This window comes from Bos javanicus, chromosome 1, assembly GCF_032452875.1.
Source record: "Bos javanicus breed banteng chromosome 1, ARS-OSU_banteng_1.0, whole genome shotgun sequence".
In the NCBI taxonomy this organism is placed as follows: domain Eukaryota; kingdom Metazoa; phylum Chordata; class Mammalia; order Artiodactyla; family Bovidae; genus Bos; species Bos javanicus.
This window is the reverse complement of record NC_083868.1, coordinates 71,367,167-71,433,149: the sequence shown is the minus strand read 5'-3', so window position 1 is coordinate 71,433,149 and position 65,983 is coordinate 71,367,167. Positions and strand designations below refer to the sequence as shown.

At 43.8% G+C, this 65,983-nt stretch overlaps 1 protein-coding gene and 1 pseudogene across 1 annotated transcript; one reads left to right on the top strand and one right to left on the bottom strand.

Annotated features, from left to right (window-relative positions):
* Positions 1-17,047: 17,047 nt before the first annotated feature.
* Positions 17,048-43,516, bottom strand: NRROS (negative regulator of reactive oxygen species). Its single transcript, XM_061411830.1, has 3 exons — positions 43,338-43,516; positions 23,761-23,881; positions 17,048-19,285 (listed from the first exon to the last, which is right to left on the bottom strand). Exons 2-3 carry the CDS (start codon positions 23,866-23,868, stop codon positions 17,315-17,317), a joined length of 2,079 nt encoding a protein of 692 aa, XP_061267814.1. The 5' UTR covers positions 23,869-23,881; positions 43,338-43,516; the 3' UTR covers positions 17,048-17,314.
* A 12,257-nt stretch (positions 43,517-55,773) lies between these two features.
* Positions 55,774-56,143, top strand: LOC133254452 (ribosomal biogenesis factor-like; annotated as a pseudogene).
* The last annotated feature ends 9,840 nt before the right edge of the window (positions 56,144-65,983 follow it).

Genomic DNA, 65,983 nt, shown 5'->3' with positions numbered 1-65,983 from the left:
TGATTTTGGTAATCCATCCTGTAGGCTCTAAGAAGCCACTGCTCACCTGAGTTTGTGGCTTTGATATCCACACTTTCTCCCACAGGTTTACAACCCCTTTTTATTAAAGGCAATAAATTAAGAAAAATTTAAACAATGTTACTGTAACTGCTTCTTTTCTTCCTGTTTTTCTCTCACTTATTCCTAATTTTTGTCATTCACAATCCTTTCGTCTAATGGCAAATAGAGAACTTTGTTCCCTTTTGCCAACTTTGACATTTACATTCTTTAATTAAGAAATCACTTTTGTGACAGCTTCTGTTCTGTTGTCTATCACTTATTTTAAAGGCTTCAGCAGAACCACAGTAATATAAACATGTGTTAAGTACACTGGATTTACAAGCCTGGGATGGCCAGATGTCCAAATCAGGAATGTTCTCTCCAAGGGCGCTGGGCAAAGCCTGTTATGAAATACTTGCCATGGTCCTGGTCCAGTTCACACCAGAGGCTTCGTTAACTAGCATAATGGATGTTACGCATGTTTCCCTAGAGACACTAGTAGTCACCAAAGAGGTGTGGATTCTCTGGAAACATTGAAGGGCATCCTTGCTGTTGCACTCTCAGGGTCACAGGCAGGTGGCCCAAACCCTGTAGAATGGAGTTCTGAGCTTTTCTCTTAAATGGTTCTGTAATCTAGCCACTGACTCAGAAGAGTCTTGGCCCTTTGAGTTTGACAAGTTGGCAGTTGAACACTCACAGGAGACTCGTTTCATTTGTCTCAAGTGAAATGGAGTTCTTAAAGGTCAGTGACCTGGGGCATCGTGAAGTGCACAGCAGAAGTTTTAAGATGGGTTTCTAAGCCTGCCTGATAATAACCATTATGTGTGTGTGGCCAAGTTTGGGCCGAGACTGCTTTCATGGTCTCGGCAATGGTCTCAGGAGACCTACAGACCTCATCTGTTATCTACCAAACAGACCCTCATAATTATAAACAGCCTGATTGCCTTAGGTTGGTTCACTATGTTTCACTCACACCCTCCTTTGGAGGAAATGCCCTCAGCAAATATATCTGCATCTCTTTCCTTCTTGCATGAGGGAAAAGTACAGGGAGGAAGGGCTGTCGCCTACATCGCTTCTCCACACGTTCACCACTCACTGGAGGAAAGATCTTTCCTTCCTTTCTGTTACTCACAGGTCTGTTTCCTACAGCTCCTTTTTTTGTTTGTTTGTTTTAAACTTTCTCACAGGCAGAGCATGTGTGTGAATTAATAAGCCTCTTGGCAAGTTTTTCCTTTAAGCTAGGTTGCAACACTGGCAATTCATTTTTTGAAAATACACTTCTATCAATGTTTGAAGCAATAGTTTCTTGTATTACATAAAATATTATACAAGATAGAAATGAAAAGAAAATAAATGTATTTAGTCCTTACAGGGTGGCTATTTTTACACTTTTCTTTCTTGGTAAGGCGATGTCTGTGGATTCTAAGGAAGTCCTGAAGAGTCAACTCAGAAATTAGGACACCGCCCCCTCAACATGTGTCTCCATATTCACTGCTTTGCTCCACAGTTTCATTAACTGTTGTATGCATCATTATTGTTGTCTGGATTGGATACTGTTGTTCTTTTATGGAAGAGTAGCAAAGTGCATCAATTTAAAATGTACAATTCAGGGAATTCCCTGGTGGTTCAGTGGCTAAGACTGTACTCCTAGCACAGGGGGCACAGGTTTGATCCTTGGTCAGGGAACTACATGGCATGGCCAAAATTTTTTTTTACATATACAGTTCAATGGACATTTACATATGTATGCATCCAGGTAACACCACCAAGAAGGCGGTATAGTACATCTCCAGTACCCCAGAAGGCTCCTTCTCTTATACCCTTCCTTGATGATACCCAATCCCCCAGAAGTTACAACCACTCTGACTTCTGCTGCCATAGTGTTTCTATCTTGTTTCAAATATAATTGAATCAAACAGTATGTACTCTTTAGCATGCAGTTTCTCTGCTCAACAGAGGGCAGTGAAATTAGTCCACTGTGGCATGTAATAGCAATTTACTCATATTTTTGTGTGGTATTCCTGAACATGTCACACTTTGGTAATCCAGCCCCCTGAAGTTGTTGCTAGTGTTCAGCTATTATGAGTAAAACTGCTAGGAATGCTCTTGCACTTGTCCTCTGGTGGATTCGTTTTCCTTGGAGACAGTACAGAAAGTACGCACACCCTCTTACACCCAAGCTGTTTCCCCTTGTTAAAATAAGAAACCAACATTGGTATGTTACTGTTAAACTTCAGATTCACATTTTACCAGATTTTTTTTCATTAATTAATGACCTTTGTTTCAGTATCTGTCCTAGGATACTATATTGCGTTCAGTTATTAGTTTCCTAGTCTTTCCTTGTTTTTCATGACCACGACAGATTTGAAGAGTACTGGTCAAGTATTTCATAGAAAGTCCCTTAAGTTTGGTTTGTTTTTTTGTTTTTTCTTATGATTAGAGTGAGATTATGGGTTTTTGAAAAGAATACCACGAGGCAATGTACCCATCTCATCACATCATATCAGGAGTGCATAATAGTCACATGACATCTCTGGTGATGTTAACTTTGATTGCCTGGTTAAAGTAATATCTGCAGGGTCTCTCCATTGTAAAACTGCTCTTTCCCCCTCATACTCAATTCCTTGGAAGCTGGTCACTAAGTCCAGCCCATGCCCAAAAGCAAGGGTAATGGGAGGAGGCTAAGCCTCACCTCCTCGGAGAAGGCAATGGCACCCCACTCCGGTACTCTTGCCCGGAGGGTCCCATGGACGGAGGAGCCTGGTAGGCTGCAGTCCATGGGATTGCTGGGAGTCAGACATGACTGAGCGACTTCACTTTCACTTTTCACTTTCATGCATTGGAGGAGGAAATGGCAACCCACTCCAGTGTTCTTGCCTGGAGAATCCCAGGGATGGCGGGGCCTGGTGGGCTGCCGTCTACGGGGTCGCACAGAGTCAGACACGACTGAAGCGACTTAGCAGCAGCAAGCTTCACCTCCTAGAGTGGGGAGTGTCTACATGCATTCTTTGGATTTCTGCATTTGTCTCTTCTTCTCCCTTATTTACTTACTTAACTATTTCTTTATATTAGTGTGGACAGATACAGAACAAAACAGGGAATGATAAAAAGAATGAAATAATTCCATTTGCAGCAAACATGGATGGTCCTAAAGAGTGTCATACTGATCGAAGTAAGGCAGAGAAGGAGAAATAGTATGCGACATCCCTTATATGTGGGATCTAAAAAGAAATGATACAAATGAACTTACTTACAAAACAGAAACAGACTCACAGACTTGGAGAATGAGCTTATGGTTGCTGGGGGGAGATTTGGGGGAAAGGGATTGTTAGGGAATTTGGGATGGGCACGTACACCTTGCTGTATTTAAAATGTGTAACAACGAGGACCTATCTTACAGCACATGGAATGCCACTGCCCAATGTTATGTGGCAGCCTGGATGGGCAGGAAGTTGGGGGAGAATGGATACATGTATTTGTATGACTGAGTCCCTTTGCTGTTCACCTGTAACTATTATGACATTGTTTGTTAATCGGCTATACCACAATACAATATAAAAGGTTTTTTAAAAATTAAAAACAAAAATAGAATGGATTTGAAAGTAAACAAGCAGCTGACTGGCCCTAGAGCTCAAGCCAATATTACTTAACTTGATCTCTAGTTTCTCTGAGATTCTGAGGCTCAAAGCCTAAATTGAAGTGGGTTTTTTCAAATTAATTAATTAATTAGCTTCACTGGGTCTTAGCTGTGGCACGTGGGATCTTTGATCTTTGTTGTGGCATGAGAACTCTTTTGCGGCATGTGGGATCTAGTTCCCTGACCAAGGATCGAACCTGGGCCTCCTGCATTGGGAGTGTGGAGTCTTAGGCACAGGACCACCAGGGAAGGCCCCTGAAGTGTCTTTTGGGTCACTGGATCTGTGATGGATTGATGTTCTGTATCACCCAGCTTTGAGATCAAGAATAGAAAGGGCCACTCTGTAGATTTGTACTATGTGACAAACGCATGGTTGACACAGGAACAGAAACTGCTCTTCCGGGAGCACATTAAATTAAGAAAACTGAAGACACAGGAAAGAGCTTCTGTTAAACATGTGCCACACTCTTTCATAAATGCCCAAAGGAGCACGGAGTACCTCAGCCCTATTTTAATCAGAGTAGTCCAGTACTCAGCTTTCCAGGCGAGGCAGAAACAGTGGAGAGTCTGGGAAATGGAAAAGAAGGAAAGTAATTGCAAGAGAAACCAAGGAGAAGAAAAATAGCTTTATCTGTATTCCCGGGGGCTTTCCTGGTGGCTCAGATGGTAAAGAATCTGTCTGGAGACCTAGGTTTGATCCCTGGGTCAGGTAGATTTCCTTGGAGAAGGGAATGACTACCCTCTCCAGTATTCTTGCCTGGAGAATTCCATGGACAGAGAAGCCTGGCAGGCTACAGTCCAGATCAGATCAGTCGCTCAGTCGTGTCCGACTCTCTGTGACCCCATGAATCGCAGCACGCCAGGTCTCCCTGTCCATCACCAACTCCCGGAGTTCACTCAGACTCACGTCCATTGAGTCAGTGATGCCATCCAGCCATCTCATCCTCTGTCGTCCCCTTCTCCTCCTGCCCCCAATCCCTCCTAGCATCAGAGTCTTTTGGGGTCGCAAAGAGTCAGAGACAACTGACACTTTACAGGGACAAGTATAGAAGAGGTTCAGTAAATATTTGCTGAATGAATGAATGTCTTAGGGCTGTGGGCTTGTTCTCTCATCATAGAACATTGGAGGACATGGAACAAAAGACAAGGTGTTTCTGTGCATTTGGGCTTGAAATAAGCCCCAAGCAACTGAGTAAATGTTCTTAAAATTAACAAACCTGAAAGGTTTACAATGTTGAAACCATAGGGAAGACACTGAGCTGTAATTCGCTGATTAGGACATCAGATTTGAGGATGTAGGGTTGGGATGATGCAGCTGTATTTTTTTAAGCTCTAGTTGACTGATACCAAGAAACCCGTGGGCAGTTCACCAGCAAAGCACCACTTGTCATGCTCAGTAACTTCTAACCTTCCCCTTGCCCTGTCCTTCTGTTACTGTCAGTTGGTTTGTGGCAGAGGGGAATTCCAGCCCATTTTAGGGGCATTAAGAGGGAGGTTTCTGACTTCTATCCCTTAGGTGCATCCTGGGACTCTGATGAAAATGGTAGATCTGAAATACACCAGTCTCAGAGAGTTACTGACTCAAGAATGGATATGAGCTGGCTAAAACCTTTGCAGACAACAGACAAAAAGATCCATGTATGTGTTCTCACAAGTCTGGAAGCTCACAGTTATGCACAACAGGATCACGGTGATCCATTATCACCTTCGGGCTATCAACAAACCAGGCACCTCCATGTTGCTCTGTTTCTTAACAAGGCTGGTCCCTCCCCTATTCTTTAGAATTTTATCAATTAATATTTCATTTATAAATATTGATAATACCTGCCTACTTCCCCCAGAATGATGAACAGAAAGCTCCTGAGAATCATGAAATGCTAGATTTGTAAGTCACTGAAGAAATTATCTAGTTCAGCCTCCTTAGTTTGTTGGTGGGGAAGGTGAACTCCAAGAGGGAAATGTGTGCCTTAAGTGTGAGCATCCAGTTAGAAGTCAAGTATAACCTCCCAGTTTAAGGCTCTTTGTTCCTCCAAAGCTGCTCTTCTACCTTGGGCAACCTCAGAGTAGATGCTATAACCAAACCTAAGACTGTCCTACCCTCCTACCTAACAAAGCTCAGGAACTGACAGTGGAAAGATGTATCATCAAATGGCAGTTTTTTTTTAATTATCTATGCAGAAAAGAGCATTTTGGGATTGGGAAAAAGCAGATGGCCCATAAAAGATAGAAATTGTTAGCCAATGAGGACTCAAAGGAGCAGGACCAGTCAACTGGCAACACTCCCTCATTTGATACAAGCCTCCAAAAGAAGCTCTACTCAGTTACCTCAAAGAAGGTGCTGAGCACTGCCATCTGGGACCAGAAATTAAGCAGAATCTCGACTTTAATATTGAAACCAAGTCATATGAGAACCTACTAGTTTCTGCTAGCAACTCAAACTTAAGTTGTCCTCTGAAAATGAACAAACCTCACGGACATGAAAGTTCAAACATCAGTTAAGTCTTAACAAACAAGCCATGCACCATCTTGGTTACCATGCAACAGGATCATAACTCCATAAATGATTCAGTGATTAGAACCATGAACAAAATACAAAAAATAAACAGTAAGCTCAACATTTTGCAAGGGCACAGAGATTTCCATTTGTGAGGCAATGAATCCACATTGGAAAACTAAGCCCGCCAAAGGAAGTAAAATTTGGTCATGAACTCACAAAAATACATCCAAGAAAAGCCCCTGAAAATGAAAGAAATGGAGAAGAAGGACGAGTAGCTGCAAACTGGAGAGAAAAATATTAAATAAATCAGGAAGGGAAGAGATGATAAATTCAGACAACCAGAATTCAATGTCAGCCATCAGAGGCTGAGCTTCTCACATAATTAAAGAAGCATCAGTCATAGTCTTCCTTTGAAGCCTGAGAAGCAAATTGTACCTATTTCAGTTCAGTTCAGTTCAGTCGCTCAGTCGTGTCCAACTCTTTGTGACCCCATGAATCGCAGCATGCCAGGCCTCCCTGTCCATCACCAACCCCCGGAGTTCACCCAGACTCACGTCCATCAAGTCAGTGATGCCATCCAGCCATCTCATCCTCTGTCGTCCCCTTCTCCTCCTGCCACCAATCCCTCCCAGCATCAGAGTCTTTTCCAATGAGTCAGAGATCTTAAATGCCAAAAGGGGGAGAGTACTCAAGTTAAGAGCTATCAAAAAGGAAAAAAAAAAAAACTACAACTGTTCCAAAAGTTTTCACCAATGGTCTGAATAAACTAAAAATGTTCAAGGAAAGCTGTTCTGCCTCTGGAAAGAGGGAGAGCTAAAATACCAAGAGAAAATTCAATAGTTGGGGAAACCCCTCTCCAACTTGAAAGCTTCAGTAAAATTACCTGTAGCCAAAAGTAAATAAAGCACATTTTTTAATAGATTTTCATTCTCTTCACAACACAGGATTATATTGCAGGGACTGACTTCGTAAGGGCCAATTTCTTTTTTTTTTTTAATATAAATTTATTTATTTTAATTGGAGGTTAATTCCAATTTCTTTTGAATAGTATTTTTTTAATATGTTGACCCAGTTTGTTTATTTATTTTTACTCTTTTTTTTTTGGCTGCAGGATATGTGGGACCCCAGTTCCTTAACCAGGGATTGAATTCATATTGGAAGCATGGTGTCTTTTTTTTTTAATTATTCATTTAATTATTTGGGGCTATGCTGAATCCTTGTCGCTGCTCAGGCTTTTTTCTAGTTGGGACGAGTTGGGGCTACTCTCTAGTTGCAGCGAGGGCTTCTCATTAATGTGGCTTCTCCTGTTGCAGAGCATGGGCCCTAGGGCATGTGGACTCAGTATTCGTGGCTCCCAGGCTCAGCAGTTGTGGCCCACAGGCTTCTGTTGCTTATGTTGTTCTGAGGCATGTGGGATCCTCTCGGATCAGGGATCCAACCCATATCTCTTGCACTGGGAGCTGGATTCTTTACCACTGAGCCATCAGGGAAGCCCAGCATAGTGTCTTAACCACTGGACCACCAGAGAAGTCCCCCAGTTTCTTCTTTGTAAATACATTCTTTATGCAAACAGTTCTTTCATCACAGAATGCAATTAGTTTTACAAATTCAAATATCTTATTCTTCCTTTTTTAATCTTTCTTCCGTAATTAATTTGCTCTATTGACAACATTTCCACTTAACTATCTTTATACTTTCATACGTTTTGAATTTTTACTGTCGTACTAAGCTTTTTTTTTTATTCCTTTAATATTTACAAAATTGTGATATCTCATTCTTTTTCCATTTTTGGACTCTCTTTTTTTCCTATGTGTAATTTCTTTATTCATTTATCCCCACATACATATTCAAATGGCATTAAAGCTCTTGTGAAACTGGAACTCAAGTAAAGACTTATGTCTCTTTGCCTTATCTTGGGTAATTAGTTTCTCTAGATTCATTAAACAGATGATTTTCAAAACTACAATAAGGTATTACCTCTTACTGGTCAGAATGGCCATTGTCAGAAAGTTTACAAATAATAAATGCTGGAGAGAGTGTGGATTAAAGGGAACCGTCCTATACTGTTGGTGGGAATGTAAATTGGTGCAGCCTCTGTGGAAAACAGTATGGAGCTTCCTTAAAATACTAAAACTAGAATTACCATGTGATCCAGCTATCCTTGTCCTGGGAAAATACCTGGACAAAACTATAATTAAAAAAGATACATTCATCCCAATGTTCAGCGAGGCACTGTCTACAATAACTGAGACATGGAAACAACCTAAATGTTCCTTGACAGATGAATGGATAAAGAAAATGCAGTGTATATATGCAATGGAATGTTACTCAGCATAGAAAGAGTGAAATAATGCCATTTGCAACCTCATGGGTGGAGATGATCAAACTGAGTGAAATAAGTCATACAAAAACAAATATCATATGATATCACATATCATATGGATCTAAAATTGTACAAATGAATTTAATTTACAAAACAGAAACAGACTCACAGACTTAGAAAACAAATTTATGGTTACTGAAGGGGAAAAGTAGAGGGGGAGGGATAAACTAGGAGGTGGGGACTAACATATGCATACTACTACATACAGCAGATAACCAACAAGGGCCTACTGTAGAGCACAAGGAACTCTACTCAATATTCTGTAATAACCTATATGGGAAAAGCATCTAAAAAAGAATAGATATATGTACACATATAGCTGAATCACTTTGTTGCACACCTGAAACTAACACAATACTGTAAATCAACTATACTCCAATATAAAATTTAAAACTTTTCAATAAATAAATTGATTTTGCCCAATAATTTGTCATGCCTCATATGCTGCATTATGTCTTCATTTTTATCCAAACCACATTATATTCAATCTCTTATACACCATGATCACTTAAACTACAAATTCCCTTTTTTATATTTGTACCATCTTCCTATTCATAATGAACACTGGTATTTGTTCTGCTGCTTTAGTAGTATTTGTAACCATTTTTGCAATTAATGACAGTTTTTATTTCAAAACTGAAAAAGAAAAGAAAGCTTAATTCAACCTGTCACAACGCTCCCCACTCCCAGCGGAGCCAGCTGACGGAGCTGGGCACATCTCCTTCTGCAAACCTACTGCACTAGTTGGTTACTTAATACATGTGTAAAGTTTTTTCTGTGGGATATGATACATATCCCAAGAATATCTGATAGTCTTCCATAAAAATTGGTGAAGAACATAATTTAAATATTGTTGGAACTTCTGGTAAAGAAAAATGAAGTAAGAACACAGTATCTTTAGAAACACAGCTGGATGTAGCAAAAAAAAAAAAAAAGAAAATCTGGGCTGATGCTAGCGACAAAGATGTCTGTGCCTCTTGACTTTGTCTCCACCTGCCAGGTAGTCCATATTTGCCTGTTAAGAGAACTATAGGAAATGGAGTTGGAGATGCAAACCTTACTTTTCTTTCAAGGGGAGAAAGCATAGCCTGTTGGAAAAGTTAGAAAACTGGAGGGAGTTTCCCTTCCTAATCGACTGTTATGATCAAAGTGGAGCTTGTGTTGTTGTTATCTCTCTTTTGAAGGAAGGATGTACTCTGATGTGAAACACAGCAACAGAGGAAGATATTATTGTTAAAGAAATCTAGTTCAAGAAAGTTAGGGTTGGCTTGAAAAGTTGAGAGAAGTTTCTTACAGATTCTCAAAATCTTAGGAGAGGTGACAGATTGCAGTTTGACAACAGTCTTTTCCACAGATCTCCCGAAAGTATCATCTAAGAAGAAGGCATGGGGAAGGTACATGCCAAACCAAATTTCAAAGAGGATAAAATTGGCCTTTTGAAGAATAGAAGACAAAAGTTGGCCACTGAAAAGTAAGGCAAGGGTAGGCTATTTTATTAAGTGGTAAGTTATGTGGTGATATAAATAAATATTTACACTGATTATGGTCCTATAAATAGATAAATATGTAAATATATGGCAGCCTGTTGGCACCACCTGTGTGTTTCACCCCAGGGACCAGGATGTTATTTCAGCTAAATCTCATCAAGTATTTCATAGACAGTAAGAGCTCATAGTAGCAAAATAAATCAGAATCTGATATTTAAATGATTCTTTCTAACCCTGCAGAACTTCGGGGGAGAGCCTCACAAATAGAAGGATTTTAAGGGCATTAGGCTAGGGTAAGTACATTACTCATGCTCTTTTTTTGGGCTCCAAAATCACTGCAGATGGTGATTGCAGCCATGAAATTAAAAGACACTTACTCCTTGGAAGGAAAGTTATGACCAACCTAGACAGCATATTAAAAAGCAGAGACATTACTTTGCCAACAAAGGTCCATCTAGTCAAGGCTATGGTTTTTCCAGTAGTCATGTATGAATGTGAGAGTTGGACTATAAAGAAAGCTGAGTGCCAAAGAATTGATGCTTTTGAACTGTGGTGTTGGAGAAGACTCTTGAGAGTCCCTTGGACTGCAAGGAGATCCAACGAGTCCATCCTAAAGATCAGTCCTGGGTGTTCATTGGAAGGACTGATGTTGAAGCTGAAACTCCAATACTTTGGCCACCTGATGCGAAGAGCTGACTGACTCATTGGAAAAGACCCTGATGCTGGGAAAGATTGAGGGCAGGAGGAGAAGGGGACGACAGAGGATGAGATGGTTGGATGGCATCACTGACTCAATGGACATGAGTTTGAGTGAACTCTGGGAGTTGGTGATGGACAGGGAGGCCTGGCGTATGGCAGTTCATGGGGTCACAAAGAGTTGGACAAGACTGAGCAACTGAACTGAACTGACGTATGTTACTTTGGCAGTATCCCTCTGTACAGATTTCCTTATTCTTCCTTTTAAGATTTCCTTTGTCGTCTACTCTGTTGTTTTTCAAAAATGTCCTTTTTCTGGAGAGATATTATTTCCTGGATCTGGATTGACTTGAGAAGCAGCTGAGGATGTGACCTGACTGCAACATCTCAAGGAAAAAGGGAGCTGTGTTCCCTCCCAGAGGCTGGCATTCCTGACCGACCCAGAGGAGCTCCCCACTCCCCTACCCGCCTTTCCCCCTTTTTTCTATTTATTACTTGCATTTTGCTGCACTGGTAAGACAACAGGAAGCACTGGGCTTCCTCCCAGGGCATTCAACTGAAGGGATGTGCTCACCACATTGATAACAGTAGCCGGAAAAGAAAGAAACACACCCACCCTCTAGAAAGCGTGACCCTCCCCCTCACTCTCCGTTCCCGCCTCATGTGGCTCCACTTCCCCTCGGAGCCTCACAGGCTCCGTCAGGGTTGCACTATGGAGGCACTTGAACATTCCAGTGTTCAAGCCAATTTTATCCCCATGAAAATGTGGTTTGGCCGTGTACCTGCCCTATGCCCACCTCTCCGGTAGTGTTTTTTTGGAGCTCTGCGGCAAAGACAATCTTCAAACTGGCTTCTGCTAATGCCACTTCTCCAGAGATTTTGAAACTTCTTCTCTCAGTTTCAGAAACACGTGTGATACTGTCGTCTAAACTTATTAAGCATGAATCATTGTCGCACTGACTCAACTGGTATCAGTATTGCTGCTGCTGCTGCTAAGTCGCTTCAGTCGTGTCCAACTCTGTGCGACCCCATAGACGGCTATGCATGTTCTTATATGAAAAATTGTTGTGTTGTCCTTTATAAGCCAACATCCATGAAATAAGAAGGGGGAGTGGATTTTTAGTTACAAACTTAGTGCATCCAGTGATGTGTTACATATCACTGAAGTTTGGAGTCTAGTTTCCATATTTTCCATATGAAGGGTTGTGAAGTTAGGGAAAGTGTGAGACTGAGTGCCCGAGGAATGACCACACGACCAAGAAGACCCAAAAAGATGCTGAGGATGGTCATTGCACTCACATGAAGATGGAACAACTGAAACAATAGCCGTGGCTAGGATATGAGTGAAAGACACAAGCAGATCTTGGGAGCAGTCGCTGAAGACAGTTTTTAAGGAGCACTAAGAAGTATAATTTGATCAGAGATTTCATCTGGAATGTGGAGTCTGTGCATTGCAGTCTTTCCTGGGATTTAGCTGGCCCTCGTCTACCAATCCTGGTAACTAACACTAAGACCAAGAATTGCCTGAGCTCTCAGATGTCCCGAGTGAATGGGTCAGTGCCTTAAGAATTCGTAAGTCTCTAACTGAGTACTATGTCCACTGATGGTTCACCTAATCTTTCTTACCAGAGAAAATGCATCTATAGATGTTGGATTCTGCATTTGAAAACTTGGTTATCCCAGAAACAGTCTCTGCCCTGGAACAGGTAGTTTCCCTGGTCAGTCCCCTCAGTCACCATGAATCTTGAAAATCATGGTGAAAACTAGAATCCTTTTGCATCAGCCTTTTGTCTTGATTGTTGAGTGGGAAGACGCTGCATGAGTGAAAGAGGAAGGAATTGAAAGAGATTCCTTTGTTGTAAGTTACCTCTGAGCTCTTACCAAGCCATGCTGCTGTCTTCAGAACAGCCTCAGAAGGATAGGTGACCTTAACTACTCTGGACTTTCTCACCTCTGTACCATATGAACCTTTCCACGTTTGCCATTTTATAACCAAACATGGGCTATTCAGTAACCACTAGCTGCCTAGTGGTTGCTATTAGGTTGACAGTTAAATGTCTCCGTGCTGTGCTTTGCTTAGTTGCTCAGTCATGCCCAACTCTTTGCAACCCTATGGACTGTAGCCGGCCAGGTTCCTCTGTCCATGGGATTCTTCAGGCAAGAATACTGGAGTGGGTTACCATGCCCTCCTCCAGGAGATCTTTCCAACTCAGGGATCGAACCCAGGTCTCCTGCACTGCAGGCGGAATCTTTACCAGTTGAGCTACCAGAGAAGTCCAAAGTGTCTCTAAACTTCCCATAGCCTAGGGTTTTCACAAATTAAATGAAATATTCCATATAGAGCACTTAGAACAAAACAAAGGCTTGGTAATTGTTGATGAGATGGAGTAGAAGACAAGGCTCGTTAGTGATGAGTATTTTTTTCTTTTCCTTACAATACTTTCCCCCTACCTATTGTCTGTTTCTTTTGGCCCCATGCCATCATATCCTCCACACTGTTTTAGAGAAGGTGTCCAAGGCAGGAATCTTCTCTCCAATTTGGGCTACATTTGAATATGCGTGCTCAGTTGTGTCCTACTTTTTGCGACCCCATGGACTGTAGCCCACCAGGTTCCTCTGTCCATAGGATTTCCCAGCAAGAATATTGGAGCAGGTTGCCATTTCTTCCTCCAGGGGATCTTCCTAACCCAGGGATTGAACTCACATCTCCTGCATCTCCTGCATTGGCAGGTGGATTCTTTACCTGAACCACCTGGGAATCCCACATTTGAACGTACTACTTGTAATATGATGAGATGTGGCATCTTACTCATGTCCAACCTCTTCCGATGTCTACTCATAATGAATTAGAGGTACAATCATTTCTGGAGGATTTGCCTTTATACCTCTGACTGCATTCTTAGCTGTCTGTGGTTCCCTGATACACCCGAGTACCAGAATTTCTCAGGCTCAGTATTACTGAATAAACAACCAACACACTCAGGGTCCCAGAAGGAACCAGATGGGTAAAGGTAGGAATTGCATTCAAACAAGGATAACTCTAGAAGGATTTATAAAGGGACTGTTTACAAAGGGGTGGGAAGGGAAAGGCAAACCACAAGAGATAATGCAATTACACAGGGCTGGTAATCCCAGAGCTGTCCCCTGTTCCTAGGCCCAGAAAGGAGGAACCCATGACGTGAGTGGCTCCAAGAACCCCAAGGCAGAGGTCTGTGTGGAAAGGACCACCTTGAGAGGAATGTGACCTCTGATTGTGAGTACAGCCAGTTTGAGACAAATCCAGAGGAAGGAGTCAGGAGAATGAACACTCTTGCCTCCTTTTCTCTGATCTACCAAGGCTCCTTCTCAGCCAAAGACAATCAGATATGCCCTCCCAAAGGACAAAGGAGCCCACTGAGGTCTGCCTCCTGAGGCAGGATAGAGAAGTGTGGAGGATGATTCTGGAGGGAGCAATGGAAGAAATAGGGCATATTACAGAGATAAAAGTGGGCCATGCATGTATCAACAGTGACCAAAGACGATCAGTGGTATGAACCAAGTGTTTATCCAATTTATTTCAGCTGGGGTCCTTGAAAAAAATCAGTGGACCTCCAAACAACTTGTTTTGGGCTTCTAGAAAAATCTTAAATTTGTTTTGTGACTGGATTTTCAAAGTCTGAATTCCTGTTATACTAACAGTCCAAATTCTGACATTATTTATCTTTGATTCTGAATACTCTCTTGTCTGAATATTCCAGCTTGTGGCATCTGGTGGTGGCCTCCCATCGCCACCCACTGAGGAAGCATCACTGGGTGCTCCATCTGGCTGTGCGGGAGGCTTTAGGCAGACATCATGCTGGTCTCCCCAGGGAACTCTGGGAACAGGCTCTGTGGATCCCCACCTCTGGCATCCACGGAGAGGACATGAGTGTACTCTTCTCCTGCAGGTGGGGCAAGGGTGGGCAAAGCAGGACAAAGGTACAGAATTAGCTGGAGAAACAGCTCAGGACTGGAGGCAGAAATCCCCCTGCTCTTACCACTCTTCTTCCTTTTTATTATTGGTGTATAATTGCTTTGAAATGTGTTTGTTTCTGCTGTACAACAAAGTGAATCAGCTATAAGTATGTGTGTATATATATATATATATATATATATATATATATCCTCCCTCTTGAGTTTCCCTCCCACTCCTACCCTCCCTTACCACTCTTCTTAACACGAGGAAAGAAAAGAAATCTGGAAAAATAGCCTTTGGACCCTAGTGATGGACTAACAGACTAAGAAAAGTTTACAGCCTTCTGAAGTTCCTGCCACAGGCAGGGGTAGGGCTCTGTCCTGATGTCTTCTCAGGGCTCCATTCTGCAAGGCTGGCCTCTGAGAACAGGTAGAGAGGGTGGTGAGTGACATGGTGTGACCGGAGGGACTTCAAAAGGCCTGCCTGATCCCAAACTATCTCCCTTGCTGGCAGGAGGGTCTGTCTGGAGTTTTCATCATTAGAGTCATTTCTTTATGCAAAGAATTTGCTTCAAGAAGTTCTCTGCTAAAATGTACACTCTGCTTTAAAAGGTGTGGAACGCATCTGTCTTTCTCTTTGGTCTTCTCAAGATCTAACTTCCCCTCCTGTTCTGAGAATTTCACCCCTTATGATTATTTATAGGAAGCAGAGCCCATCTTCTATTGCCAGGGCAGGCGCACGGGAGCTAAGGTCAACCAAGCAGGTCCAGTTGCTCCAGACTATGTATCTGGAACTAGTGACCCGGGATAGCAGAATATGGGCGAGCACTTGTTTTGGCAGTAGGGGGCAGCGGTGGCGGTGAGCCTTGTGCCAGGGGCCTTGTCGCGAGCTGTCAGTGGCAGCAGCACAAACTCTGGTGTCCAGAGGTAGGGAGAGGCTGCAGTCATGTCCTCACAACTAGTTTGCTGCATGATTTGGGCTGCGGTCCTCACTGCTGTGTAGCATCCCCTGTTCCTGCCCATTTTAAAGTCTGTTCTTCAGCCTTCCCAGAGTCTAGAGCTTCCCAGGATCCTTTTACTAAATCTTCCTGCGGCTTAAATCACACAGAGCCATCCTTAGCTGCAGGAAGCTAAGAACACTGGCTGACACGAGGGGTGACACAGTAACTCAAGAAAATCCTTATAGGTACCAGCCACAGATAGATTCGTGTGTGGCTAATTGCCACCTTGGGAAACAGCAGGATGGCAGGAAAGAGTTTTTATTGGTGGGAGAAAAGAGTCTGGTCTTAGGGGCATCAGCTGATGGGTCTTGCCTAGAAGAACACTGGGCAGACACTTCAAGGCAAACTGAGGGACAGCTATCCATGGGGCTAGGCTAGAGCAGTGCAGGATGGAGAGAGGTACGATGACAGGAAGGATGAAGGCACAATGAGGGCAAGAGCTAACACAGGCTGACATGAGTGCTACCGAGTGTGAAGCTTGCTGAAATGGCCTTGTTTATACTTGTAGAGCATCCAAGGGACGTTTCAGCTTTGTCAAAGTAAGACCACTGTTTTTTTTCGCTTTGATTCGCCTAAACATTTCTGCTGACATTTAGCCTTCATGGTAATAGTAATCAACTTGTGGGATTTCTATCCTCTCCCCACCTCCACATCCCCACTGCCGTTTATTTAATGAGCAGGGATAACAAGCAAAGACAGCTCGCTCGCTCTCTCAACTACTGAAAGAGCCATGTCTTTACGAACTTTTCCCCAGAGAGGAGCAGAGAAACTGTTCACCGTGGGGAGGAAGGGGGAAAGGAAACTAGGAATGTGGTGAGTCCAGATACCGAACATCTGCTAAGAAGTTTTCGTGGGTTTTGTGGAGAGTAGGAGTGTTCACAAGCTGAGAGAATTCCCTCCTTTCTGCATTCCTGTCTAATTGCCCTCAGAACAAGGACTGTGCCAGGTATTCAGTCACTACCTGAAGAAACCCAGGGTCCCCCGGTTACTGTTCTCTTAACTTTTCCATGGAACGGTCATGTTTGCCTGCTGGAGACTCTGGGCATGAACCCAGGGCACCCAGAGAGGACCCTGTTGCAGGCCCACTCTGGCTGCAGTGGCAACGCAAATGAAGACAGGAGGTGAGAGGTCCTGTCTCAGAGTCCCCAGCTTGGCTCTGAAAGACTCATCCCTGAGGAACCCTCAGCACACTGACTCTCTCCATCCACAGGACGAGATTTGAGCTCTTGGAGGTGTTTTTGCTGCAGGGAAGCACGGAATCCCTTCCCTTTCTCACCAGCTCCAGGGATGTCACCAAAGGAAGGGCACAGACATAACCTGTGTGAAACTACCAAAAAAAAAAAAAAATTTAGGAAAAAAAAAACACAAGGTGAATTTGATTTTAAAAATATTTATAAGACACATTTTTTTTATTTTCACAGAATATCACTTAATAAATATTTTACCAAGATGGTTGAGGATATACCACAGTGAAGGAGGAAGAACCTGGGACAACTAAGGGATGGAAACATTTTAAACTTTAATTTAAACCTCAGTTCATCAGATTTGTCTTCTGCATCAGATCTTGAAACTCAGCAGAGAAGGTGTCCTTACATGCACAGACCAAAGTTCTAATGTGGGCACATTAGAACATAGTCGGGGTCAGTATATGGAGGACCAGTGGCAGCGGCTCTTGATGACCTGCAGCAGAGGCTTCCTGAATGTGAGGAAGGTGATGGTGCAGGCCACCAGCAGGGTGAGGCAGCTGGGAAGGATAAGCACGAGGTACAGCAGGCCCATGTCCACCCGCTCCCACTTACAAACCTGAGGAACGCCTGCGGGCAGCTCCGTCAGGCGAATGACCTTGGAGGAGAGGTTGCAAGTGACCATGGCCAAGTCGGCAACAATGTGCAGGCGCTGCAGGGCCCCCCAGTCCTCCACCCCACAGCAGTCATATGGATTCTGACTGAGGTAGACGGTCCGCAGGCTTCCCGCGAGCTGCTCAGACACCGCCCTCTGAGGAAGGGCCGTGAGCAAGTTTCTGCGGAGATCCAGGGTCTGCAGGGCCAGGCTGCCCCCGAACCTTGGGAAACTGGTCAAGGCATTTCCTGACAGGTCCAAGCTCCTCAGATTCTCAAATGCAGAGAAGTCCAACTCTGTGAAGCTGGAAGTGAGGCCCACGTTCCTGAGAGACAGGACCTGTAATGTGGGGGCAACATCCCAGAGAGGGGCAATGCTTCCATTCAGAACCCCCCAGTTTCCAGACAGGTCTAAGTGGGTGAGAGCGGTGCCCTGAAACGAGCAGTCTTGTAGTGCCTCCAGCCCACAGTCCTCCAGGGACAGGCTCTGCAAAGATGCCACATTTCTGAAATCCACACAGCCAGGGGTGCCCCCACGGTCCAAGCTTGCAGGCAGGGGACAAAGTGAGATCTGATTATGGCTCATGTCAACTGTAGCGAGGTTCCTGGCATTGGCAAAAAGGCCAGCGGGGACACCCAGGAGCTGGTTGGAGCTCAGGTTGAAGGACTGGAGGCTCCTCAGGCAGCCAGGGAGCCCGGGAGCCAAGTGCAGCTCTGACAGCTGGTTCTGACTCAGGTCCAACTCCACAAGCGCCCCTGGCGGTTCATGCTCCCGGATGTGGAGCGTCACCAGGCAGTTCTGCTTGAGGTTCAAGTGGGAAAGGGAAGGCATTTTTTTAAGGAAGCCATCTGGCAGGTACTGGAACTGGTTCTGGCTCATATCCAGGAAGCGGAGACTGGAGAGGTCGCTGGACGCGAACTCCTCCCAGAGGTTGACGGTGGTGATGTTGGTCACGTTGCCATCCACCAGGAGGAACTGGGCCACCATCTCCTGTGGTGAGGAGGTGTTGTACAGGTCCCTGTAGAAGCCCATATTGTTGTCCCGCAGCAGCAGCGTGTGCAGCTTGCTGCACTGGGGCAGGAGGGGGAAGAACAGCAGCTGATTGTGAGAGAGGTCCAGGGTCTCCAGTTCAAAGGCGGCCTCTCCCCCAGACGCTAGGAACCACTCCAGGACGTTGTAGCTGACATTGAGGGACCGCAGCTGGGTGAGGCTGAAATCCACAAGGCATGGGAGGTTGTTATAGGCCAGGTTGAGGTGTCTCAGTTGTGTCAGGCCATCAAACGCACCACCCTCAATCTCAAAGATGTAGTTTCTCTGCAAGTCCAGCTCCCTGAGGTGGCCCAGGCCCTCAAAGACGGACTCATCGAGCCTCATGATGATGTTCCTCGCCAGGGACACGGACTCCAGTGAAGACAGGTTCTGGAGCATGAGAGCCGCCATGTCTTCCGTCAGGGAGTTCCCTGACAAGTCCAGCATGCGCAGACTGCGCAGGCCGTGGAGGGCGGCTGCCGTCTCCTTGTAGCTCTCGGAGAGGGCGTTGTCAGGCAGCGCCAGGCTGCGCAGGCGGGCCTGCTCCTGAAAGGCGACGTGGCCGATGCGCTCCAGGTAGCAGTCGTGCAGACTGAGGCTCTCCAGGAAAGGGTAACGCTGCAGCGAGTTGTTCCCCAGGGTCCTGAGAGGGTTGGCATCCAGGAGGAGCGTCCGGGAGGAGGGCGGGAGATCGCTGGGCACTGAAGCTAGGTTCCGCCCTCGACAGTCAGCCACTCCATCCAGCTAGGTCCAGAAACACACTGGTCAGCGGGGCAGGGGGCCTCTGAGGTCGGGGCGTACGTACAGAAATAGAGTTCACTCATCTGACTGCTTACTTAATGCTCCAGGTCTCACTCAGAACACAGTGTTTGAGAAGATTGGAGCTCCTGTCCTCAAGTGCGGAGTGCTGACATTTGCTCTTACAGTTTGGTTTTAACTGCAGAAAGGGACCAAGGATCAGGTCTCTACCCGAGTTTGAATCCCTCCTCTGCCCTTTGTTCCCTATGTGACCTTGAGCAAGTAATTTAGCCTAAATCTGGTATGTCTTTGGGAAAATGGAGATAAAGTTATTTAGCTCCCTTGGTAAAGAATCTAACTGCAATGCAGGAGACCAGGGTTTGATCCCTGGGTCGGGAAGATTCCCTGGAGATGGAGATGGCAACCCACTCCAGTATTCTTGTCTGGAAAATCCCATGGACAGAGGAGCCTGGTGGGCTACAGTCCATGGGGTCGCAAGAATAGGACATGACTTAGTGACTAAACCACAGTACCTACTTCAGAGGACTGTAGTGAGATTGGGCAAGAGGTTACACAGTGCCTGGCACTCAGTGGAGCTATTAATGCAGTGTCTATTGCATTGTTAATGCTATGATCTTAAGATCTGTGTGTTTAACAGGGACGCTGCTCAAGAACTAGCAGTGCTGTGGCACCCTGATTTCACCCAAAGAAATTTTGCCCAGGAGGCTCCTCTACACTCCTAGCTGATAAATATTACAGCTCAGGAGGACTTGAGAGCTCATCACCCTGAATCCCCTGAAGTAAAGGGGGTTCTGGAGAGGACAAGTGGAGAGCCAATGGCAGCGCTGATACTGGAGCCCAGTGCTCTCACTGCCAGATTCAGTGCTTTTCCTGAGCGCAGTGGCATTCCTTTCCACAGACTGGTCAGTAGGACAAGGGTTGTGATTGTCTACAATTGTGGACCCAATCCCAGGGGAGAAGAATCTGAGAGAGAGGAAAAAGCAGCACTTTGAAGAGATGACAGACTGAAGTCTGAATCTTGGCTGTGCTACTTACTGGCTTTGGACTCTGGGCAAGGAATTAACCTCTTGGAGCCCCAAGTTCTTTATCTGATTATTAAAATAAACCTTCTCATAATTAAAAATGGATACACTATATAAATGTACAAAATTATTCAGTAACCTCAGTCTCTCCTTCAAAGAAATGCCGTTATCCTTCTGTTACATCTCCTCTGGACTCCTTCCAAAGATATTATCTAACTTAAAAAAACCATTTTTTTTTTTTTGCGACATGGATGGACCTAGATATTATTATACTAAGTGAAATAAGTCAGAAAGAGAAAGACAAATATCACATGATATTGCTTATATGTGGAATCTTTAAAAAAGAAAAGGATACAAATGAACTTATATACAAAATAGAAATAGACCCACAGACATAGAAAACAAACTTACGGTTATCAAGGAAAGGTGTAGGGACAGATAAATTAAAAGTTTTGGATTAACATAAACACACTGCTGTATGCAAAATAACCAACAAGGACTTACTGTACTCAATATTTTGTAATAACCTACAAGAGAAAAGAATCTGAAAAAGAATATATATATATATATATATCTGAATCATTTTGCTATACACCTAAAACTAATACAACATTGTAAATCAGCTATACTTCAATTTAAAAAATAAATTTAAAAATAAATTTAAAAAAATTTTAATGAGACTGCATTCTAAAAACTATTCAGTAATTAACTTCCCCTGCCCCCATTAATAAAATGTGATAGACATATTGCCTTGGCAATAAAAATAAATTTGATCACGTTCTTTTTGGCAACTGTATGTTACTTCATTGCATGAACAGCACAGAAGTTGAGAGCCAGATCTCTAGGATCAGCCCACTGATTCTGCTTTTTATCAAACGTGTGACCTTAGTCTGGTACCTAACCAGTTAAGACCTTCATTACATCACCTGTAAAATGGAAATTATACTTGTAATTTTCTCATAGGTTTGTTTTGAGGATTCAGTGTGATTGTCAATGTAAAGCACTTAACACAGAACCTGCCATATAAATGCTTAATAAATGTTAGCTAGACCGATTATTCAGTTCAGTCGTTCAGTCGTGTCCAACTCTTTGCGACCCCATGAATCGCAGCACTTAGCACGCTCTAATTAATTAACCTCCGGTTGTTGAGCATTTATTTGTAATTTCCAAATGAACATTAGGATGAATTTGTCTAGTTCCTTCTATATCTCACAGCCCAAAAAGTTTCCGGAGTTTTGATTGGGACTGCATTATAATTACAGAGTAATCTGGGAGGAAACGGACATCTTTGCAAAATTGAATCTCCCCATGCAAAATCAAGATGTATTTCTTTATTTGAGTAAGTGTTGGTTTTTCCCCCTGTGGGGACTAAAGAATACAGTGATTAGGGGCTTTCCTCAAGCTCTGAGACCCTGTTTCACCAGAGTTGCTACAGTTGTGGGGGACCCGTCTCTGCAATTCCTGCAGCCCCACTGACGTGTTGCAAAAAGACCACATGGCCATCAGAGCCCAAGAAAGCTTTCTAGGTCAACTTCGCGATAATGTCACATAGCTATTGCAAAGAGGGGCTTTGGAGGGTGCCTGCACTTTCAAACCCTCAACCTTCAATTCAAAAGAGCATAGGAAATCCACTCTTTGATCTCACTGGTAACTGAGTCCCTACCAGGCTGCAGGGGGTCAGGGAGGGAGTCTCCTGCTTTATGCCCTCCTTCTATGCCTGGTAACTCCTGAATTTGCTATTGTGATGTTGACCTTTCATTGCCTCTGTAAGAGAATAAAGAAAGTCTGTATAGCAGAGACTAACAACAACAACAGCAGATAAAACACATAGCACTTAGCACATACGAGGCACAGTTCTGAGTGCTTTACATACACTAACTCATTTAGTCATCACTGAAGTCCAGTGTTATGGTATTACTGGTTGGTACTATTATTACCTACATGTCTTACAGATGAGGAAACTGAAGCACAGATTGGCTCAATGTCACCAGCTAGTAAGTGGTAGGGCTGGGGTTTAAACCTGTTCTGACTCATAACCCCTACCTTCTGCGTGCATGCGTGCCAAGTCGCTTCAGTCGTGTCTGACTCTTTGCAACCCTATGGACTATAGCCTGCCAGGTTTCTGTGTCTATGGGCTTCTCCAGGCAAGAATACTGGAGTGGGTTGCCATGTCCTCCTCCAGGCGATCTTCCAGACTCAGGGATCGAACCCACGTCTCTTACATCTCCTGCATTGGCAGGCAAGTTCTTTTAGCGCGAGAGCCACCTGGGAAGCCCAGGTTTAAACCTGGTCTGGCTCATAACCCCTACCCTCTACTGAAGTCTCTTTCAGCGTAGTGGTTAGAGGTTACTAAAAGTGGTTAAGAATCATGACCAGCTGGGTTTTTAAGATTCATCAGCTTGAAGAACACATTTTTGAATGTATTAACCCTGACGACTTCCCAGGTGGCGCTAGCGGTAAAAGAACTTGCCTGCTAATGCAGGAAACATAAGAGATGCAGGTTCCATCCCTGGGTTGGGAAGATTCCCTGGAGGAGGACATGACAACCCACTCCAGTATTCTAGCCTAGAGAATCCTACGGACAGAGGAGCCTGGAGAACCACGGTTCATAGTGTTGCAAAGAGTTGGACACAACTAAAGCAATTTAGCATGCAGGCACACATTAATCCTGGAATCCAATTTATCTTCCCAGTGCCTAGTACATAACGTGTGTGTGTGTGTGTGTGTTAGTTGCATAGTCGTGTCTGACTCTTTGCAACCCCATAGACCGCAGCCCACCAGGCCCCTGGCTCAAGGAATATTCATTAACTGTATGTTTCTCAAGCAGACTTTTGACACCACTGAGTTATAGGCAAAGGAGAAACTTTCTAGAGTGTGCTCAGTTGTTAGGATTCAAGTCTGCTTCCATATATAGGCTGAAAGCCCAGGAAAGGGTGAACCACAGAAGCTCAGGTATCTCTCGCCAGACTGTCTTAAGCCTGAGCGTGGTAGGGATGTTGCTGTGCAGGGCATCGTGGGCAGCATGCTCTTCAGTACAGCTGGTTAAGAATTCGCTACTGGCTCACACACAGGCTCTGAGGTAGGGCTTCTCCAAATTTAATATGCCCCACCCAGAGACTCTGATACCATTAGTGAAGCTCCATCATCCAGATTCCTAACAAGGTGTTTTTAAAGTTTCAGGTGGCTGCCCTTGGTGTGCCTCTGAGATCACCTGTCCTCAGTAGGTATGAGAAAGGTGGGGCAGGGCCTTTCCCAGGCATCATATTTACCTTTTATTAAAGAAAAACTTGCACATGGCATTCGGGTAAGAAGGTACAGAGTGATTCAGACTCATTCATCCCGTCCCCTCCTTGATTGACAATCCATCAGCTTTCGGACTGGACCCAACCTTGTCAGGACAGGAGCAACAGACAACTTGGAGTACCCAGGAAAACTCACCAACTCACAGCCCCCTTGCGAAGCTGCTGTGACCATTCCACTTCGGTGCCTCCATTCCACTGTCAGAAAGTGAAAACCCAGGCAGAGCCAGAGGGGCAGTAGCTCCATCTCAAGTGCAGCACTGTGGACAGAGGGCAAGGAAGGAGCTGGTAAGAGAAGGACATCCCAGAGGGCTGCTGTGCCCTCCTTGTAGAAGAAGCCAGTTCCCACTGTGTCCGCTCTCGGAGGCCCACAGCTATGGGGAGGTGGAAACCCACAGATTATTCAAATACCTCAAGTTAGCCAGCACATTTAACCTTTCACTGCAACTCTCAACAAGAACTCATTTTCATTTTGCCTCTACCATTTGGTGGGCAGGTGGCTGAACCTGAAACTCTCAAGAGTCCAGAAACAGAAGAGAGAAGCAAATGTTTTGAGGAACCAGGTCTCAGGTCACCTAGAGTTTGCCATGTCTTGTAGTTCTGTTGAAATGTTCCTCTCAAAGCTCAGATCTGCCTGATGCATCGCCTGAACTCAATAAATACTTGCTGAATAAATGAATGAAAGAATAGTGAACTGGGATTGAAATATTAACTGTATCCTGTGGTCTCATAGAGTTACTAATTGTTGTGTTGACATGAGGCTTTTAGAAAGAGTAGATCTCATTGATTAACTCATTTGAATACAGACCTTTGAAAACAGGATTTTGGTATTTTGCCTCCATAAGGGAAACGCCTGAGGGAAAAATGAAAAAAAGCAATCTTCAAATATAACAAGGACTATGATAAAGTGTGGTTACTGGCTCTCTTACCCAGCCAGTGAGCACACAACAGAAGTCATGAGGAGGCATAAAATTATACATATACCAATAGAATTTAGATATGCAGATGACACCACCCTTATGGCAGAAAGTGAAGAACTAAAGAGCCTCTTGATGAAAGTGAAAGAGGAGAGTGAAAAAGTTGGCTTAAAGCTCAACATTCAGAAAACTAAGATCATGGCATCCGGTCCCATCACTTCATGGCAAATAGATGGGGAAACAGTGGAAACATGGCTGATTTTGGGGCTCCAAAAATCACTGCAGATGGTGATTGCAGCCATGAAATTAAAAGACGCTTACTCCTTGGAAGGAAAGTTATGACCAACCTAGACAGCATATTAAAAAGCAAAGACATTACTTTGTCAACAAAGGTCAGTCTAGCCAAGGCTATGGTTTTTCCAGTGGTCATGTATGGATGTGAGAGTTGGACTATAAAGAAAGCTGAGCGCAGAAGAATTGATGCTTTTGAACTGTGGTGTTGGACAAGACTCTTGAGAGTTCCTTGGACTGCAAGGAGATCCAAGCAGTCCATCCTAAAGGAAATCAGTCCTGGGTGTTCATTGGAAGGACTGATGTTGAAGCTGAAACTCCAATATTTTGGCCACCTGACGTGAAGAGTTGACTCATTTGAAAAGACCCTGATGTTAGGAAAGATTGAAGGTAGGAGGAGAAGGGTACGACAGAGGATGAGATGGTTGGATGGCATCACTGACTCAATGGGCATGAGTTTGGGTAAACTCTGGGAGTTGGTGATGGACAGGGAGGCCTGGCATGCTTCGGTTCATGGGGTCACAAAGAGTCGGACACGACTGAGCGACTGAAATGAACTGAACTGAACTGAATAGAATTCAGAAACAAAGAGAAACTTTAATGGAAATGTAATGTACCCTCCACCATTGCATTTTTACAGGGCCAAAGATGAAAAGGCCAAAGACAGTAATAGGTTATTCAAGATCAACTTAGTTGCCAGGCTGGAAGTAGCCTGCAGACTCCCCTCCCTGAGTTCCAGGTAATTTCTTACCCAGGAGGTGCTGTTGAGTTGACTGTCCTCTTGTTGGGAGAATTTACAGCCGGGTGGCATCCCCTCCCAGCTCTGCATTCCTCAGAATCAGAGGTAATTCCCTGGCCCCCAGCATTTCACCTGCCCCATCCTTTCCTTGACATCTACCCAGGAAAGCCCACAGGATCTGTTCTTGAGTCTCCTGGACCAGCAGTTCCAGTGCTACCATGAATCTCCTCCCCTATTCCATGGGACCCACAGACCTTTCTGCCTGACACATCTAGCCATCTCGGGCCCCTTCCTCTTTCCCTTTCTTCGAATAAGTTTATACATCTCTACAGCTAATTTTAACATTCTGGTCAGATTTGAATACTCACCAGTGAAAACAGACGGACAGAAAAGCTAAGTGAAACCAGGTAAGTCAGCTTTAACCTTCGCTTCAGGTCGGGCCAGCTCCCCTTACCACAGAGGGAACCTCCAATTCAGAATTTATCCGTATTTGCCAAACACTGGGAATCCCCTTCCCAGGCTCACCTTCCGCTTCTGCACTTGTGCAGGAATTATTACCTTATGGCATATGCAGGGCACAGATGGCAAAAACAGAGCCATATGGGCTGCTCTCCTCAGTAAACTTCCAATCCTCACACACACAGGCACACAAGGTGGGATCACTGCCTACCTTGAGAGAAGGTTGCCAAACTTAGCAAATTACAAGATGCCATTTGAATATCAGACACACAACAAAAAACTGTTTTAAAAATTTGCCAGCTTTAATGTTTCTTTTCTTTCTTTCTTTTTTTTTTTTTTTTGGCTGTGCTGCATGGCTTGTGGGATCTTAGTTCCTTGACCCAGGGATCGAACCTAGGCCTTGACAGTGAAAAGTGCTAAATCCTAACCACTGGGCTGCCAGGGAATTCCCCAAACAACTTTTTAGCGTAAATATGTCCCGTGCAATATTTGGGACACACTTACACTAAAAAAAAAAATCACTGACACTCAAATTTCACTGTATCCTCTATTTTATTGAGGAGAGGGAGGTGGGAACCATGGACTTCCTTCCTTCATCCCTCACCCTCTCTGTCAGGCTTGGGATGGTACATGCTGCTGTGACCTTCTAGAACTGTCAACCCTGTATACTGATATCAAGTTCAGATGTATTCAGGGCAAGAGTACAGGAGTATAACTCTGCAGACTGGAATGCCAAATAGGCCTGATGTCAGTTATGCCCAGACTGTAACTTTAATTTCTGGATCAACAAGAAAACCTTTGCAAATTTAAAGCATATTTTCTCCTAAACTCAGCCAACCAGCCCAGAAAGCCTCTTGCTGTACCCTCTGGGCACTCTATCTTTCATGAGGCAGCACAGGAAGATTACAGGATTTGGAACCAGACAGACCAGGGTTTGAATTCTGGTTCCAGTATTTGTTATTCGTCCCTGAGCCATTCATATGAAGTCTCCGAAACTCAGCTAATCCTTCTATAACACAGAGATAATAATAACTACTCAGAATTTTTATGAGAATCAAATAGTATATATGAAAGTACTTCAACTATGAAAGTACTTAATAACATAATTATTATTTATGAGTTCTTAACACCTATGGGCTGGTTGAGTAGCTATAACTCCTATGTGTAATCTCCAAGGTAATTTAATAGCTACAGAAAAAGGGGAAAGAATGAATACTTTGGTTGGAAGAATGAATAAATCATTATATCAAATAAAATTGTAAAAGTTATGTGAGAAGGTTGGATTACAAATTCTGCGTTAATAAATTCCAGAACAAATGTATTTGAACAGAAACAAAAAAGGCTAATCCTAGTAACAGATGAGAGCTATTTGTCCTTGAAGCCATGGTTTACCCTCCCCAACTCAGCTCTGGTTCGCTGGGGGCTGACTTCTGAGGGCTCTGGATGTCAGCTGGTCTCCAGCTGGCCTGGTTACTGGGAGGTTAGTTAGAAGGTAGAAGGAAAAGAAAATCCATGGTATTTCTCTCCCGCCCTCTCTGCCTGGGACTAAGAAGTTCTTAAGCTTTTTCTGGTGACTTCCAGGCTCTGGTAACTTCCTTCCTCTATCCTCCCCCTACCTAGGAAGGTGGCAGCTTCCTGAGGTTGCTAATCTCTGGACTAACTGTCTGTTCTCTAGTTGGTGTCTCAGCCTCTTCCATCATGTGTACCCAATTTCCTGCATTAAATTTCCTCTATTTTTAAATAATCTGTGTGTTTCTGTTTTCTGGTTGGAGCCTGGCTAATACAGTGATGTAAGTGAGCATGAGCTTGGAACAATACTAAACAAAAAGGTATGCAATGACTCTGAAAAGCAATAAAAGGCTTTCAAAATAATAATCATTTATTGAGGAGAGGGAGATGAAAAACACTCTTCCTGGAGCATGTAGCTGCAGAAGCCTTCCTTAGAGCCATGGCACAGTGAATTGTGTGTGCTCAATTGTGTCCGACTCCTTGCAACCCCATGAGCTACAGTCAGACTCCTCTGTCTATGAGATTTCCCAGGCAAGAATACTGGAGCAGTTGCCATTTCCTACTGTTGGGGATTGTCCCTACTCAGGGATCAAAATTGCATTCCGGATTCTTTACCACTGAGCTACCTGGAAAGCCCAAGGCACAGTGAAGGATACAAGATTAACAATTGGAATGCCAAATCTTCATGGGAAAATCCCATGAACCTTCTTCTGTGTGCACAGGACTGCCTCCCTCCTCCCACACTTAAGTGAGGACCGCTTAACAGCATCTCCAAATGGATGAGAGTGTCTATGTGTAAGCATGCTTTTAAAAAAAATAACCCTCCCACTTTATTCCTATCTGTCTGATAACTTCTGAAAAATACATCCATTTTTAAATCAAATGTTACTCATCTTAGTACATTTTTGGTGGAGAAAAAAGAAGTGAACGAAGAACAATTATGATGGAGAGTACACATGACGTATGATGTTAATAATTTAAATGAAGTAACCTGGAACCTCCCTTCATTATATTAAAGGGGCTTGGATCAAGGGTGCCTATTTCATGGGCTTGAACCACAGTGGGAGCCATAGAGTAATACAAAAGAACTGCAAATCAACCCATGTTCCAAGTAGAGCCTGATAAGTACCGTGTTTCCTCCTGGTCTGGGTGACCATTGGGCAAGTATACAATATAAGACCTGAGATCCTGACATGAGAAGCAGATGGCATTAACAGAATCTACTTGCACCTCTTTTTGTTAAACCAGATAATGAAGTTGAAGAGTTTTTTCCAAGTGTGGAAGCAGAAAATGCTAAATCCATTTTTTTTTAAATATAGTAGTGGCTCAGTCAGTAAAGAATCTGCCTGCAGGGTGGGTTCAATCCCTGGGTTGGGAATACCCCCTGGAGAAGGGCATGGCAACCCATTCCAGTATTCTTGCCTGGAGAATCCCTATGGACAGAGGAGCCTGGTGGGCTGCAGTCCATGGGGTCACAGAGTTGGACATGACTGAGCAACTAAACACACATGAAGATTGCCAGGAGAAATAACAATAACCTCAGATATGCAGATGACACCACCTTTATGGCAGAAAGCGAAGAGGAACTAAAGAGACACTTGATGAAGGTGAAAGTGAAAAAGCTGGCTTAAACTCAACATTCAAAAAACAAAGATCATGGCATCCAGTTCCATCACTTCACGGCAAATAGATGGCAAGACAATGGAAACGGTGACAGACTTTATTTTCTTGGGCTCCAAAATCACTGTAGACAGTGACTGTAGCCATGAAATTAAAAGACGCTTGCTCCTTGGAAGAAAAGCTATGACCAACCTAGGCAGCATATTAAAAAGCAGAGACATTACTTTGTCAACAAAGCTCTGTCTAGACAAAGCTATGGTTTTTCCAGTAGTCATGTATGGATGTGAGAGTTGGACCATAAAGAAAGCTGAGTGCCAAAGAATTGATGCTTTTGAACTGTGGTGTTGGAGAAGACTCTTGAGAGCCCCTTGGACTGCAAGGAGATTAAACCAGTCAATCCTAAAAGAAATCAACCCTGAATAGTCATTAGAAGGACTGATGCTGAAGCTCCAATACTTTGGCCACCTGATACATTGGAAACATCTGATTCATTGGCAACGACTCTGATGCTGGGAAAGATTGAAGGCAGGAGAAGGGGATGACAGAGGATGAGATGGTTAGATGGCATGACTGACTCAATGGACATGAGTTTGACCAAGCTCCGGGAGATGGTGAAGGACAGGGAAGCCCGGTGTGCTGCAGTCCATGGGGTCACAAAGAGTCAGACATGACTGAGCGACTGAACAACAACAAATAAGTCCTATATTCATTTATTCAGCTAATGATTTCTATAATCTCTCTATTATCTTTTATCTTGTCATAGTTATCATGGATATTACTGAAGTCAGAGACTGTGAATTTCTTATTAGTGGAAAGTTTTGAAGGAACAAGATGCCATTGACCTAGATGTGGGCAGGAGACAAGATTCTATACTGTCTGTAACACGTCTGACTTGGAAATATTAAGATTATAAATCCCATGTCGTGTGTGAGGCCCTCTTAGTGTTGTATTTACATTTTTTCTCTATCTTCTATCTACTCTGTTTGTGTCCTCACAAAATGTCCTTCCTGGTTCCTCTTTAAGAAGTCCTTGAAATATCAGGACCTCAAATGCTTAGTGGCATCCCTTATATAACCATTCATCTTGATACTATGTTTTCTAATCAGATATCAAAAAAACCTGTGATTCAACCCCACATTCATCCCTTGTCTATAAAGAATATTTCTTTTTTTAGACAGAAAGACAATTGGCTTTCTGTCTGGTTTTTCTCTTTCCAGATCTGGTCATCATAAATAAGTGGTGAAAATAAATTTATTTCATAAAACAACATGCACCAAGACTATATTCTGAAACAGGAGGACACTAACAGTGAGGAGGAAGAATGTGTATCGGCTGCAAAAACTCCTGTTTTAGAAATTATGCTTGTTTGTTTTTTCTGTTTCTACAAAACAATAGGGAGAAGCTTCTTCATTGAGCCAAGTGAGGTGAAAGGAGACTGACTGGATGGCCCCGCGGGTTGGGTGGAACGAGGGGAAGGGATGGGAACATTTACTCCTTTTGGAAGGAGCATCCTGATCCTGCCAGGAGTGGCTGTGCAGTGCTTCCTTATCCATCGTCATGACTACATCAGTACTGGGTTCAGGACTGCTTGGATGGAAGAAGACTGTTACATACAGGCCAAGGAGTGGCTCCTGTCCAGGAGACCTGGGTAACACTTTCTTTTGTAAAGGACAGGGAAGAAATGATAAGTGAAGCCTTTTGATTGGTCTCTGCTTCTTGAAGTCCTGAAATTTCCATCTCTATCATCAAAAGAAGCAAAATACAGGATGGCAGCAGTGTCCCTGTTTTTGGCAGGTCCTCTGACAAACACTGGAGAAGGAAATGGCAACCCACTCCAGTATTCATGCTGGAAATCCCATGGACAAAGGAACCTGGTGGGCTATAGCCCATAGGGTTGCAAAGAGTCAGACATAACTTAGCGACTAAACAGCTGACAAACACAAATGTACACTATTTTTTTCTTCAAACGGACGTAGGTTTTCCTGTATTAATAAAATACAAGGTCTTTTAAGGGTTATTGATTCCAACTAGCTTTCTGTTGCTATGTAATGTCTTAATCAGCAGATAGTAAAACACAGCCATCAGGTAAGGGCTGATCTATAGGTATTTTTGTGCATACAAAGGGCTCCTCATACTCAAAGTTTGGGAATACTGAGGAATAACTCTGGGCTTCCCTGGTGGCTCAAACAGCAAAGAATCCGCCTGCCAATGCAGAAGACACAGGTTCAGTCCCTGGGCTGGAAAGATCCCCTGGAGAAGGGAATGGCTACCCACTCTAATATTCTCGCCTGGAGAATCCCATGGACAGAGGACCCTGGTGGGCTACAGTCCATGGGGTCACAAAGAATCAGACAGGACTGAGCAACTAACACACACACACACACAGGGAGTAATTCTGACCCGAGCTTTGGGTTTGCTTTGTTGGTGTTTTCTGCTTCATTTTCACAAAGGATGCTGGATTTCTAGTATTCAGAGGCACCCTGAACATCACCTCCTCACTCCCTCACCTTCCCACCCTCTCCAGCTGCTGCTACTACTATTAGCAGCTGCCACCAGAGCTGGGACTGCAACCTCTTTGCTAAGGGCACTATTAGCAAGTGCTAGGAGTGTTATCAATACATTAGCACGTAATTGAGAATTTTCTCTGCAAAATAATCAGATAAGCTAAAAAAGGCTTTAAAGAAAGAGGTTTGTAGGTGAAAGTGGAGAACTCTCAGAGGTACTTGGTGTTAGAAGCAAGTATTTATAGACTGGTTGGGGGTGGGGGATGAGGAGCAGAATCTCTAGAAGCAGAGTTGGCACAAGTGTGGGGTGTAAACGTATGACAGTGACATCCCAGAACACAAAAGTCACAGGCACTAGGGAGAGGACTCCATAGGAAGGGAGTTCGCCTTTGTTTAAAAATAAAAGAGCAAATCCCACTTGGGATCCTGGGAGAAAGGGAAGGGCAGCTGGTCACAGACCACAGAGAATAGATAATGAAGAACAGAAACCCCAGTCTGTGACCACTTCAAATAATTCCTACTACCAAAAAGTATTTGAATGCCTCAGGCAAGCAGCTCTAGTCTCTGAGTTTCAGCAAAAAAAAAAAAAAAAAAAAAACTCAACTGTCTCCACATGGTCATATTTAGCATCTTGCCTATGAGACCACCTGCATCCTGAGTCTCCAGGTGTCCTGCCTTCGGAAACAAAGTCCCACCTCAGTACCTTGCCAAAAATTGTTTGCCCTGAGCCCAGTCAAAATGAAACAGTTAGAAAGATACAGACTGTAAGATGTCTCACAAGACAACTGGCTTCGACTCTTTAAACAAAGTCAGTTTTAAAAAACAAAGAAAGACAGGGGAGGGAAGAAGTCTGATTACAAGTGACTAAGAAACATAATACAGTCAAATCTAATGCATGTAACTTGAGTGGATTTCGGATTTTAAAAAAATCTCTAAAAGAACATTTTGAGACAATTGGGGAAATTTACGTGTGTACTAAATGATGTCTTTTTAGATAGTATTATGTACAGATGATATTACCAGACTGTTGCTATCTTTCTTAGGTACGATAAGGATCCTGTGGTTATGTACAAAAATGTCTTATTCTTAGGAAATGCGTGCTGTAATATTTGGGGGTGAAATTTCACAATTTCTACAATTTATATAACCTTCCTTCAAACGGCTCAACAGAGAGAATTAAAGCAAATTACTACCAACTAGCAAATTTAGCATTATACTTTCAACTTTCCTGTAAATTTCATATGTTTCAAACTTTTTTTTTTTTTAAGAGGAAAATGAAATAAAGGTGGGAGTTCCTAAAGGGAGTGTGATAACGGTAATCTTTTGTCCCCAAACTTCCAGGAATGTACCTTTTTTCAAAAGTTCTTCTCAGAAAGGTACTCAGGAAACATTTAAGCTTAAAATGCATTACACATAAACCTTTAAAATATCCTGAAAATTCTAACACTTTGACATTTGAATCAGAGCTTCCAGACAGCACCTCTCTCTCATACCTGAAAGGGGTAGAGGTTTTAGATCACGTGGTCTGACTGTGGTTCAAGAGACGTGATTGATGTACCACTGTAACTTCCACTGTCCAGGTACATAGCTCTGTCCACCACAACCACAGTCCCTCTGGAGGGGCAGTCCTCAGAAGAAGCTTGTGAGCTCATCACTATCTGTACCTCCACCAAGCTGATAGGAAGTACCTGACCCACGGAGGTCAATCCTTACATGCGGCCGGCACCCATGAGTGATCTCAGTGCAGAGACAAGGGAGAGAATTAGGTAATTGGCAGTGAAATTGGAGCCAAGAGGCACAGAGAGAGAAGGTGGAATTGAATCTTGAGGGATTTGCCATGAGGAAGCAGTTAGAAGCTAGATGACAAGGCACAGAAAAAACAGAACAGGACAGAACAGAATGAGACAGTCAATGGGGAGCAGAGAGCAGAGAAGACGCTGGGAAGAATGGCAAGAGGATGAACTGCACAGGCTGGGAGAGAGGGTGGCGAGAAGGGCTCAAGGCTGCTCTCTGGCTCCTGGTGTTTCTTGGAAATTGCTGGGTTCATTTCTGAGATCCATGGTGTTCCATGGTAGTACTTCACCACCATCACCACCTGCATAGGCTGGCCCACATATTGCATCATGGCAATGAAAAGAACCTAACTAAAACAGGACTTGTGCTCTTTGGTAAGCTTAAACAAAACAATGTAATATTTTAAAAAAGCACAGTCAAGTGACTGAAATCTGAATGCAGGAATGTATTTTTCAAAGTGCATCCTACAGGCAAGAATCACAAGGGATGATAAAACTAAACGTGAAATTTTGTTGGGAAACAAGATGTTAATATAGTCTTAAAGTATCTTCTTATTTCATTACTTGTTAATGCAAAAGTAACAAGTAATAGTTTATACTATTAGCTTTATAGCTTATATATAGTTTATATATATAGTTTATAGCTTTATAGTGGAAAACTGGCAAATGCCTCCTTAACCAAATGATCGAAATACTTTACAGGCTTTACTGGGGTACTTGGTAAAATTTGAATACAGACAACATTTGAAATAATAGAATTATATCAATGTTAATTTACTGGGCTTCCCCTGTGGCTCAGCAGTAAAGAATCCACCCGCCAATATAGGAGACATGGGTTCGATCTCTGGGTCAGGAAGATCCCCTGGAGAAAGGAAATGGCAACCCACAGTACTTTTGCCTAGGAAATCCCATGGACAGAGGACTCTGGCAGTGCACCTGGGGTTGCACAAGAGTTGGACGCAACTAAGCGACTACACAACAATGTCAATTAACCAAATTTTGATCATTGTCCTCTGGTTATGTAAGTCTATCCTTGTTCTTAGAAAATATATAACGAATTATTTAGAAGTAAAGAGCATGATGTCTGCAACATTACTAATGTTCCAATTTCTCCTCATTCTCACCAACACTGGTCATTTTCTGTCATTTTTATTATAGACATCCTAGCATGTGAAGTGTATCACATTGTTGCCTTGATTTGCATTTCCCTGATGACGAATAATGTTGAGCATTTGTCATGTGTTTACTGACCATTTCTGTCTTCTTTGGAGAAATATCCAAAATGTGGACCTTTACATCCAAAGATTTTTAAATTTTGATCTTGGAATTACATGTAAAAGAAAATGCAGAATAGTTATAAAAGTAAAGGCCCAGTTGTATCTTTGATCAAATTAATTCATTCCCATATTTTGCAAAGAATATTGACTTATTAAAAAAGACCATGCAAATTGAGGATTGGAGCAAAAGAGCCTTTAGAATTGAGATGTGTTATTCAGACCTCATGATTTGTTTCTCTGGCTTCCTCTCTTAATAATGAATTTGTTAACAGAAAATAAACTTACGGTTAACATTAGGGGACAGATGGAACAGGTTCAAAGCCTGGCTCTCATCTTGGGTACATCACTCAATTTCTTGGCCTCAATATTCTTCCAGTAAAATGGGAATGGCTGTGCTGCAAGGCTATTACTGTATTAAGACAACTTTTATAAACAGTTAAAAAAATACTTTTTGTCATCCTTAAGTATCCTCGTTCCCAGGAAGCTGTCCACCTGCCTAGGCTTAAACACAATGAGGGGCAGCTCCCTGTTTTGTGAGCAGCTGGTTGTACTACTGGAGCCCCTTTGCACTTGCTTCTGGGACCTGGATCCCACTCTGAGCCTGGACAAATAAGTGAGGAGTTGCATCATTTGAATTTAGTCACTGACCACACTTTTGAGGAGAACTGTAACTTTCTGAAGGGACTACCCACCAGTGTGCAGGAGGTGAGAACACTCAGACCAGAAAGATGAAATGATATGGACAAGGTGCCACAGGGAACACACAGCAGTAGCTTCCAAGCGCTGGTTTAAAATTCAGATCTCTTTCTCCTACTCGGAGCCTAGCACATCTGGTCAGCCAGCCTCCACAGAGGATCCTGTGAGAAGAATCTTCATCTGGGAAGGGCTCCCTCCACCTGGAGGGAGCCTGGAGGCCACAGAGGCTGTTCTTCCTTTGGGCTCTTCCTATGGCAATTCCAGGCAGCCAGGGTGTGGAGAGTGCTACTCTGTGGACTTCCATCTCCTCGGGGCTACAAATGAGTCAACCAGCTTCCCCGTGTGGTCAGGGTCAGCCTTTGGAACCAAGAGAAGTCAGTGTGCTCCATTCCGTCCCATAGCCACAGGCTGCATCTGGCCACAGGCTTAAAAATTGCAAATCTGCTCCTATTGGGGTGGTAGTACCTTGCTGTCACACGGCTGGTGGTATCACCTTTGTGCAGAGAGACCCACACTCTCTCTCTGATAGGCATCTAACCAATAATGTATTTGTTTCAAACTTGTCACTTCCGTTCAGTATCACAGGTTTGTTCTCTCTGATCACCTCACTCTTGTGGTGGCTCTGGTTGACAATAATAGCTGCCTTGCTGACCTCACAGGGTTTTGTCAAGACTGAATGAGAGAATGTGTGTGTGTGACAAGGCTTTGTCAATAAGGAAATGTTGTGGACTTCACTAACAAGATAGTGTCAGGTTAAAGGGAAGGCAGAGTTCCTCTACAAACAGGGAGCTGGTGTTAAATAACACAGAGGGGCTGCAACACCGTCTCCCTTCTCTGTGAGCTGCAGGGTATGGGCCTTGGGACATTCAGGGGAGACATCACCCAGAGTCTGTGAGAGATTATGCACGGAAGGGGTTACAGGTGATAACTGAGGCTTACTGCTCAGAGTGGAAATATATCACTCCCACTCAACCACTGACCTTAGTTCCCTTGAGAAAGAGCACACCTCAGGAATGAAATGATATGGATTCCTGATAACTGACCAGCTCAGAGGGATAGTATTCAAGCTCCCAGAGCGCCTTCCAGGCTATTAGCTGTAATAACTAATGCTTATGGAGTGCTCACCTTAGAATAAGTGCTCTACATAAAATAATCTTCAGAAAATCCTAGCAAGTAAATGTTCTCTTCCTCACTTTAGACTTGGTAAATTGAGGCTCTCTTGGGTTTGGGACAGCTACAGAATGTCAGAGCTGCAATTCAAATTTAGTCTGTGAGTCCAGCAAAACTCAGTGTCAATCCCCAAAGCCCCAGCCACCTTGGAATATCCTTGACTAACTTACACACTGTTTCTCTGTGGGAAAGGCCCTTTTTCAGGCCTTCTCCAACTGCTGAACTCCTATTCATTCTTCAGGGACCGACATAGGTGTCACCTCCTCATTATATCCTAACAGTTCAGATGCATAATGATCCAATAATTCAAATAATATGATATTATATTATAGATAGTTATAACTCCTATGGAAGTTTTAAATTACTTGGTTTTTCTATTTATGAAAAAGAATGTGGGCAGTTATTAAATATTAATAGTAATTTCTCCAAATTTTTATTATGAAAAATTTTAACATAGGGCAAAGTTGAAAAAACTTTAACAGGGATCACTGGTATACCCACCACCTATATTCTAATACTAACATTTTATTATACTTGCTTTTCCCCTGGAGGAGGAAATGACAACCCACTCCAGTATTTCTGCCTGGAAAATCCCATGGACAGAGGAGCCTGACAGAGTCAGACACAACTGAGCAGCTGAGCACACATGCTTGTTTTTAATTATACATCCATCCATCTACCCATCCTTCTATCCATCCTGCAAGCCATCTTGTTTTTTGATTCATTTCAAAATAGATTGCAGTCATCAGCACACCTCCCCCTAAATACTTCAGAATGCAAAACAAGTGATTTAACCTTTAAAAAACGTTCCTACTTTTTCAATCTTCTGGGTCAATTTAATTACTTTAATCTCAATTTAATTGAGATTGCAAAGTCAGCTGTTTTATTTGGAAAAAAAGTTTCTGTCTTGTAAGAGAAAAAAAAGATTTGATAATCACAGCCTCAGTGTTCTCAGCCAGAATTAGGAGGAAAGCAGCTCATCCTAAACAGTGAATGACTGATATCCTCTTTAATGCACTGCTGTTTAATAGATATTCATATAAGTTTTCATTATATTATATAATGAAATGTTCATGGTGTAGTTTCAGGACAGTATGGGAGATAGTTTTACCCTTTTCAAAATCCCCCAAATTATACTAGCAAGGTGGGCCTCCTGCTCTAAGGCTATTTCTTTTTCTCTCTTAACACTTACTTGAATTCCCAGAGGAATGAAAGTAATGTGATTTTTTTAACCCTTTCATCAAGAAAATAATGATTTTAGGGAATTTTTGGATAAAGCAAAACAATTGGATTATGACTTGTTGCATGTGTACGTGCTCAACCACGTACAACTCTTTGTGACCCATAGACTGCAGCCTGCCAGGCTCCTTTGTCCATGGGATTTTCCAGGCAAGAGTACTGGAGTGGGTAGTCATTTCCTACTCCAGGATAACTTAATGCTACTCGTTAATAATAATAGCACTTGAGGTTGCAAAGGCTTCTTATAGATATTTGATGTCATTTAATACTTGAAACAGGGGACGACAGAGGATGAGATGGCTGGATGGCATCACTGACTCGATGGAAGTGAGTTTGAGTGAACTCTGGGAGTTGGTGATGGACAGGGAGGCCTGGCGTGCTGCAGTCCATGGGGTTACAAAGAGTCGGACACAACTGAGCTACTGAACTGAACTGAACTGAATACTTGAAACAGTTCTACACGGTAGGAATTATCATCTCCATTTTTATTGTGGTAAAATATACACACAATTCACCATTTTAACCTTCTTGAGTGTACATTCAGTAGAATTAAATGCATTTACACTGCTGTGCAATCTCACCATTATCCCTCTCCAGAGGTTTTTTATTATCCCAAAGCAAAATTCTGTCCCATCAAACAATAGCTCCCCCTTCTTCCCTCTCCTCAGCCCATGATTACCACTATTCTTTCTCTATACATTTGCCTATTCCAGGTACCTTATATAAGTGGAATCATATATTATTAATGTTTGTCCTTTTCTGCCTGAATTATTTCATTTAGGATAATAGTTTCAAGGTCCCTTCATGTTATAGCCTGCATCAGAAAGTCATTCCTTTTTGTGACTGAATAATACACAGATCGCGTTTTGTTCCCACCATTAATCCATCAGTGGACGTTTGGGTTGTTTCTACCTTTTGGCAATTGTGAATAATGCTGCTGTGAACATTAGTGCACAAGTATCTATAGTACAGTCATTGTTTATTATTCCCATTTTACAACAATACATCTAAGGTTCAAAAGGGCTTCCCTGGTGGCTCAGCTGGTGAAGAATCCGCCTGCAATGCAGGAGACCTGGGTTTGATCCCTGGGTTGGGAAGATCCTCTGGAGAAGGGAACAGCTACCCAGTCCAGTATTCTGGCCTGGAGAATTCCATAGACTGTATAGTCCATGGGGGTCGCAAAGAATCAGACACAACTGAGTGACTTTCACTCTCAAGATTCAAAAAGGCCAAAGTGAATTGCTTAAGTCTCGTAGCTTGTAGACAGTGAAGCCAAAACTAGAGGTGAGTACTTCCCTAGCAGCCCAGTGGTTAAGACTCTGAGCTCCCAATGTAGGGGACACAGGTTCCATCCCTGGTAGGGCAACTGAGATCCCACAAGCTGCTCGGCACAGCCAAAAAACAAAACCAAATCAGAGCTGAGTTCCGGCCCAGATAGGAGGTGCTGAATGTGCACCTGTTTGGGAAGAATATATATTGGGGGAACGTTCAGCTGGGTTGTACAGCTAAGTATTTATTGGTAAACAGATATCCCATGAGCCCCCACCCCAGATTCCTGGCTGCCCTCTTGGAACTCCTAGCCCCCTTTCCCCCATTATCCAGCAACAAAGGAGGTAACATCTGACCTGGGGTTGGGGAAATCCCAGGATCCTGCCTCTAAGGACAATGTCCATTCCAATTGGTTAGTGCCTATACCTATGGTGTTTGATATTCTGAATAGTACTCTTGAGTGTTCACGTAGTCAAGGTCTTCTCTGTGGATGAGGTACCTTGTCAATGCCATGGTGTGTACCTATGACAAAGATGAGAGCCTCTGGAAGTTCTGCAAAAAGAGCTATAGAAAACCTAGAAAAAACTGAGGATTTATAAGGAATAAGAAGACACTAATATTAGCAAAAGTTTGGTCAGTTTAGGGACCCAAGGATGGAGAAGGAAATGGCAACCCATTCCAGTATTCTTGTCCCAGGGACAGAGGAGCTTGGTGGGCTGCCGTGTATGGGATCACACAGAGTTGAACACAACTGAAGCGACTTAGCAACAGCAGCAGGGACCCAAGGAAGGGCACAAGAACCTAGAAAAAGAGAAAGGTCATAGAGAGAGCCCCATGAGGAAGACTCAGGGTGTCAGGCTGAGCAGTGATGGGGAGACCATCAACATGTCAGAAGGTGAAGAAGGTGGCCCGGGGCCAGGAATGGAAAGACTCACTTTCCCTGAACCTGCAGGCTGAGGGAGGGAGCTCAGCCTTGGCATTTGGTGGGACCACTGAGGGGAGACACTGGAAAGGCAGAAGAGACCTGAGGGATCGTGGCCGGGCCAAACAAAGAGTGAAACAGGGACAACCAAGAGCAGCCAGTGTCCAGCCTGGCTAAAAGAGAACAACATGAGGTTGTGGGAGAGTGTAATGTGCACCCAAGGTGATCCCCTGCAGGGCACTGTGGGTGCTGGGCTGCCTCAGACACTTAAGTGCTGCTTGAGAGAGCCAGGTGGAAAAACAGAGCCCCAAGGGTTACCTTGTGAAGAAAAATCCCCTCCCTATTCTTTTCTTTCTTGGAAGGGACAACAGAAAGTTCTGGGGTATAGAGCACAGCATCTGACCACAGTGACCTTGTGGGTTAAGGCGGGAGGTGGGGAGTCCCTGGGTCTTCAGAGGGCTTTGTGGCCATGTTTAGCCATCACTGGTACCAATCCTGGTCTTCATGCCCACCTTGCTGGTGAGATGCACTCTAAGGTTCCACTTCCTCTTTTACGCCCTTTGCTCAGTCTAAAATCACTCACACATTAAAATGAGAAGACATGTGTGGTTTGGTCTCAGCTCCTGACTCCATTCACTCTGGAAACCAGTTGGTTTTGTCTACCCACATTCATTTCTCGTTCTGGTAACGGCTCCTCAATTCCCCTTTGAGGAAATCACCTCTTGTTTTCTTTCTTGCTTTTATTTTTAAAAATGTTTTATTTGTGGTAAAATACACTAACATAAAATTTACCACCTGAGCCATTTTTAAGTGCATAAATTTTTAGTGTTAAGTACATTTACATTGTTGTGCAACCAACCCCCTTCCTTTCTTAAAAATCTGTGTTCTTTTGGGTCTGGCCTCAACTCAAGGCTCCAAAGTGAGGACTATGAACAAAGCTGGGCCCATCAGAGCTGCCTAATTCCTTGACCACAGTGATTGGTTTATAAAAGGTACAACACAGATGCCAACCCCAAGAGAATCAATCCAAAGATTTCTGCTAGTACTACTAGAAAAGAGGCGTTCTCTTCCTACTTCAGATGCCAAACTGATAGGAATTAAGCTTAAAGCTTCAGGCAGCCATCTTTGCCAACAACTTTAGGATCTGCCTAATAATGAAGCCCACACAGAGGAAAGCAAAGCTGAGGAATGAAGATAGATGGATTCCTGGCAATGTTTGAGCACCCAGATCCAGCCATGCCTGAAGCTATTCCCCATAGACTTTTTTTCATTATTGGAAACAATAAATCCTCTCTCTCTTTTTTTTTTTTTTTTTTGCTGAAACCAAGCTCAGTTGGATTTTTGTCAATTGCAACTAAACAACCCCTAAACTCAAGCTGACATTTGCTCATGAGGCTTGATAAAATCATGTCCTTTTCCCCTCTTCTCACCTCTCTGAGCTTTCCGAGATCATCACCTAACCTAGCCTAGAATCTCCCACATAGTAAACATATGACATTTATTATATTTATTTGATGACGAGGTTGAGGAGAAGAAGAATGCGGGAGGGCGAATGAGTGTAACAAGGAAAAATATTTGTCACTAATGTGCAGATCCATCAGTGAGCATCCCTGAGCATATAAGCCTCTTCCAAGAAAGATAATGTTTTTTAACCTTGGGTGCAAGCCCACCCTGCCCTAATGTATGTGGTTACAGTGTGGATCTGAACACGATGTGAGGTACGCCTAGTGTTGCATCCAAGAGTCTAGCTCACACTTGGTGATGTGGATGCACATTACAGCCAGAACACAGATTACAATCAGTACTGGCATCACTTTTTTGAAAGAATCACAAAGACTAGAGACAGACAGGTCAACATATTCCTAACACAGGCCCAAAGACAATTACCAGGAGCCTTCTGCTTTTGGATGATGGGTTTAAGGACTCTATGGGATCAGGTTCACATGGGTTTTCATGAAGTTCCCATGAGGGCACCCGTTAGATAAAATCACCTTCTTTGTGAAAGAGGTCTTGGGTTTTGTTGAATCTAAACACAAGAGTTGAGGTCCCCCACCCCATGATTCTATAATCCCCTCTAGGAACTCTCAGAGATACATGTACAAACCTACGTGGTATGTGAGGAAAATAAATAAGCCTCAGGGCTATATAACCCAGTAAACCATCAACAACCACAGAAAGAGTCAGTACAGCCAGTAGGTGAAGGGGGCACAGGAGGCCCCAGTTCAAGGCCAACTCTATGAACTGGATGATTCTCCCATCCAGATTGCTAATAGGTTGTACCCATCATGGAAGAAACCTCCACTGGAGTCCCTTTACCCCCAACAACCCCCTTGGGAATTGCACCACTCTATGGGGTCGTACAGAGTCGGACACGACTGAAGTGATGCAGCAGCAGCAGCAGCAGCAGCAAACCAGCCCTATCCAGGGGTTCCCTCCCTGGGACCCTGCCTCAGCCTTCTGCAATCCCAGCCACCCTTGGTCACGTGGTCACCTCCCCTCAGGGGTGCAGCGAACTGGCAGCTGATTCTCAGGGCAGCCTGAAGCCCACTTGGTGGCTCCGAACTTCTGTCAGTTCCTAAGGGCTGGGGGATATATGCTGACCCTTTCAGAATCCAGGCCACCTGGAGATGGCCTGAGGGCTACAAAAGAGCACTGGACACCAGGGTCAGAGAGGCCTGGAGTCAAGTCTCTGGGCTGTGGGAATCTCCCATGGACACACACTCTCGGTGGGGAAAGGGTTTTGCCTGTCTTCACAGCTCTATCCCCACCCAACACCTTGAACTCGAACTGGGTGGCACGTGGAAGATATCCTTAAGTATGTCGTTATTCATCAGTCTCCCGGTCTTCATCTATGAAATCGTGGTTCTCAGTCCACAATGTGGGGCAGGAAAGGCAGGCTCAGTGTTCACAGCCGAGGCTCATTACATCCAGTCACCCAGCCCCAGGAGGGAGCATTATTGTTCCCATTTAGCAGATGAAGACACTGAGGCTCAGGAGTTCTCCCCATAGAGCCAGGAATCAAACCCGGGTCTGACTCCGAAGCCCTCGCTGTTTCCACTACACCATGCCACCCCTAAGTCTCCCAGAGAAGGTATTTCCACCTCCACCCAGAGCCGCAGCACCCAAACAGAACTGGTGGAGCTTGGATGCAGCAAGCCACAACTTCCCTGTCAGCCCCCCACTGCGGGCCACTGACGCTTGACCTCCTACTTTCCAACCTGGTCCGAGCCTCCCGCCTCCGGAGGGGCCGCGGCCGCCCTCCCGGTGGGGAGCCCTCCCGGTGGGGAGCCCGCCCCGCAGGAAATACTCACGGCTCCCGCAGGCCCAGGCGGCTCCGCGGGGCGCATCCTCTCCCGGGACTCCGGCCTCCTCCTCGACAGCAGCCGAAAGGGGCTGAGCTGCCTCCTCTCTCTGGGGCATCAGATTATTTTAGCACTTGCGGAAGGAACTGACGGAAACTGAAGTCACATGGAGAACAAGCCGCTCAGCAACTCAGCACTCGCAGAGAGCAGGCATCTTAGAGGGAACTGCAGCCGCAGGGGAGGCGGGGGTGGGAGGTGGTGGGGGGGAGGGTGGCGAGGAGGATGGGAGAACGCGAGGGCGGGCAGGAGGGCGGGAGGCAGTGGCTCTCGGACTACCTGCTGGATGAGTCGAGAAGGTAAGGTATTTGTATGGTCTCCCAATCGTGTTAACCGAGGCTACTCGGGCTTTCTTACCTTAGAGATTTTGAGAAGGTGGGCCCCTGCCTACAAGCTCTGCTGACCCAGAAACTCTTCTTCAAGGTTAGGTCAAGCTAGGTCAAGCTAGGGCAGATTTTGAGAATGGGTAGGATACACGTTTCCCAAGTGGGAGAGAATCATCCACCCAGGTCGTCTTTACTTGACTCCAGCATATAAAAAAAAAAAAAGAAAGAAAGAAAGAAAGAAAATGAAATGGAAATTGCTTTGTGGAAGACTGTCAGGGTGCCCTGAACTTCTTGGATGAATTTGTTTGTGCCCGATGTGTACAAAATTGCGAAGAATTCAAAAGAATAATTGAATTGGTAACAGTCACCATCAAAGGGGTGTGCCAGGCACTATGCTAAGAGCTTCCTGTGCATTATCTCCTGTTCTCCAAAAGCTTACTATCTAGTAGAGAAGGCAAAATATTTACAGCGTCTGTTGCATGCAGAATGAGTAATGCAAAGAAGCACACTTGGGGAGTTTTAGAGCCAGGATCTCCAGTTCTGCTCTTTCCTGCCAGATCTGGAGGTGGAAGCATCCTTGAGGGCTGGCTCCCATCTCTTGTAGCCTGCCGATTTGTGATTCTGTATTGCAGTTGTCAGCATGCCCATCCTTAGAGAACAGAAGCAAGTCCTTCCTGCCCCAAACATCCAGTAAGTAAATTGCTTCCTAAAATGTTCATTTGTGACGGTAATAAATGATAACACCAGTGAAAAAAACGGAATAAAAGTCGAATTATCACTAGGTTGTCTTTTAGGCATTTTTCTTCTCATGGTATACACATTTTCTACTCCCATATCTTTTGTGTCTACCAATCTGTTGATTATTCCCAAATTGTAATTCTTAGCTCCAACATTCTCTCCTAGGAGAGAAGCAGCATGGTTCTCTCAGATATGTTCTCAGACATATTTTTTAACTGTCTATCGGTCAATGTCCCAGAGTGGCTGAAACAACTGCCCTAAAGTGAACTCATCATTGTTTGGCTGTCACTATTTATGGCATGCCTCAAGCCCTAGCAGGCTCCACCCCCTCGTATTGGTCACGCATCCCCACTGAGTCTCACTCAAAAAAGTTTCTTGAATCCAAACCTACTTGTAATCCTTGATAACAGTGCCCTGGGTCTAGACCTCTTTAAGTCATGTCTGCATCATTTCAGTAGCTTCTTAAACTGGGATCCCTGCCTCCAAATTAGATTCCACCCAGAAGCTACGGGCATCCTTCTAAAATACATATTGGTTCATCTCACTCCCTGCTTACAGCCCTTTCATGGCTTGCCATTGCCTCTTACCTGGATCAGCAGCTTAAAACCAGGTTCAGTATGTTCAGGGTTCCTAAGGACTGTCTGGTAGGATTCTGGGCACTCTGTTCCCTCCCTATCTGCAGCAATTCCACTTTTAAATATTTTATACATTGAGGTTCTTTAGAGAATTTCTTTTGAGAAAGGCAGCTGCTACCCTTCAAAAGAACTTAGAAAACCAGTGATCCTGATGGATGTGTGGAGACTAACCAGTTTGTTGCCAGTTCTCCCTCTAAATTTAGCCACAAGCTGACTCAGCAAGAAGTCCTGTAATACTTCCAACCAAAAACAATGTTGATGTGCAGCTGGAAACGAACATTTTTCATACCAGCAAGGCTGTAACCCTGACTGTGCAGCTCAGGATTCTCCAGCGTGAATGGGTGCTCTGGGCCCCTCCCAACCATGCTGCTTCCTCCAGAACACAACGCATGCTGCAACCAGCACTGGCCTGGCCACGCACATCTCTCCATGGGATGATGAGAGTCTGGGGGACCATGTACCTTTTTCTTTGAACCTGCTCCTTGTGTCATGGCATTTGTACCCATTGCCCACCCAACCATAACAAAGACAGATTCAGTGTCAAGCAGTACACAGGTTCTCCAAGGAGATCTAGGTGAAAGCAAGGAGCTGGGCAGTTCCCAGCTGGAGGAGAAAGTCCAGATGCCTCTTTCAGTCCAATCATGTCTCCAGATTCTTTTCACTGTTACCTCCCACACTTCAACACATGATCCACAGTGGGTTTCAACCCTAAACACAGAGCAAATGCTCCCCACTCTGTACTCCCTTCATTGGAGGGTTCCTCCCAGACACGCCCCCTCCAACTTTTCCCATCTCAAAAGCACAATTTGAGCTCCTCTCCTCTGTGAAGCCTCTACCTCTTCCTCTGAACACATAGTCCCAAGTGTTACATGTGTCTAAATATCCACTGGCTTCATGATACTTCTTTATTGTGAATTTAGGATTTCTATGTTGTTTCCCCAACTTCACTACAAACTCTTTGAGACAGGGGTCATAGGTTATTCCAAAAAGTATATGCCCAGTGCATAGAAAAGGGCTCAGTAAATATTTGGTGTAGGAAGGAAGGCAGAGAAGGAAAGAAGAAAGGAAAGCAATAAACCTACCATGTTGGTGATTCTCTAGGCACTGCCTTCTGAGGGTTTCTTGTTTCCCCCTTCTTTGTTAAACTAAGCTTTATAATAATGTCACTGGTAGAACTTTGCAGTCTCTCAGAGATTAAAGGTACTCTGGCTTCTTCTCTCCCCACTGCTTTTCAGATTCTACCCAGGTACTATTCAAGACTGAGGGGCAGGGGGCAGAGGGGAGAGACCTACAGCAGAGACTGTGAAGGGAGACACATCTGAGTTGGGGCCAAGTGTTCAAATGATTCAGTGGGAGAAATGGGGCCAGCTTCCCTCTTGCAGATGTGTCTGTGGGAGCAGAGAACAATCCAGTGTGCCCAGCAGTGGAGTGGCTGGGTCCTCCCTGAAACTGGCAGCTCACCTCAGGCCGAAGTCTTAGTCACCTCACTCTCACGTGTGGCGTTTCCCATTCGGCCTTGGGTTCTCTACTCCTGGCCACAGACAGCACAGCCACTGCATCCTGGCCCTTCACCTTGGTGACTGGGCCTGGCCAAGCAGTGAGCTAGGGCTTCCCCCACTTCTCCTGGCCTCAGCACATGACAGGGAGGGGATTTCCTTTGGGGCCTTAACTGGGAATTATTCTCTTGCCCCATGTCAGCTGGCTGCTGGGGGAGAGTCTTCGGTAGTTTCATTTCCCTCATTTGGAATGTAGTTTTTAAGAACTAAAAATCAAAAACAGAAAGAGGAGAGGCCACCACCCACACTTGTACCACTCAAGCCCTCATGATGCCAGTCTTGGAAGAGGTTAGGGGTCAAAGCAAAGACTGAAGGCAAGTGAGGCTGACTTGGCTGAGGGTCCTTCTGGGCACGTTTTATTGCTATTCTCTAACCTTCTGGGCAAGGGGGTGGGTCTCCAGTCCTGAGGCCAGTTCCTCATGCTTCCTGTTGCCCAGGAAGGTAGGAACTTAACCAGTTCACAAAACTCTCCCAGGATAACGAGCTTATGGCCTCCCCCGTCACTAATTTCAGTGGCTGATGTCTGGGGGCACACTACCTCTTCCTTTTCTGTAAACACTGACCGTATCAACATATGATGAAGATTTCATATTGTACAAAGATAACAAGATGCTTACAGAACTATAATGTCAGTGCCAGGGCGGGGCCAGCAGTAAGACACTGAGAGAGAGGGGCACACACATCTAACTGTGGTCCAGTTCAGGGCAGAATGGAGGAGAATCATGGAAAAACAGGAACAAGGTGCTGGGAGAGTCATGGGAGGAAGAGATTTCAAGGAACGCTTTCTGGAAGAGGTGGCCTCTGAACTGAATCCCTGAGAGACAGGACCGAGCAGTTAGTCAAAGAGCGAAGAAGAGATAAGGAAGACGATGATTAGATGATGAGACAAGGCCAGGTCAAGGAGAGACTGTAGGAGTGATGATGATATCTCCTATGTCCTCACAGGACTTTGTTCATGGTTCTGTCAAGTGCTGCGCAGGGGGCTTCATCATTTACACACCAATCTGCCCTTGCCGAGGGCAGTGAGCCCTGGCAGACTGGGACTAGGTTTATTCACATTTTTACGTTTCCCCAGCAATACCTAGTCTAGCATCTAGTAGGTGCTCAGTGAAGGTTTCTTGAGTGAATTCAGCTTACAGCAGTTGGAGAAGTTGAGGACTTGGGAAACATGTTGCTGCTGCTGCTGCTAAGTCACTTCAGTCGTGTCCAACTCTGTGCGACCCCATAGACGGCAGCCCACCAGGCTCCCCCGTCCCTGGGATTCTCCAGGCAAGAACACTGGAGTGGGTTGCCATTTCCTTCTCCAATGCATGAAAGTGAAAAGTGAAAGTGAAGTCGCTCAGTCGTGTCCTACTCTTCTCGACCCCATGGACTGCAGCCTACCAGGCTCCTCCACCCATGGTATTTTCCAGGCAAGAGTACTGGAGTGGGGTGCCATCACCTTCTCCAGAGAAACATGTTGGTCACTGAGAAATCATTTTTTCTTAATTGACAAATCCAAATCCCAGTCCTTATCATGGGCTCTTGGCCCTGCATGATCTGGTCACGTCTCTGCTCCCATGTATTTCATATCACTTTCCTCATCATTTACTCCACTCAAAGCACAAGGTCATCCTTGAAGCCCATTTAAACCAAGCGGGCTTCTGTCTTTGCCGTTTTTCTCTTTTCTAGGTCCAGAATGCTCTCCCCCTCCCCAGATATCCAAATAGTTCTCTCCTTAACTTCCTTGTGGCCTCTGCTCAAATGTCACCTCCCTCAAAGAGGCCTTCCCGCATACACCCTCCATCACTTTCCCCTCACTTAATATTTTTTTCAGAACATTTTTTATTCATGTCACTGACTGATATTATATATTTACTTGCCAATTGTCTGCCTCCCCAACTGGACTGTGTGCTTCTAAGGAAAAGAAACTTGTTTTTAGCTATTGTATCCCAGTGCCTAGAACAGAGCCTGATACATACTGGATGCTTACAAATTTATGTTGACTATATGAATGAATGAAAGAACATTCTTAAAAAGAACAGTTGTGGCAGAGTCATGGGGTCAGGGAGCCAGGTTGCCACATGTTGGTTAATCAGTGACAAGGTATGAAAATAAGCCCAGGGAGAGACAAATGCTCTTTCAAGAATTAAGGTCACACATAGAAAATAAACTGTTACCAAAGGGGAAAGAATGGAGGAGGGATAAATGAGGAGTTTGGAATTAACACATATACACTACTGTATATAAAATAGATAAACAACAGGGACATATTGTATAGCAGAGGGAACTACATTTAATATGTTGTAATAATCTATGGTGGAAAAGAATCTGAATATATATATATATAATGTGGAAATTGAAAAATGATACAAATGGACCTATTTACAAAACAGAAATAGATTCACAGACAGAGAACAGATTTACAGTTATCAAAGAGAATAACAGGGGTGTGAGGGAAATAAATTGGGAGTCTGGGATTAACATGTACAAACTACTACATGTAAAATAGGTAGACAGCAAGGACCCACTGTATAGCACAGGGAACTATACTCAAGTATCCTGTAATAACCAATAATGGAAAAGAATCTGAAAAAGAATTTATATACTTATATAGAAAGCTGAACCCCTTTGTTGTACAATTGATACTAACATAATATTGTAAACTATACTTCAATTTTAAAAAGAAAAATTATATATACACATATAAAACTGAATCATTGTACTGATACCTGAAACTAACACAACATTGTAAATCAACTATATTTCAATAAAAATAAATTAAATTTTAAAAGAATCAAGGTCATAAAGGGAAGGATCAGTATGTGAACACCTTTGATAAACTGTGATGTGCCATGTAAATATATCTATTTCCTTGGCAGAACAAGCTAGGGAGAGATGAGTGGAGATGGGATCAAGTCTCTAAGAGGGGGTTAACCTTGGTAAAGTGGCGAAGCCTCTGCATGTGGCAGATATTAAGGCAATGTGACAGGGAGAGGGAGAGACAGGCCCAAAAGGACTGTCAATCATCCTTGTTCATAAGAACCCACTCGTGAGACCATAGGCAACATGTGGGGGACTCGGTCTGCACTACTGCATAATGGCAGTGGGCAACCCTCACCAGGTGGAGGAGAAAGGCACCTTGACACAAAGCCCACAGTCACAGCCACCTTCCAGCCAGGTACATGCACTGTCCCTCAGCGACTCCATTAAGTAGGTACTGATGGTCCCAATTTACCAAAAAGAAAATTGGGCTCAGATTGATCACACGGTAGAAAATGTCAGTACCAACTTGTTTTTAGTAATAGCTATGGTTTTGGTTTCTTTTAAATTTCTGATTATAAAAGTATTACATAGATGCTGAAAAGGCTAAAAAGAAGAAAATCAACCACAGAGACAGCTCACTGTTAACATGGTGTATTGCAGGTCAACCATTTTTTCATGAATGTGCTACATGCTTTTTTAAAAAACAATGTTGAGGGCTTCCCTGGTGCCTCAGTGGTAAAGAATCCTCCTGCCAATGCAGGAGACACGAGTTGGATCCCTGATCCAGGAAGATCCCACATGCCATGGAGCAACATAAGCATCTTGGCCACAACTATTGATCCTGTGCTCTAGAGCCCGGGAACCACAACTACTGAAGCCTGTGTGCCTAGAGCCTGTGCTCTGCAACAAGAGAAGCCACCGCAATGAGAAACCCCCATTCACTGCAACTAGAGAAAAGCCTGAGCAGCAGCAAAGATCCAGCACAGCCAAAAATAAATAAATAATTTTTTTTTTAAAGTTGAAATCACATTCCACATGCTCTTTTGTAAGTTTACATACATAATCTATAGCAATACATTGGAATTCCTTTCCGATGTCCCTAAATTTTCATGGACATGATTTTGATTGGCTCTATATTATTGTCACTTGGATTACCCAATTCTATTCGGTTAATTATCCAGTTCTATTTTGTATGGCATTACAGTACATAAAATTTGGGGACCAGAAGTGTTTCAAAAATCCCAGTTTTTCATGGTATATATACCATATATTACATAATTCTTCCAATAGGATCTAGAACTACATCCTCAAATCAACACTAACATTTTGGCCACAAACCTAAGTATTCATAGTTCAGTTCAGTTCAGTTCAGTCGCTCAGTCATGTCAGACTCTTTGCAACCCCATGAATCGCAGCAAGCCAGGCCTCCCTCTCCATCACCAACTCCCGGAGTTCACTCAAACTCATGTCCATCGAGCCAGTGATGCCATCCAGCCATCTCATCCTCTGTCATCCCCTTCTCCTCCTGCCCCCAATCCCTCCCAGCATCAGAATCTTTTCCAATGAGTCAACTCTTCGCATGAGATGGCCAAAGTATTGGAGTTTCAGCTTTAGCATCAGTCCTTCCAAAGAACACCCAGGACTGATCTCCTTTAGAATGGACTGGTTGGATCTCCTTGCAGTCCAAGGGACTCTCAAGAGTCTTCTCCAACACCACAGTTCAAAAGCATCAATTCTTCGGCGCTCAGCTTTCTTCACAGTCCAACTCTCACATCCATACAGGACCACTGGAAAAACCATAGCCTTGACTAGATGGACCTGTCTAAAAAAGTAATGTCTCTGCTTTTGAATATACTATCTAGGTTGGTGATAACTTTCCTTCCAAGAAGCAAGTGTCTTTTAACTTCATGGCTGCAATCACCATCTTCAGTGATTTTGGAGCCCCCAAAAATAAAGTTTGACACTGTTTCCACTGTTTCCCCATGTATTTCTCATGAAGTGATAGGACCGGATGCCATGATCTTAGTTTTCTGAATGTTGAGCTTTAAGCCAACTTTTTCACTCTCCTCTTTCACTTTCATCAAGGGGCTTTTTAGTTCCTCTTCACTTTCTGCCATAAGGGTGGTGTCATCTGCATATCTGAGGTTATTGATATTACTCCCGGCAATCTTGATTCCAGCTTGTGCTTCTTCCAGCCCAGCATTTCTCACGATGTACTCTGCATTAAGTGGACAAAAGATAAAGTGAACAAAATAGGCTTTTTCTTGGTTCAGGCCAGGTTTTGCAACCAAATGAGTGTGTTAAATTCACCAAAAAGCCTCTAATTTTCAGAGCTTTTTGGATTTCAGAATTGTGCACCTGTATCAGAATTGAAGCTGGCTGGTCCCACAGCATGGCCATGTTTCCCAACTGCTGTGACATTCTAGAATGGCAGCAGGATGAAAGGCATAGCCATAAGGCAAGGTTCTGGAGGCAAAAGAAGCCAAAAGGTGGTGGTGGGTTTCCTGGATCAGGGAGGGCTGCAGGCCTGGAGGTAGAAGCAAGGTCCTGAGGATCCTGTAGAGGAGTGCCTGGGGGAGAAGGAGGCCTGGGTGACTGACATCAGAGAGGCCTTGGTGCTGAGGCAAGGTGTAAGCTGTCACAGAGTGCAGGTCCAAAGCCCCTCAGTACATTTCTCACCCACCTATCCCCAGAAGCTCTACATGTCAGTGATAAGACCACAAAGGAGCCCCCTGGGTCTCCTGAGACTCTGGGAGGGAGGAAAGAAGGGTGGAGGGCTCAGAAGCAGCGGCTGTGGGAGAAGCAGCACTAGCTTGTTGATTTGGTGGAGACCGAGGGCAGTGGGCCCCGTTCTCCTTCCTGTGCCGGTGTCAAGTGTGGTTTGCTGTCAAGTGGTAGCAGGTTTAGCCACAGTCAAGGCAGGCAGTGGGGCGAGGCCCTCCGAGAGTGAGAGCAAGAGGCCCTGAATCTGACAGGTTATTTGCTAGAGCTGCTTTCAGCAGGGGAGCAGAATGAATGGTGGGGACTGGGGTTCTGGGTGGTGCAAGGCATGCTGGGAAGTGTGGGTTTTAATTGGCAGTTGGGCAGTTTAGCCACAAGTTAGGGGCAGGGCGGGGTCGACAGAGTTGGGTGGGGGAGTGCAGGGAGGGTGGTAAGATGGAAACAGGGTGGAGCAATCTTTTTTTTCCTTACCCCATCAAACCAGAGGAAGCCTGACCTATCTGATCAACTGTTATCAGGCTGGCAATGAGTTCTGGAGTTGGGTATAGAGCCTTCACCACTCTGAAGGAGTCTCTTCCTCTCCATTGCTTCTTGCCATAGCTACCAACGTCAGTTGCACCAGTGAGGCAGTTCCCACACACATCTTGCAAATTCCCTCCTACAGGACTCTGCTGTCCTCTGCCAGGTTATCATCACTACCTTATTGGGGAGCAAGAATACTGGAGTAAGGTGCCATTTCCTTCTCCATTTCACTAATGATCACCTCCTCAAAACCTGTCCCAATTAATCCTCCCCTATGTAAAATGCCTCTAATTCCTCTGGAAGTCAGATTCCCAGGTAACAGAATTACCCAAACACAGCAGAAAGCTGTCTCCGAGCCCAGACACCTCATTCATGGGAGAAGCTGAGTACTCTGGGCCTCTGCCTAGAGTAATCAATCATAAAAATTTACAGCTCTGTGAACAGAGGTGATAGCAGAGAGAGTAGGAAAGAAAGACATACATGAATATATAAGGACAAGGTCTTCTAAGTGCCTTTTAGTTCTCTCTGATAGCATCACCTTGCCTTTTCAAAAATATTTATTTTTGCCTGTGCTGGGTCTTCACTGCTTCATTTCTCTAGTTGCAGCAAATGGGGGCTACTCTCCAGTTGTGGTGTGAGGGCTTCTTTTGTGGATCACGGGCTCCAGGGCCTTCGGGCTTCAGTAGGTGCAGCGAGTGGACTAGTTAGTTGTGGCTCTCAGGCTCTAGATCACAGGATCGATACAACAGGCTTAGCTGCTCCATGGCATGTAGGACATTCACAGACCAGGGATTAAACTTGTGTCTCCTGCATTGGCAGGCGGATTCTTTACCACTGAGCCACCAGGGAAGCCCTCGCCTTGCCTTTTAATATAGATCAGACAACTCGCATGAGTCTATAAACCCATGAAAACTCCTCTGTATCACAGTGAACCTCAGTCGTTGATGCCCATAAGAAAGCTCTAAGTTATCAAGAACAGAGTAACATATAAAGAATTCTTGAAGTGACGCGAAGTCACTCAGTTGTGTCTGACTCTTTGCAACCCCATGGACTGTAGCCTACAAGGCTCCTCTGTCCATGGAGTTTTCCAGGCAAGAGTACTGGAGTGGGTTGCCATTTTCTTCTCCAGGGGATCTTCCAGCTCAGTAATTAAAAGACAAAAATCCAATTATAAAATGGGCAAAGGATATGAACATACATTTCTCCAGAAGATAAAGAAATGTGTGATAAGCACGAGAAGACACTCAACATCATTTGTCATCAGGGAAATGTAACTCATAACCACAATCAGATACCACTTCACACCCACAAAGATGGATAAAATGAAAAAAGACAAATAACAAGTAGTGGCAAAGATGGAGAGAAATCAGGACCCTTACACACCACCTATGGGAATGCAAACTGATGCAGAAACTTTGGAAAAGTTTGACAGCTCCTTATGGAGTTAGCATAAGTAAGTAAGTAGAAGTTGATCAGTTGTGTCCGGCTCTTTGCAACCCCAGGGACTATACAGTCCATGGCATTCTCTAGGCCAGAATACTGGAGTAGGTAGCCTTTCCCTTCTCCAGGGGATCTTCCCAACCCAGGGATCGAACCCAGGTCTCCCACATTGCAGGCAGATTCTTTACCAACTGAGCTATCAGGGAAATCAGCTATTTCATGCCTAGGGACTCCCCCAGAATGCAAACATATGTCCACAATAAAATCTTCATACAAATATTCATCACAGCATTGTTCATGATAGCCAATAAGTGGGAACAACCCAAATATCCACTGAGGGATAAATGAATAAACAAAATACAATATATCCACACAATGAAACTCTGTGTTCTGTGTTCACTCAGTCACATCTGACTCTTTGTGACTCCATGGACTCTAGCCGGTCAGACTCCTCTGCCCATGGAATTGCCAAGCAAGAATACTGGAGTGGGGTGCCATTTCCTGCTCCACAGGACTTTCCCAACCCAGGGATCAAACACAAGTCTCTTGTGTCTCCTGCATTGGAGTTATGCTAACTCCATTAGTAGCCAGATTCTTTACCACTAGAGCCACCTGGGAAGCCCCCAGTGCAATGCTGCTGCTGCTGCTAAATCGCTTCAGTCGTGTCTGACTCTGTGAGACCCCAGAGACAGCAGCCCACCAGGCTCCCCCGTCCCTAGGATTCTCCAGGCAAGAACATTGGAGTGGGTTGCCATTTCCTTCTCCAATGCATGAAAGTGAAAAGTGAAAGTGAAGTCGCTCAGTCATGTCCAACTCTTAGCGACCCCATGGACTGCAGCACACCAGGCTCCTCCGTCCATGGGATTTTCTGGGCAAGAGTACTGGAGTGGGGTGCCATTGCCTTCTCCAATGTAATGCTACTCAGCCATAAAAAAGAATGAAGTACTGATTCACGCTACAACATGAATGGACCTTGAAAACATTATACAAAGTGAAAGAAGTCAGTCATGAAAGACCGCATATTATGATTATTTTTATGTGAAATGACCAGAATAGGCAAATCTATAGAAACAGAAAGATTAGTAGTTACCTAAGTCTGGGGATTTGGGGAAAGTTGAGGAGACTGCTAATGGGTATGGAGTTTCCTTTTGAAATGATGACAGTGTCCTAAAATGGTTTGTGGTGATGGTTGCACAACTCTGTTAATATGCTTTTTAAAAGACATTGAATCATATATTTAATATGTGTTTAGTATATGAGTGATGCTGGGCTTCCTCAGTGGCTCATTGGTAAAGAGTCTGCTTGCCAATGCAGCAGACACAGGTTCTATCCCTGGGTCAGGAAGATCCCCTGGAGAAGGAAATGGCAACCCAATCCAGTATTCTTGAGTGGGAAACCCCATGGAGAGAAGAAGCTGGCGGGCTACAGTCAATGGGGTCACAAAAGAGTCAGACATGACTCAGTGACTAAACAACAAATATGAGTCATAGCTCAACAGATGTTTTATATAAAATAAATAAAACTAGAAAAAAACAGAATCTATAGTCTCCATTTCTTGTATAAGAATCTCATACAACTTAAGAATTTTTTAGGAAATTCCCTGGTAGTCCCATAGGCAGGATTTAGTGTTTTCACTGCCGCGGCCCAGGTTCAGTCCCTGGTTAGGGAACTAAAATCCTGCAAGCTGCACAGTGGGGAAAAAAAAAATTAGCCTGGATCTTGTGTGCACAGATGGTGTCACCTGGAACTTGAGAAGCTATAGGAGGGTGTTGGAGGCCTGACAATGGCCAAGAAAAAACTAGGAGGGCAGAAGTCCAGGAATGTATTCTATAAAAACCTTTAAGGTTAAAAATAAAGCAAAACTATTTACCACTAACCTTAAGAAGATAAACATTGTAAATGATGAAAAAGTTAACAGAGTGAGTACATCTTTTGTAAACATACAAAAGGAACTTGCAAACTTCTCAGAAGGCCTTTCCCTTGAACCTCTGCAGAAACAGCTGATTTCTCAGCAGTGTCATGAAAACGTACTAGTTAATGTTGATGAAGCCACAAGATTAATGCCTCAGTTGTAATACACTGGTAATGCATCAAAAAGATGAATAAATTAAATGTTTTATATCAAAAATCAGCATTAAAAAAATTAATGCTTAAATCGATACTTTCCAGTTATCTGGAAAATACATTTATGTAAAACACCATGTTTCCTGACTACTGCACTCTAAAGCAGATGGGATATAAGAGAAAATATCAACATCTTTTGTCTTGAAAAGATTATGCTAAGTGACAGAGTGACATAAACTTTTAACCATACTCTCTTGAATTTGAGCAGAGCTTCCCTTTGTAGCTTTTGAGTGTTTCATATATATATATATGATATATATTTAGCTTTTCAAAGTAAAAAGATTTCAATATTATTGAACTCTCCCTTTAACACCTGTTTATTTTATTTACTTTATAAATTTTATTTAGTTTTGGCTGTAATGGGTCTTGGATGCTGCATGGGCTTTTTTCCAGTTGTGACGAGCAGGAGCTACTCTTCTGGCTCCTTGTTGCAGGGACCTCTCTTGTTGCAGTCACAGGCTCTAAGGTTCTCAGGCTGAGTAGTTATGGTTCCCAGGCTCTAGAGCACAGGCTGAGTGGTTGTGGTGCGTGGGCTTATTGCTTCACAACATATGGGGTCTTCCTGACCAGGGATCAGACCTACACTGGAAGGCTGATTCTTTACCACTGAGTCACCAGGGAAGCCCTAACACCTGTTTAAATGTTTTAAAGATTTTGAAGTTATAGATTTCTTACTTAAAATACAATTATTTGGGAATTCCCTGGAGGCCCAGTGATCAGGACTCTGTGCTTCTAATGCTGAGGCACATGTTTAATTCCTGGTTGGGGAACTAGGATCCCACAAGAAGATCATGAATATATATTAATGATATTATTATTGTGTGTTAATTATTATATTGTAAGTATAATGTAAAGACAAATATAAGTATACAAATACATATACGTTTAATATATAAATTAAATTAATTGTATGTTTCAGAACACTTTGGGCAGCTGGTATTCTTTGTTAAAGAGAAAGGGGCCCTCATCCTTTTGAGAGCAGAAATAATTTTTCTGTTTGGGAAAAAGAGGATTCTACACCTAGAACTTGGTTCTGTAATAGTCAATATTTGCTGGGCTATTTTTGAGGAGTGCTTCGTATCCAAACTCCCTTTCTGTTTAGGAGAAACTTTTCTTGCACGGTCTTGGTAGGAAACAGAGCCATATCCCTTGGAAATTAGAACACAATTGCACAGTCCAGGCTCAACCATCTGAATCTGCACCAAGAACCATGGGTCTGGAGCAAGTGATGTAAAGAAGCTGACTGTTTCGGGGTGGCAGCCGCAGCTCGTGGTATCTGGAGAGTAGTGGCCACAGCGCCAGGGTCAGGGTTCTGCAGCTGCAGTGATGCAGCCTTCCAACCAGGCTGTCCCCGTGGCATGACCATGGGTTACAGCTGTCCACCTCTCTCTGGTGCTGCCCATTTGCTCTTCTGGATGGTCAGCCTTCACATTTGCATCCACCTTCGATCCTTCCAAGAACTTCGTTCCTGCTCAAGTGAGCCAGAATCAGTTTCTATTTCCTGCAGTCAGGAACTCTAACTCATTTTCCAAATGGGAAAAGAAAATACAGAAAAACTCTTAAAGTTGACAAAGGTGATGGGCAAAGGAGAGAAGCAGGGGCATAAAGGAGACATTGGGGCTTCACTGATATCTCAGTTGGCAACGAATATGCCTGCAATGCAGGAGACCCTGGTTTGATTCCTGGGTCAGAAAGATCCACTGGAGAAGGGATAGGCTACCTACTCTAGTTTCTTGGGCTTCCCTTGTGGCTCAGCTGGTAAAGAATCCGCCTGCAATGTGGGAGACCTGGGTTCGATCCCTGGGTTGGGAAGATCCCCTGGAGAAGGGAATGGCAACCCACTTCAGTATTCTTTCCTGGAAAATTCCATCAACAGAGGAGCCTGGTGGGCTACAGTTCATGGGGTTGCAAAGAGTCAGACACAACTGAGTGACTAACAACCAACAAGGAGATATTGGGATTTGGAAAAGTAAAACAGGCTTTTTTCTGGAATTTGCATAAAGCAGTGACAGCAACAAGTCTTGTTAGAGTAAGACATTACCTGTAGCTGTGAGCAAAGCTGATGAATTCCCAGGGAAACCAGAACTGCAATTAAATTGGCACAAGTCAAAAATTATAACCCACCATCCTAGAAGGATGTCACTCAGGTGCTGTGTTGAGTTGCTCAGTCATGTCTGACTCTTTGCGACCCAATGGACTGTAGCCTGCTAGCCTCCTCTGTCCGTGGGAATTCTCTAGGCAAGCATACTGGAGTGGGTAGCCATGCCCTCCTCCAGGGGGATCTTCCCAACCCAGGAATTGAACCAGGGTCTCTTGCATTGCAGATGGATTCTTTACCAGCTGAGCTACCCAGGAAGCCTCACTCAAGGAACAGAGTGATAGAATTATATTCAGATACAGTAGTGTCTTTTATTCTGAGATGATGTTTTTTGGTGGGTATACTTTAGGATAAGTTAGACCTGGAAACACATAACATAACAGGAGTAAAATGTAGGCCCCAAACTTGATAATAATACAGGAAAAACTGAAATATTTGAAACATGTAAAAAATATTAGTGAAAAAATTAATAACCAATACATTTTTATAGGTGAAATAATGTGAACCCAAATTTTAACAATAAGAATTGAGGGAGCTAGTTTATGGTTATGTGATAGAAATGTTTATAGTTTGGATTATAATTACTACTTAAGCTATCCTGAAACTACAATTTTATATTAAGTTTAATAACAAATACTATAATTGGAATTGTTAACAGAAAAATAATGCTCTCTGATATACTCTCTATAGTGGTTTATAGGTTAAATTTGGTAACACTGAATTTAAGGCCATTTCAATGAAATGATACTTTTTTCATCTTAGGATCCCTTCAATCATACAGATTAGCTGAATATAATTAACGGAAGTTTGTGAAAGAAACAGATCCATATAGGCTTTGTTCCACGTTAGGTTTCAGCAGAAATGAGCCGCTCTTTAGCTGTATGGCTTCTCTGCGCCTCTGTTTCCTCATTTGTTGATTATAATGGTAGCTACTTAATAGAATTGTTCTGAGAAAGCTAAATAAGTTAATACTGTAAGCTCTCAGAACAAAGCCTGATGTATTTTAGGGACTCAATAAGTGTTAGTTGTTTTTATTATGATTATTAGGTTTTTACTTAGGGTAAAGTCAGATGTACTTTCAATGGCTATGGAAAGGAAAGCAGGCTTGGGCAGCAGTTTAACTGAAACAAGATAACTTAAAAAACCCCAAAGGTGAGGGATTCTCAAAGGTGACCTAAATTTAGAAAAAAATAAAATAAAAAGAGCAGAAATGTTTAGAGGAGCGTGTGCATGCGTGTGCTCAGTTTTGTCTGACTCTGAGACCTCATGGACTATAGCCCACCAGGCTCCTCTGTCCAGGGAATTTTCCAGGCAAGAGTACTGGAATAGGTGGCCATTTCCTTCTCCAGGGGTTAAAAGGAGGATCCACAGGAGATAAACTTTCTGCTTAGAAACCCATCACCAACAGCAGATGGCCCCCAGGGACATGCCACCATTATGCTTCTGGCAGCAAAGTCTGTAATGAGTGCAAAATGGTCCACAGGCAGCGGGAGCAAAGGTGTTTACGAAAAGCCTCTCTGAGTGACTTGTGAGTGGTGAGGATGTGGACATCCTGGGAGGAAACCAAGGAACCCTGCTCGGTAACCCTAGTAAGGGCTTTACTAAGGAAAACTCAACAACCAAGAGGGTATTGGGTTGTAGGTCACAAGGAGCAAAAGCTGAGGGTGGAAGGAAGGGAGAGATCCAGAAAGGATGTTGCGGTGGGAATTACCACAGCTCCCACAACAGATGCAGGAAATGGAGCAAAGCCTCTCCACGTCACAAAAGCGGCGTGGAGGCGAGATGCTGACAGGAGCTCTTCCTTGGGCTGGGTGGAAGTCCACACAGCTCAAACTAGACCGGGCGATATGCACTTTTAACCTGGGACAGAACGTGGGCTCTGGAGTCAGACTCCGGCCCCTGCCAGGTGGATGAACCTGAGCAAGTTCTGAGGCAACTCTGGGCCTCAGTTTCCTCCTAGGAAAGGTGTCTTGCACATGTCAAGAGCTCAGTAGACCTTAGCTGATATTATTGCTTGCTGACAATTTCATCTTCCAAAGAGCAGGGGAAGTAATAAGGGGAACTGCCACTCTGAACCTAAATTTGGCCAAAAGGAGGAATTGGTTGGCAGAGTGGAAGTGACAGGAACCTTGGGAAAGAGCAACTGTGTCTTCTTAAAGTTTGTGATAGAAAAATGCTAGGACACTGTTAAATGTGTTCCCTAGATTTTAACAATTAAAATAATTGTTTTTCCATTTCCATGGCTTGAAACTTGAGAAAGATGCTCAAGAATTTGGCATATCTTCTTAAGAACATCTCCTTTACCTGTGAAATCTCAAATCAGTGAAAAAGGAGAAGGGACTTAAAGAGATCACACAGTTATATATATATATATATATATATATAGGTTTGCTTATTTGATTGTGAGGGAAAGTAAGCCTAAGATGGACAGGGCAGAGCAAAAACAATGATGAGTACAAGAAGGTGGAACAACTGCCTGATGTGCTTTTGAGAAAGTGAAAGCCTCTCGTGAATTGAGGCCTGTAAAGTGCTTCATAAAGTCATATTCGAAGCAAAAAAGGGATACGATAATTGTGGTCAATGTTGTCATGTTGGTGGGTGACAGAGAGAAAGAGGAACTTAATTTGTATTTTGCTTCTGTTTTCTGTGTCACAGGGAATGTTCTTAGAACAGAAAGGCCCAGAGGAGAAGTTTATCCGAGGTGAAAGGGAAAATTGTAAAAGACACTCCCAGTGTTTCTCTATGAATTCCAAGAATCTAACCAGACAAATTACTTTCCAGAGTATCAGGAGTCTTCCAGTTGAATTATCCTTGAGGCATTGTCTAAATGACAAACCTCTGGAGACAGACACTTATTACAATTTTCAAAACAATGAGCAAATTCACTTCCACATATGACAGCCATTGAATTTATTGCCGGTCCCAGAACCAAAATGGAATATTGATGAGATGGCTCATGGGCACCTCAAAAAGGCAGTCGTCACTAGGAGGCTAAAGAATATTTCTGTCCCTGCCATTTCGTCCCCAAGGAGGTTTTTCAATACTATCAATTGAAATAAATAATACCAACATAGGTTAATTTTCATCAGGAATGTGTTTTCTGGAACAAACACCATCAAATCAATTTAATTTCTTGATCAAGATGATCAAGTATCAAGTGATGATGAGTGTCTTTCTATGACACTCATTTGCAACATCTCCATATTTATCCATTTTTATTTTATTTTAAAATAAAATATGCTTTATTCAACTGAAATATTTTTCACTAGAATCAATTCTTTTATCCGACTGCCAATGCAGGGGACACGGGTTCAATTCCTGGTCTGGGAGGATCCCACGTGCGGTGGAGCAGCTAAGCCCGTACCCCACAACTCCTGAAGACTGCACACCAAGAGCCTGTGCTCTGCTGCAAGAGAGGCTACCGCAGTGGGAAGCCTGGGGACAGCAATGAAGAGTAGCCCCACTCACCATGACTAGAGAAAAGCCTGCGCAGCAACAAAGACCCAGTGCAGCCAAATAAATAAATACATAATTTTAAAGGATCAGTTATCTTCCATTTATACTTTAAAATTTAGTTTTGTCTCATGTCTTGGTTTCTTTATCTGTATCAGGTCTATATCAAATTTTACTAAAATATCTGCCATGTTCAGTGACATTGTGATTTTCCCACTATCCCCCGTCCATTTCCTAATTCCTGGTGAGTATCCCAACTTTTGTCTGGGAACCATATATCCACCAGCCAATGCAGGAGATGTGAGGAAAACTAACCCCATCCATCACTGGCTTAAGAAAGGACCATGGCTCAAGTCAGGGGTCATCAGCAAAACCTCAACTCCAGTGAACTGTTATTGCAGGGGCTGGGATGTGACTTAATTCAGGTCAGTTGGAAAAAGACTGTCTGGTTCTGGTCTGGTCTGATTTCTGGTAGGGCCGAGTTCCAGTCCTCCTTTCTCTGGAGGCCCAGGGAAAAGTCCCATAATGCCTGGGTATCTGTAGGTGGCAGGAGACGTCTGTAAGGCCACCCCTTTCGCCCCTCCTCTCCTGCCTCCTCCCCCTTCTTCTTTCAACCTGGCTTCCTTTCCTCCCTTGAAATCTTTGATGTTAGTACTTGGATCTGAAGTTCTGTGTCTCTATAGGAGGTTTTCTGAGAGACTGTATTCTTGTATTTAAGGGATTCCCTGGTGGTGCAGAGGTTAAAGCATCTGCCTGCAATGTGGGAGACCTAGGTTCGATCCCTGGGTCAGGAAGATCCCCTGGAGAAAGAAATGGCAACCCACTCCAGTATTCTTGCCTGGAGAATCCCATGGACGGAGGAGCTTTGTGGGCTACAGTCCATGGGTCACAAAGAGTTGGACACGACTGAGCGACTTCACTTGGGGAAAGCAGTTTTCTTCTCTTTCATTGACCAGTATGATATGAAAATGTGAAGCTGGGAAGCACTGCAGCCATTTTGTTGCCATGAGGTAGAATCCTGGTAGAGGGCTAAGCCACCACATACAGGACGACAGGACCTATAGGCCTCCGTGGAAACTGAATGGAAGCCCTGATTAAATTACATCTGAATGAGCTAGTTATGGATTTTACTATTATACAAGCCATTAAATCCCCTTCCACTGCCCCTTTTTAGCCAGTTCAGTTGAACTTTCTGTTCCTTGCAACTGAAAATGCTTTAAGTGGTACACCCACTGTGGATTTTCCTTTACAGCCATTGTTTCGATCAAGTCCAGATTTTCTTACTCAAATTTTACAGGCCTTAATTTCATCTAGAAGATTTTTATTTTTTAATTTTTAGGTAAAAACAAATTTTTAAATGTTTCAGTATAAGCAGTTGTCTGTTTCATTTTCTGTTGATTGTGTCTAACAGAGATATTCATAATTAATTAGATTAAAAGTTAAAGATAATTTATATTTTCAGTTCAGGTCAGTCACTCAGTCGTGTCCGACTCTTTGAGACCACATGAACCAGCTCGCCAGGCCTCCCTGTCCATCACCAACCCCCAGAGTCCACCCAAAACCATGTCCATTGAGTCAGTGATGCCATCCAGCCATCTCATCCTCTGTCGTCCCCTTTTCCTCCTGCCCTTAATCTTTCCCAGCATTAAGGTCTTTTCCAATGAGTCAGCTCTTCACATCAGGTGGCCTAAATATTGGAGTTTCAGCTTCAACATTGGTCCTTCCAATGAACAACCAGGACTGATCTCCTTTAGGATGGACTGGTTGGATCTCCTTGCAGTCCAAGGGACTCTCAAGAGTCTTCTCCAACACCACAGTTCAAAAGCATCAATTCTTCTGCGCTCAGCTTTTGTCACAGTCCAACTCTCACACCCATACATGACTACAGGAAAAAGCATAGCCTTGACTAGATGGCAAAGTAATGTCTCTGCTTTTTAATATGGTGTCTAGGTTGGTCATAACTTTCCTTCCAAGGAGTAAGCGTCTTTTAATTTCATGGCTGCAGTCACCATATGCAGTGATTTTGGAGCCCAGAAAAATAAAGTCTGACACTGTTTCCACTGTTTCCCCATCTATTTCCCATGAAGTGATGGGACTGGATGCCATGATCTTAGTTTTCTGAATGTTGAGCTTTAAGCCAACTTTTTCACTCTCCTCTTTCACTTTCATCAAGAGGCTCTTTAGTTCTTCTTCACAATCTGCCATAAGGGTGTGGTTAGCAAAGGTGAAAGAAATGGGAGTGTGAATTAGGACTTTGGGATGAACATATGTATGGTGTAGTTTAGTCACTACTTAGTGCCTGACCCTTTTGTAACCCCAAGGACTGTAGCCTGCCAGGCTCCTCTGTCCATAGGGTTTCCCAGGCAAGAATACTAGAGTGGATTGCCATTTCCTTCTCCAGGGGATCTTCCCAAAGCATGGATTGAACCCACAGCTCCTGTGTCTCCTGCATTGTAGGTGGATTCTTTACTACTGAGCCACCTGGGAAGCCCTAACATATGTATACTACTATATATTCATAGGTATATTACTATAGATAACCAACAAGGACCAACTGTATAGCACAGAGAACTAAACTCAATATTTTGTAATAATCAATAAGGGAAAAGAACCTGAAAAGGAATATATACATATATATATATATATATGAAACTTAATCACTCTGTTGTACATCTGAAACTAACACAACATTGTGAATCAACTATTTACCTCAATTTTTAAAATTTATTAAAAATAAAATAAAGTTATTGTTCCACTGTTTTTAAAAAAGATACATACTGAAGTACTTAGGGGCAGAATGTAATGATGTCTTAAAATATACTTTTAAATATTTTAGCAAAAATTAATAAAGTGAACTGAATGGGAAAAAATTCTTGCAGAACACACTGAGCACACGGAGGGGAGCAAAGACAGTAGGTAAAGGTCACAGTAAACATCAGGTCTCCTAGGCGAGGAAAGGGACCACCAACAGCATTGTTCTCAGCGTTTCCTTCCTGCTTAGGTTCCAGCTTGGATGCCCTTTGGGACGGTAAGTTTCTGAAAAACTGATGTCTTTATCAGGATGTCCCCTGGGGCGTCAGACTGGAGGGTAAGGCAACTAACTGAAGGGCTCTCCCATGGAGGAAGGAGAGAGGTTCTGGCGGGCCAGAGGAGATGCTGGAAGAGGCAGATTTCAACAGGATGAAAGGCAAAAATAGAGCTGATTCCTTGGGGAAGCAGCGAAATTCCCAGCTCTGGAAGCATCAAACACAGGCTGGAAGACTTGGGAGTGCTAGCCTGGATGTTTTCTACAGTCTCTTTCAGCCTCACTTGCCAGGACCCAGGGAAAGGAGAGAAGGGTCTGGAAGTGGTGAGGGCAGGATAGGGCTGCAGGGAAAGGGGCCTGGACATAGGCACTAACTGGGCTTGGCCTCGAGCTCATTCTCCGGCTTCCCTCCCGGGACACTGCTTCTCAGTGCTGCTTCCTGTCTCTCACAATCTGGAGAAGCTAATTTCCTTCAGTGGCTGATCTCATTTGATAAGTAAGGGAGGGGAGCCCAAGCCAAGCCATCACAAGGCATTTCTTGAGCAGAAACAGGGAGATCAGTCTTGACAGTTTCTACCCCCATCCTGGTCAGTTTCCACAGGAGGGAGGACTAGGAGAGAAGTTGCAAGTCAAATTACTGCAGTATTTGTTTTGAGCTTTGCAAATACTCGATGCAAAACTGGCAAAGAACAGTGATCAGCATGTTTCCTAAATTCTGGTGAGGACAGAACAGTACAGTTCAGCCCAACACACTGGACCCCAGGGTCACTCTGTGCTGGGCTTAGATGGGATGCAAAGATGAATGTATGCTTTTCCTTCCCTTAAAGTATTCAAAACCTTCAATGGCAGAAAAAAAGGCAAAAAATAAATACATAAAAATAAGAACTCACTGCAAAATATACTTGATTCTGAATTGCCAGAATATGGAAATATGGAATCTCCCAGAAATACTTAACCAACAGATTGTATGCTGTATTCATTCTTATCCATCTGGGGTAGTTTAGGTGCAACCTCAGGTGAGGGATAGGGAAATGGCCTAAGACCACTGACCCTTTGGTGATCCTGTCCAGACCCAGAATTCTAGAGGCAAATCTTCCTATCAGTTTCCCTAGGCCCAAGATAAAAAAGACACCCTTCCTCTCACAGAGGGCTAAAAGCCAAGTCTCCAGAAATAATCCCACTGGGTTCTGTCCTGACTTGTCTCTCCTGGAACCC

What these genes read in the sequence shown, in the direction of transcription:
- NRROS (XM_061411830.1), bottom strand. Translation starts at nt 23,868, where the DNA reads ATGGAGCTACTGCCCCTCTGGCTCTGCCTGGGTTTTCACTTTCTGACA. An exon ending in CGCAAGGGGGCTGTGAGTTG is followed by an intron (nt 19,286 to 23,760) that starts GTGAGTTTTCCT and finishes TTCTGGACCTAG; the next exon opens with CTGGATGGAGTGGCTGACTG.